The sequence below is a fragment of the Pongo pygmaeus genome, chromosome 13, assembly GCF_028885625.2.
Source record: "Pongo pygmaeus isolate AG05252 chromosome 13, NHGRI_mPonPyg2-v2.0_pri, whole genome shotgun sequence".
NCBI lineage: Eukaryota > Metazoa > Chordata > Mammalia > Primates > Hominidae > Pongo > Pongo pygmaeus.
The window spans coordinates 34,918,758-34,990,846 of record NC_072386.2 but is presented as its reverse complement, the minus strand read 5'-3'; the positions used below and the strand labels follow the sequence as shown (position 1 = coordinate 34,990,846).

Sequence of the window (72,089 nt, the reverse complement as noted above, 5' to 3'; positions counted from 1 at the left end):
AGATAATTTATACTGACTTACAAATTCTAAAAGCCAAAATTTTAAAGGTAGATGTTCATTCTTTCTGAATTGATATTTGGATTCAATTAAAAAGATGCAATCAAATTCCAGCAGGCTTTTACAAATATACATAAAAATCAACAAGCATATTCCAAAATGTATAAGAAAAACAATCTAAATAGCAAAAGAATTTTGTAAAAGAAGATGGAATTTAGAAAAATGTCACATCTTGATTTTGAGATCTACTATAAAGCTACACTAATCAATAAAGTATGGTATGGTGTACAGATATACGTATAAATCAATGGAATAGATAGCTCATGAATAGATCATACACAAGCATCAATTGACTTTCAACAAGAAGCAAAGGTAATTCAAGGGGAAAGGATTATATTTTCCAAAAATGTAGTGCAGGAACAATCAGGCATCCATATGAGAAATAATGACTTTTCCCTTGTACCATACAAAAAGAACAACTTGATATGGGTCATAGATCTAAATTTACAAGCTAAAATTCTGAACATTTTGAAGAAAACGTAAGATAAAAATCTTTGTGAGCCTGAATTAGGCAAAGATTTCATAGGTGGGTCATAAAAAGCTAAAGCGATAGAAAATTGATATATTAAACATCATTAAAATTAAAATCGTCTGTTCTCCAAAATAAACTATTAAGAACATTTAAAGCCAAGTTAGGAAATGGTAGGAAACCTTGAAAAATTTTTATTTGATAAGGACTTGTGTCTAGAACAAAGGACTCTTTCAAGTCAATAGAATGATCCATTCAAGAATAGGCAAAAAATTTAATGATAATTCATCAAAGATATATAAATGACAAGCACATGAAAAGATGTTCAACATTATAAATTAGAGAAATGTAGATTAAAATCATATCAGATATCACCGAACACCTGTTAGGATAGCTAAAATTTAAGACTTGTAATACCAGTTGCTGGTGAAGACACAAAGCAAATGCAACTCTCATATATTGCTAGCAGAAATGTTGAATGGTTCAGGCCTTTTATTAAACAGTTCAAAAATTTCTTTTAAATATATTTTCCAAATTGTTAATTCTCTCTTTCTTTCTCAAGAGTGCCAAAGAATTGAAGATTTGGTCTCTTTACATAATCTCATATTTCCTGAATTTTTGTTCATTTTTTAAAATTCTTTTTTCTTCATATTTTATCTAAGTTGATTCAAAGGACGGTTAAACATTCGCTTACCACAATAAGGCAAAAATCCACTCCTAAGTTGTTACCCTAGAGAAATAAAAACAGATGTCTGCACAAAGATCTGTATAGAATAGTTATAGAAGCTTTATTCTTTATAGCCCTAAATTAGAAATAACCTAAATATCCATTATCTGATGAGCAAAAAGACAAATAAAAAATATCAATGTAATAGAATATTCCTCAGCATTAAAAAGGAATGAACCACTCTTATAAGCAGTAATGTGAGAGAATTGTAAAAGAACTCTATTAGGTATAGAAACCAAACAGGACCCTGGGGACAAGATGGCTGACTAGACACAACCAGAAAGCCCTGCCCCTACCAAGAGAAACCAAGGTTTTAAGTGAACCAACATATTGGACTGATCTTCAAAGAGAAAATGCCAAGAATGGATAAAGATGAGATGCAGACACTGAGGCTGAAGAGGGAAGAGGACCCTTTGTTGGGTACCCAAATGCTGAAGCTGCTTCCTTGCCCTAAATGGCTCCTTGGGAATGGGTGAGTTAAGGGACTGTGGGACTCCCCACTTTGCCATGGACCTCTGGGATCCAGGCTACAGCGAGTCCCATATCCCCCATGGAAATTTAAGTTGACAGGAGGTTCTTCCTAGAGAGTAGACAGAGAGGAGCTTTAGCAGTTGAGGAACCCATGGGTCTTTGTGCACAGTGCAGCTTTGGCTGAGCATGGCCACAGGCGCCCATCCCTCAGAGCTCCCCATCTCCCTCCAAGAAGCTCTAGCCCCTGCTGACTGACAGGCGAGGAGAAAGTGGGGCATTTCCCTGTGAGACTGAGGCACATCTGTTCAGCAGGCCCTCCTGCCTGCCAGCTCCTCCCAGGGCCCTTGTCTGGCTGCCGTGCAGGAGCATGTGCACAGCACAGCCTCTGCTACCTAGTCTGGTTGCTTTGCCCATTCACTTTTCCAGCAGGCTGAGAACACTTTGGATTCCCTAGGGCACCCAGAACTCGAATCCAGGGGTCCAGAGGTCAAAGTCACAAGCTGATCCTGGCACTTCAGGGTTGCAGTGCACAGCTTGGGAGTGCCAAGCTGAGATTTGTGGCCAGCACTCAAGTGGGAGTGGAGTGTACACTCTCAGAAAACTGAGGGGGTTGAGATGCATAAGTTCATGGGCTAGAGCAAGAGTAGGTTGTGCCTCCTTCTGCAGGATTGACCTGGAAAGGGTGCAGCCTATCTCCCTACCATGGTCTCTGCCCAGGGAGCCCCATGGCCTGGAACATCTAACAGAAGAAATGCAGGTCAGTGCCAGTGATCAGAGAGGGCTTCCATGAGGCCCAGGAATGGACCTGGTGAAGGAGTCACCTCTTGGCCTCCCTCTAGCAATTAGCATGGCTGCAAATGCAAGGAAATATAGAGGAGCTCTGTGGCTAAGAGCCTGTCTACTGCCCATTACTCTTAAGCACCATCTACTGGATCACAGCCCAAACTATAATACAACACCAAAAATATTTTGATAACATATTCCTTTGTGAAACCAAGGGCAATAATTCAGATGCGAAAATATCAGCAAGAACTCTGGCAATTTCATGTCTATGGCTATATCACCTAAAATGTGCTGATCTCATCTGATTGAGCTAAAAAGCCAGTGTCCTTTTACCTCCAAATGAATCCACTACCTCCCAAGCAATGGTATATAACCAGTCTGAGATGACTGAAATGAGACATACAGAAGTCAGAATCTAAATGACAAGGAAGCTCATTGAGATTTAGGAGAAAGTTGAAATTCAATCCGTGGAATCTACTAAAACAATCCAAGACAAAATAGCTATTTTAAGAAAGAATCAAACTGAATTTCTAGAGCTGAAAAATTCACTACAAGAATTTCATAGTACACTCAATCAGAAGTATTGACAGAAGAATAGACCAACCTGAGGAAAGAATCTCAGAGCTTGAAGACCCGTCCTTTGAATCAACTTAGATAAAAATGAAGAAAAAATAATTTTAAAAAAATGAACAAAAACTCAGGAAATATGAGATTATGGAAAGAGACCAAGTCTTCAATTCTTTGGCATTCTTGAGAAAGAGAAAATAAGCAATTTGGAAAATATATTTGAGGATATAGTCCATGAAAATGTCCCTAATATCACTAGAGAACTTGACATGCAAATTCAAGAAATACAGAGAACCCTGACCATGTACTATACAAGAAAATCATCCCCAAGGCATATGCTCATCAGATTTACCAAGGACAACACAAAAGCAAACATCTTAAAGGCAGCTAGAAAGCAGGGGGAAGTCATGTACAGAGGGAACCCCATTAGGCTACCAGCAGACCTCTCAGCAGAAACCTTATAAACCAGAAGACACTGGGGACCTATTTTAAGCATCCTTAAAGCAAAGAAATTCCAATGAAGAATTTCATATTCTGCCAACTAAGCTTCATAAGTGAAGGAGAAATAAGATCCTCCTCAGACAAGCAAATGCTGAGGGATTCATTTTAACTAGACCAGTCTTATAAGAGGTCTTTAAGGGAACACTAAACATGGAATCAAAAGAACAAAACCTGCTACCACAAAAACACACTTAAGCACATAGCCTATGGGCACTATAAAGCAACTAAACAATCAAATCTACAAAACAACCAACTAGCAACATGATGACAGAATTAAAGTCTCACATATGAATACTAGCCTTGAATGTAAATGGACTAAATGCCCCATTTAAAAGATACAGAGTGGCAACAAGGATAAAAAGACAAGACCCAACCATGTGCTGTCTTCAGGAGTGCCATTTCACATGTAACAACACCTACAGGCTCAAAGTAAAGGTATGGGGAAAGATATGCCATGCAAACAGAAGACAAAAAAGACCAAGTCTTGCTACCCTTATATCTTATAAAACAGACTATAATCAGACCGGGCATGGTGGCTCAGGCCTGTAATCCTAGCAGTTTGGGAGGCCGAGGTGGGTGGATCACTTAAGATCAGGAGTTCAAGACCAGCTGGCCAACATGGTGAAACCCCATCTCTACTAAAAATACAAAAATTAGCTGGGCATGGTGGTGGGTGCCTGTAATCCCAGCTACTGGGGAGGCTGAGGCAGGAGAATCACTTGAACCTGGGAGGCGGAGGTTGCAGCAAGCCAAGATCGCACCATTGCACTCCAGCCTGGGTGACAAGAGCAAAACTCCATCTAAAAAAAAAAAAACAAAACAAAAACAAAGAAACAAACAAACATAAAACAGACTATAAACCAATCAAAATTAAGTACAAAGAAGGACATTACATAATAATAAAGGGTACAATCCAACAAGAAGACATAACAATCCTAAATATACACCCATCATTTTAGCACGTAGATTGATAAAACAAGTTCTTCTTGGCCTATGAAAGGACTTAGACAACCACATGGCAATAGTGGGAGACTTCAACACCCCCTAACAGTGTTAGACAGATAATTGAAGCAGAAAACTAACAAAGAAACTCTGAACTTAAACTCTATATTTGACCAATTGGACCTAAGAGACATCCACAGAACACTCCACCCAACAACTATAGAATGTACACTCTTCTCATCTGCATGTGGAACATATTGTAATATGACCACATGCTCAGTCATAAGGCAAGTCTCAATAAATTTTTTAAAAATTGAAATCATATCAAGCATAGTCTCAGACTATGGTGCAATAAAAATAGAAATTAATATCAGAAGGTCTCTCAAAACTACACAAATATATAGCAATTAAACAACTTGCTCATGAATAACTCCTTGGTGAACATCAAAATTGAGGCAGAAATTTTAAAAAATCTTTGAAATTAATGAATATAGAGATACAAGTTACCTAAATATCTGGGATGCAACTAAAGCAGTGTGAAGAGGAAAGTTTACCACACTAATACCTTCATCAAGAAGTTAGAAAGATCTCAAATTAGCAACTTAATATTACACCTACAGGAAGTAGAAGAAAAAGAACAAACCAACCCTAAAGCTAGCAGAGGAAAATAAATAACTAAAATTAGAGAAGAACTGAGTAAAATTGAGTGCAAACATTCATAAAAAAGATAAATTAAACCAAGAGTTAGTTGTTTGAAAAAATAAACAATATTGATAGACTACTAACTATATTGTCAAGGAAAAAAAACAGCGAAGATCCAAATAAGTACAATCAGAAATGACAAAGATGACATTACAAATGACCCCACAGAAATACAAAAGATCATCAGAGAATACTATAAACAATGCTATCCACACAAATTAGAAAATCTAGAGGAAGTGATTAAATTCCTGGAAACACACAGTCCCCGAAGATTGAATCAAGAAGAGACTGAAACCCTGAATAGGTTAATATAGAGCTCTGAAATTGAATTAGTAACAAAAAGCATACCAACTATAGAAAGCTCTGGAACATATTGTTTCACAGCCAAATTCTACCAGACATACGGAGAAGAACTGTACCAATCCTACTGAAATTATTCCAAAAAGAAAAAAAGGAGGGTCTTCTGCTTAACACATTCTATGAAGTCAGTATCACTCAGACACCAAAATCTGTCAGACACACACACACACACACACACACACACACACACGAAAACTTTAGGCCAATAACCCTGATAAACATAGGTTAAAAAATCCTCAACAAAACACTACCAAACTGAATCCAGCAGCGCATCAAAAAGTTAATTCACCATAATCAAGTAGGCTTTATTCCTGGGATGCGAAGCTAGTTCAACATATGCAAATCAATATATGTGATTCACCACATAAACAGAATTAATAGCAAAGCCATGTAATCATCCCAATAGATACAGAAAAAGCTTTTGATAAAATTTAGCACCCTTTCAAGATAAAAACCTTCAGCAAACTAGGCATCAAACGAACATACCTCAAAATAATAAGAGCCATCTATGACACATCCAGAGCCAACATCATGGGCAAAAGCTGGAACCATTCCCCTTGAGAATCAGAACAAGACAAGGATGCCCACTTTCACCACTCCTATTCAACTTAGTATTGGAAGTCCTAGCCAGATCAATCAGGCAAGAGAAATAAAGAAATGGCATCCAAATAGAAAAACAATGAATCGAACTGTCTCTCTTCACTGACAATATGTATATTTTATACCTAGAAAACCCTAAATACTGACAAAAGGCTCCTAGAACTGATCATCAACTTTAGTAATGTTTCAGGATACAAAATCAATGTACCAATATCAGTAGCATTAATATACACCAATAAAGTTCAGGCTGAGAGTCAAATCCAGAACACAATCTCATTTACAATACCCACAAAGAAAATGAAATGCCTCGTAATACAACTAACCAAAAAGGTGAAGGATCTCTGCAAGAAGAACTACAAAACACTGTTGAAAGAAATCATAAAGGACACAAATAAATGGAAAAACATTCCATGCTCATAGATTGGAAAAATCAATGTGATTGAAATGGCCACACTGCCCAAAGCAATTTGCAGATGCAGTGCTATTCCTATCAAACTACCAATGTCATTCTTCATAGAATTAGAAAAAAGCTATTCTAAAATTTATATGGAATCAAACAAGAGGTGGAATAGCCAAAGCAATTTTTTTTTTTTTTTTTTTTTGAGACGGCTTTGTTGCCCAGGCTGGAGTGCAGTGACGCGATTTCGGCTCACTGCAAGCTCCGCCACCACGCCCAGCTAATGTTTTTGTATTTTTAGTAGAGACGGGGTTTCACCTTGTTAGCCAGGATGGTCTCAATCTCCTGACCTGGTGATCCGCCCTCGGCCTCCCAAAGTGCTGGGATTACAGGCGTGAGCCACCGCGCCTGGCTGGAATAGCCAAAGCAATTCTAAGCAAAAAGAAAAAAGCCACAGTTATCACACTATCCAGTTTCAGATAATACCGTAAGGCTACAGTAACCAAAACATCAAGGTTCTGGTACAAAAACAGACACATAGACCAATGGAACATAATAGAAAACTCAGAAATAAAGCCACACACCTATAATAATCTGATCTTTGACAAAGATGACAAAAACAAGCAATGGGGAAAGCACTCCCTATTCAATAAATGGTACAGGGATAATTGGGTAGCATATGCTGAAAAATGAAACTGGACCCTTGCTGGGCATGGTGCGATGTGCCTGTTGTCCCAGCTACTCGGGAGGCTGTTGGAGGAAGATCACTTGAGCCCAGGAGTTCAAGGCTGCTGTGAGCTGATTGTGCCACCTCGCTTCAGCCTGGGCAACAGAGTGGACTCTCTCTCTGTTTCTCTCTCTCCATATATATATATATGTATCTTCATATATATATATATATCTATCTCATATCATATGAGATAGATATATATATATGATTTAAATGTAAGACTTCAGATTACTAAAATCCTAGGAGAAAACCTAGGAAATACCCTTCTTGACATAACCTTGGCAAAGAATTTTTGACTAAGTTTCCAAAAGCAATTGCAACAAAACAAGAATTGACAAGTGGACCTAGTTAAACTAAAGAGATTCTGCATAGCAAAAGAAACTATCAACAGAGTAAACAGATAATCCAAAGAATGGAAGAAAATATGTGTAAATGATGCATCTAACAAAGGTCTAATATCCAGCATCTGTAACTTAAACAAATCAAGAGCAAAAAAAAAAAAATCCCATTAAAAATGGGCAAAGGACATGAATGGACACTTCCCCAAAGAAGCCATACAAGTGGCTAACACACATATGAAAAAATACTAATTATCACTTATCATCACAGAAGTGCAAATTAAAACCACAATGAAAAACCATTGCACACCAGTCAGAATGGCTACTACTAAAACATCAAAAATAACAGATGCTGGTGAGGCTGTAGAGAATAGGGAATACTTATACACTATTGGTGGAAAAATAAATAGTTCAGCCACTATGGAAAGCAATTTGAACATTTCTCAAAGAACTTGCAACAGAGCTACCATTCGACCTGGCAATCCTATTACTTGGTATGTACCCAAGGGAAACTACATTTTCTACCAAAAAGACACACCCACTTATACATTCATCACTGCATAGCAAAGACATGGAACCAACCTAGGTGCCCGTCCATAGTGGACTGGATAAAGAACCTATGGTATATATACACCATAGAATACTATGCAGCCATTAAAAAGAGCTAAATCATGTCCTTTACAGTAACATGGATGCAGCTGGAGGCCATAATCCTAAGCAAATTTATGCAGGAATAGAACACAAAATATTGCGTGTTCTCATTTACAAGTGGGAGCTAAAAATTCAGAACATATGGATATAAAGATGGGAACAACAGACACTGCTGATTAGATGGGAGAGGGAAGGAGGGGAGCATAGGTAGAAAAACTACCTATTGGATACTATGCTTACTACCTGGGTGACAGGATCTGAACCCCAAACCTTAGCATCATGCAATATACTCATGTAACAAACCTGCACATGCAGCCCCTGAATCTAAAATAAAAGTTGAAATTAAGAAAAAAAAAACATAAAACAGACACCGGATACAAAGGCTACATATTCTATGTCCATTTAGAAGACATGCTAAAAAAAAGGTCCCTATCCTATAGGGACTTTAACCAGATAATTTATTGGTAGAAGTTGGGGATGGGAGTAGGGGGTTGACTGGAAAGGGCCATAACAGAATTTTATTTTATTTTTCATAACAAAATTTTTAAGGTGACTAAAATGTTCTATATTTGGATTCTGGTGGTGATTCCATGACTATATACATTTGTCAAAACGTATTGAATTGTACTCTAATTAAGGGTGCATTTTATGTTATCTTTATTTGTGAGAAGTTAACAGCTCACTTATATGCAGGGAAGAAAATGATCAGACATGTTGATGTGTTTTTTTATACCTTAATAAGTTTGACAAACAAGATAAATATCAAGAAGGTGCTGGCTGGGCGCGGAGGCTCACGCCTGTAATCCCAGCACTTCAGGAGGCCGAGGCAGGCAGATCACCTGAGGTCGAGAGTTCGAGACCAGGCTGACCAAAATGAAGAAACTCTGTCTCTACTAAAACTACAAAATTAGCCAGGTGTGATGGCACATGCCTGCAATCCCAGCTACTCGGGAGGCTGAGGCAGGAGAATTGCCTGAATCCAGGAGGCGGAGGTTGCAGTGAGCCAAGATTGTGCCATTGCACTCCAGCCTGGGCAACAAGAGTGAAACTCCATCAAAAAAAAAAAAAAAAAAAAAAAAAAAGAAGAAGAAGAAGGTGCTACCACTTTTTCTTCTCACTTGTTCTAATATAATCATAAATTTTCACTTCAATGTCCCAAGTAATTTTCTGACGCATAGTCAGGGGACTGCATGACTCATACAGTGTTGTACTCTCATATAGTCACTTACCAGATTTATATGATTTGCGAGGGAGGTTGCCAACATAAGACCAACAGTTGAAGGAGTTGCCAAACTGTGAGAAGCACAAAAAATGCCACACCTTATATATTTCATGTCCAAAATCCCCATTGAGGGGGATGGTACCACAAAGGTAAGCACAGGAGACAGTCTCCATTCCAATTGGAAGAAGCACTGAATGTCAAGCAGTGTCTTGGTTCTTTCTCCAAAAGCCTCATGTCCTGGAGGAAAGGAGGTGCCACATCTGAGGGTTTTTACTTCCTGGGCTTCAGAGAGAAATGTATTATATTTTTTCTCCAAGGCATCTAGAGTAGGGAGAGCTAGCTCTGCCCTAGTGTAGATAGATGCAATTCCAGTCATATTTCCTAGTCCACACATCTGTAGAGTGCAATAAATAAGCAACCAATTGTGTTGTGATTAGCCTGAATTTGTTAAGAGAATGTTTCTATATACTATGTTAAATTTTCCACTTTGCAAATGTCCCCCAAAGTGATACAGAATACATCTGATATATTTTCTGGCTCTCTGAAGAAACTAGTAAGTCTCAAGCAAGTCTTCATCATCTCTGTCTCTAATATAATAATTTCAATTCAACAATTACTGATTGAGCCCTTATGATGTTCCAGATGGTAGCAAATAAAGGGCTAGGGTTCAAAAAATAAAAGACATGGGTCTATATCCTCAAGAAGCTCACAGTTATTAATATTTCTTAAAGGAAATAATCAGATAATTTGATGTATTCTATATGTTTATGATCATATATTGGACAAAATTTTGTTTTGCCTCTATTCTTTTGTTTTCTTTTGTACTTATGGATAAGAAAACAGAGACCTCAAACATTTTTTCCATCCCATCTTTGATCTCCTTCCTTAACTTTCCTAGATATTGTTTCTATTTTTCAATAAAATATTAATAACTTACAGACTATATTCCATGTGTCAGCATTCCATCGAAGATAACCTTATTCCATGTCTTCACATTTCCACTGAGGGAAGGTAATTTATATCTAATTCCAATAGGTGGAAGTACTGGAATGAAATCTTTCGAAGTATCTATTCACTCATTAGAAACATGAGTAACTGTTCTTGTTAAATTGGTGAGACTTTGATATCTCTTGGGCAATGTATTTTAGGGGGCAGAGTTAGTTCATTGAAAGACAATGTAGAGTAGAGACTCTATTTCTTATCTCTGACTTTACTAGCTCTAGTTGCACCAGATGAAATAGGCACTTCTACTTCAACCAACTACATGCTAAGTCCTCTAGATCTGGGCCCTCTGTGTTGGAAAAGCAGTACTCTCCATAATCTCTTCCAGGAACTGGAAAAGCATGTTAGCTCATACTTTCCCTACAGCCAAATTCTCTTCAATTCAAGAAGTGATGATGCATTCACCAAATTTAGCTCTTTTGGCGGGCCTTGTGTTTTGAGGATAATTGTCCCAAAATTATTAAAATAAATACTTTTCCTTTATTTGATTCCTTGTTACTTTTGCTTTTATTTGATTCATTCAACAAACATTTATTGAACATCTATTATGTGCTAAGTGCTGAAAATATAATGGTGAATGAGAAAGCTTTTCTGAAACATTAAAAAATTTAAAAACCCAAAAATATAAAAATACAATAGGGTCATGTGATCGAGATTGGCTGTAGAGCTCTTTATATTACATACATATGGAAGCCCTTTCTAAGAGGTGCTGTTTAAGCTTCATCTTAAATGATACAGTTTAATGTGAGGGAGCAACTAAATATGAAGGAAACACATAAGGGAAGATCTGGATCGTAACACTGGTGGAGAAAACAGCCTCTATAGAAGCCCAAGAGCTCAATACAGCAGAAGGGAGACCAGTGAGTGGTTAGCTGAGGGAAGAGGTAAGAGATAAAGGGCATCCTCTAAAGTAATTTGTAGTAGCACTGCTGACTCCCCTTTTTGTTTCCCTCCTGTACTTATTTTCTATTGGTGCCTTCCACAACTGATTTCTTTCTCCTGAGCCTCAATTTTTTCACATTGTATTATAGAACTCCCTGATATAACTAATTTTTATAGAATGTAACCTTTGCACCTAAAGTCAGAATGAGTCACATTTTTCTTCCCTGAAAGATTTTTAGAGTGTAATAATTTGTATTTTTTTGAATTCTGTATTTATTTTCGTCTGAATCACTGAATCAAAAATTATCATTCCTGATATTTGAACCCAAAATATTCTTCATTTTCATAAAGGTGCTTTAAAACAGTTACACATCTTAAAAGATGGATGGGTTATTTTATGAAACTCATGCTCTTTCTTGTACTTCCTATTAAAAATAATATTATGAGCTTCCTTTCTTACTTTTTGCCTGTCTTTAGGTTTCTCTGGGTTTTATTTTTGTTCTTTCAATAGGCATTCTTCTTGGCAGTCACTCCATTATACAATTGCAGCAAGTGACCCTTAGCACACTTATAACATTTACAGAATAAATGGTTCTTCATGCAATTATTTCCCAAGAGAAAACTAATCCTTGTGTATGTAAGTGGGATTCCTCAGTTAAATATATGTTTGACATTGCCAGGTACCTAAACAGACAGTTGTTTCACTGCTGAAAGTGGTCTGAGTGAAATGCCTAAGCATTCACAGTAGTCTGAAGAGAAAGTAACAGGCATCTGTCAGGATCCTCCAAACAGTTCAACTTCCTAATCAGGCCATCTGAATTCCTACATTGCGCACATGTACCATAAAACCTAAAGTATAATAATAATAATAATAATAATAATAATAGAAAAAAAAAAGAAAGAAAAGAAAAAAACCTTGCCTACCCATAAGCCAGTCACTCATCAGTAATAAAGCAGATGTTTAAACAAGATACACTTAGCCATGTCTGTCAGTCTGCCATTTAGTGAAGGGGTGGAGGTGCAGTGGGAAGGAAGAACAGATGAGGGAGAGGAAGTAAGGAGTCCTGTTACACGAGTGCATGAGCAATTGATGTGCCGAAATAGAGGCTAAGACTTAAAAGAACAATGTGGCAGCCTGAGACATTGTTGCAGTCTGAGACAATAGCTGTTAACTTACTGATTTTGAAAGATGTCTAGAGAAAAAGACTAGGCCAGTGCTAGTTAAGCAGACAGAGAGAACACATTTTATACTATCTTTTATATTCATTACTTTGGTGGGCACTAAGCACATTTGGTCTTGTTATGTAAGTTTTTGTGGGTCATATCCAGAGAAGAATTTTTCTAAGAAGCTATTTTTGTTTGTTTGTTTGTTTCTCTGGCTGTTTTGCAGTGGAAATTATGTGTTTGGTGTTTGGTACTGGGCAAACAACTCAGTATTTCTGAAGTCTTATTTCCACATCTGTAAAATGGTGACAATAATACATACCTTGTTGTAAGAACTAGAAATTAAGTGTGTAAAATGCATAAGAAATATAGCATTCATTAGTGTTGCTGGTGTGTCTTCTTGGTGGTTGGGATTGTTACTAATAACATATTTTGGGGTTAGTGTAGGAGCACGAGACTCCAAGGAGAATGCTTCACGGAAATGTAATAGGAATATCTGGGATCCTGGGAATTGTACTAAACCTTATGACTTTGGGATAAGAGACTGCTATATAGCATCACTGACCACTGAAATGTCTACCATTTTATGTTATAGAATTCAGTAATATAAAAACTGACTGACCTTAATAAGATTTGGATGTCTGATGTTTAGTAGACAGGTGCTCTCCTCCGATTGGATCTATTTTTATTATTTGAATCACCATAACCAGCACATCAGTAGCAGTAAACTAATTGTAAAATATCAAGTTGGAATATTCCCTATAGTTTCCATCTAGTACTTTTTTTTCAGAATCCCTTACTGTTTGGCTCCTCTTTGATTTCAAAAAATTTAACATTGAATTATCAGTTTTCAGGTACTAGAAGAAACTGATTGGAGCTGAGTCATATAAAAACAAATGGAATAAAAAGCTAGCCAGTTGAAAAGGCCTCTGGAGACTTATGTGGGAATTTATGAAAAAAAAATCTGTTGCATTAGGCAAAAAAAATAGTTTGAGGGCTGATGAATTAAAGGCTGACTTACAAAAGTTCCTGCAACACAAATTGTATGTCAGTTTATTACTCTTGAACAAGCAAAAAAGTTAATTCCTATATTGTGATTTTGGCAAAGACTATCTCTTTAAGAATTTAGTCCCTAAGTGTAGAAATTTGCATTTTTTTAGCCTTAAGAGAAAGTAATAGAAGATATATATTAAATTATCTTGTTTAATCTTCACAAATATATACTGAAGAAAATACCATTTTTTCCCTATTTTAAAGTTGAGGAAGTTGATAACTGAATAGATTAGGCAACTTGACAGAAGTTCCATCATAAATAATGGAGCCAGGAATGAAACTCAGTTGTCTCATTATAATATTGAAAAAGAAGGGAGTGTAAAACCTCAAATAACATCAGTAGCTAAGGGACATGGTATAGTTACATTGATGGTTAATATCAATAATGCCATTACTAAGTATTACGCTAGTCAATGGATAAAGTATTACTGCTGCATGATAGCAGCAAAAGTAATAAAACTGTCAAGAGATAAGATATTCAAAGCAAAAAGTCATTCACGACTCTGTACCTATGTTTAGAGGCTTTCTCACCTCTCACACTGGATACTATATTTATTATTTTTAATTTCTTTCCTAAATTTCAGTATGGTATTATTTAATTTTAAGCTAAACTAACATTGTTTTTGTAAAGTACATTTTAACAATTGTACTGGATGCTGCGATAAATTTGTCAGGTCATTCTAATTGTTAATTTTGCCTGGGAGATGGACTCTGAAGTATGTGGAAGCAACTGGTATCACAAAATAAGAGTCACATACATAATGAAATACAAAGATAATGAAGTATCATATTGTTCCATTACAGAAAAAAGGAGAAACTTTCATCTTTTGTGACTGGTATAAGGAAAATGGACATTTTTCATAAACAAACCCTAGTGAGGATGATGATAATGATGATTATTATTATTTTTAAAAAAGCCCAGGCCTCCCTCAGCCTCCCAAGCAGCTGGGACTACAGGTACACGCCACCACACCAGGCTAATTTTTGTATATTTTATAGAGACATGGTTTTGCTATATTGGCCAGGCTGGTCTCACACTCCTGGGCTCAGGCGATCCACCTGCCTCAGCATCCCAAAGAGCTGGGATTACAGGCATGGGCCATCATGCCCAGCCCCTAGTGTAGTTTTAATGAAATGCTAGTGTATTTTTTATGGAACCAAACTGTTGATTCAGAAGAATGTCTTAAAGTATTATTAAATATGAAGAAAATAATATATCTGCAGATTATAATCAATAAAGCATAGTTGAACATGTTAATAAATATTTTAATATCAATATCTACTTAATTTATTCTTTCATATATTCATTCATTACTCAACACACATTTAATGAGCACATGCTTATATCAGAACCTGTGTTCAATGTCATAAATAATTGAAGAATGAAATAGAGGAGATCCTTGAAAGAGCTTATAGTTTCTCCCAGTCACAGGAATGTAGTCCATAAATGAGAATTTTTTTTTACATGATAGTATGAAATGATGTGACCACAGAATCAGAGTTGTATAGCTCCTGGGCTTTTGATGGAAACTGGGTATGTTGAAAATTATGTGATGTTACCATATTGCTGAGGACCTAATCTATCCATGTCTCATGTGATGCTTTCACATCATTCCAACAAATGATTACAGCACTTCTTTCTTCCTTTTTATTCGATCTAATGATATGGTAGCATTTATGGTCAGGACTAAAACTATGAACAAAAAGTATTTTGTGATGTTTTGCCTAAACCATTCCTGATTTTTCAAGAATGCCCCTCACTTTTTAAAGAAATAAAACCAATGAACACATTTTTTTTAATTTGCTTGATTTCTTTTAATGTTGACATTGTTAACTATGTTGTTTTTTCAAACAATTTTTCCCTTAGCTTTTATGAACCTTCAATTTCTTCATTAAAAAAACTGCCTTCCGTCTACTATTTTTAATGTATGGCATTTAAAAACTATTGTTGAGTATATTTTTGTCTGCTTTTAAAATTGTGTCAGGAGGGAGTGTAAATCTACTTTCTATCACTTCATGAAGGTGGGAAGTAGATGTTTGAGTATTCTTTTAAAGTATTAAAAACAATTTTCTTGGTATTGGAGGAACATTCAGCATGAAGATTGTTATTATTGTACTACTTTTTTTTGATTAGTGTTATAATGGTAGATCTTTTTCTATCCTTTTACTTTTAATCAATATGTGTCTTTACATTTAAAGTGGGGTTTTTTTTGTAGACAACTTATCAGTCTTGTTTTCTGATCCACTCTGACCATCTCTGTTTTAATTGTGTATTTAAATCGTTAACATTTATGTAATTATTGATATCATTAGATTAATATCTATGATACATACTACTGTTTTCTATCCATTATCTTTGTTCATGGATACTATTTTAGTCTCTCAATCTTTTTCTGCCTTTTGTGGTTTATTTGAACATTTTATATAATTCCATTTTCTTTTCTTTCTTAGCATCTTAATGCTACTTTTTTATGCTTACTTTAGTGATCTTAGAGTTTGCACATACAACTAATCTAAGTCCCTTTTCAAGTAATACTATACTACTTCATTGGTAGTACAAGTATCTTATAACAAAATATTTCTAACTACTTCCTGCCCTTTGCATCATTGCTGTTATTCGTTTCACTTATCATGAGCTATAACCATCAAATACATGGCTGCTATTATTACTTTGAACAAACTATTATCTATTAGAATAAATAAGAATGGAAAAAAAAGCTTTTCTCTTCACTTATCCCTTATTTAATGCTCTTCCTTTCTTAATGTAGATCTGAGTTTCTGACGTATATCATTCTCTTTCTCTCTGAAAAACTTCCTTTAACATTTCATTCAAGTCAAGTTTAATGGCAACACATTTTCTTAATTTTTATCTAAGTTTTATTTCTCCATTGTTTTTGAAGGTTAATATAATAAGGTATAGAATTCTAGGTTGGTGATTTTTTTCTCTCTCTCTTAACATTTTAAATATTTAATTATATTCTCTTTTTGCTTGCATGGTTTCTGAGAAGTGGAATGTAATTTTTGTCTTTGTTCCTCAATAGGTAAGAAATAATATTATTTCACTTTGGCTTATTCTAAGATTTTTCCCTATCTTTAGTTTTCTGAAGTTTTAAAATGATATGCCTAGGTGCAGCTTTTGTTGTTGATGTTGCTTTAGTTTTCCTGGTTTGTATTTTTGTGGTTTTGGGTGATTTTGTGGGGACTGTAGGAGGGTTAGGAATTTATCCTGCTTGGTGTTCTTTGACTTTCCTGGATCTGTGGCTTGGTGTTTCACATTAATTTGGAAAAATTCTGAGTTGTTATTTCTTCAAATATTTATTTTCTTCCTTTTGTCTTTTCCTTCTGGTATTGCCATTACCTCTTATATTTGTTACCATAAGAGGTAACAAATATGTGAGACATATTTGTCTCACAGTTCTTGGATATTCTGGATTTCCTGTCCTTTGGTTTTTTCTTAGTAGTGTTTTGTTTTGTAATTTTTCTCTTTTTTAGTTTTGAAAGTTTCTATTGATGTATCCTTAAGCTCAGAGATTATTTTCTAGCCATGTACAATCTGCTACTGAGTCCATCAAAGGCATTCTTCATTTCTGTTACAAGTTTTTTAAATCTCTAGCATTTCTTTTTTATTCTTTCTTAGAATTTTCATCTTTCTGCTTACATTACATTGTATTCTTGCATATTTTCTATTTCCTTCGTTAGAGCCCTTAGCATATTAACCAGAGTTGTTTTAAATTTCCAATCTCATAATTCCAGCATTCCAGCCATTTCTCCATTTGGTTCTTGTGTTTTCTCTGTTTCTTCAAGCTGTGTTTTTGCCTTGTATGCGAGTTAGACATGATGTACTGGGTAGGAGGAACTTTGATATATAGACCTTTCATAATGTGATAGTAATAAGTGGGGGGAGAAAAAGTGTTCCATTTTTGTTGTTGTTGTTGTTGTTTGTTTTGAGATGGAGTTTCACTCTTATTGCTCAGGCTGGAGTGCAATGGCGTGATCTCGGCTCACTGCAACCTCCACCTCTCGGGTTCAAGCAATTCTCCTGCCTCAGCCTCCCAAGTAGCTGGGATTACAGGCATGCATCACCATGCCTGGCTAATTTTATGTTTTTAGTAGAGATGGGGTTTCACCATGTTGGTCAGCCTGGTCTCTAATGCCTGACCTCAAGTGATTCACCTGCCCCAGCCTCCTGAAGTGCTGAGATTACAGGCGTGAGCCACTGTACCCGGCCCCATTGTTTTTTTAAAATTAGGTCAACTTTTGGTGAGCCTATGTCTCTGGGCTGGAAATTGTACCAGTACTTCTCAGTCCTTTCTCTACTTCTCCCTTAGGTAGACTAGGATGGCTAGAGGAAGCTGGAGTCGCATGTTTCTCTTCCCCATGTTGGTTAGGCTTTGATAAAACTCCAGCAGGTTAGGCTCTGGTGAAGCAGTTTCTCTTGAGAGTAGGCTTTGTTAATGAGAACAGGATGCTCTGTCATATTTCAAAATGGTTATTTCTCCCTGCCCCCACCAAAAGTGAAAGAGGATTTTTCTCCAGCATTACCTGTGAGAACTTGGTAGAGATCTTGGAGGTGAAGCTCACAAAAAATGTGGTTGCCTTTTAGAGTTTTTAATTTTCAGACTTGTGCACATTGAGCATCCAGCAATTCATCAATTAGAATTTAGGTTTTTCTCTACTGGTACTGGTTCCTACAGAGGTTTCTGCTTCTGGGTTTCTTCTCCAATATATGTGATTCTCAGTGTCTGCTTGCCTGTTTCTTCAATTTTGGGGGCAGCAGTGTGCCCTGTGATTTCACTTCCCTAATGGATATAAGAAGGTGCTGATTTTTCAGTTTGTTCAGTTTTTTATTTATTAGAATGGAATTATGACTTCCAAGAGTTTTACAGGTCAGAGTGGAAACTGGTATCTCTGAAAGTATTTATTTATTCACATTTAATGCTTTTCTCTGATGCTGGTGTTTCTAGTTTTAGTAGACTTTTAGCATCTGATATGGTTTAAATATTTGTCCCCTCCAAATTTCATGGTGAAATGTAATCCCCAGAGTTAGAGGTAGGTCCTGGTGGGAGGTGTTTTGATCATGGCGGCATACCCTTCATGAATGGCTTATTGCCATCTCCATGGTAGTGAGTGAGTCCATGCAAAAATTTGGGTATTTAAAAGTGTGTGGTACTCTCCTCACCCCCACCCCTGTTCTTGCTCTCACCATGTGACATACTGGCTCTCTTCCACCGTAATTGTAAGCTTCATAAGGCCTCACCAGAAGCAGATGCCAGCACCATGCTTCCTGTACAACCTGCAGAATCATGAGCCAATTAAGCTTCTTTTCTTTATAAATTACGCAGCCTCAGGTATTTCTTTATAGCAATGCAAGGATGGAGTAATACAGCATCTTAAGAAATACGGTAATGAATTCCCTGTGTTTCGACAGTTTTGCAGAAGAAACAGCATAACTAGCACTGCTGATATAATTAAGCCAACTCTATGTTCTGAATGCCTAAATGTGTCAGGCACTTCTCTAGGTATTTTGGCATGTATTATCTCATTTAATTCCCATGTACACTCCCTATTTTTACATGGGAAGGAAATAGATTGAGATAAGTTAAGAGTCTTGCCAAGTTTATGCTATTGATGGATGACAGTTGGGTTTGAACTTGGTTCTTCTGACTCATGTCATTTCCAATTGATAATTAACCATGCTTCCCATCTGAGTATTCTTTCTTCTCCATTTGCTGAAATAGTAACAGTTATCATTGACATTCCAGAGGAAAAAAAAATTATCCTGAGAAGCTTAAGTGTACTGAAAAAAAAAAGGAGAGAGGATTCTTTGTTACACATTTTTTACATTTTGTTATGGTTATTAGATTGAGGAATTACAGTGTTGTTTTTTTTTTTAAAACAAGTGGTAAAAGTTATTTCCCTAAAATTATATTAATGGCCAGAGCACCTTGAGAGACAATTATCAATATTATTCTGCATTTATTGACCCCCAGTTTATCTAGCTACTCTGCTTCTATTTATTATCTTTAATCACTAAAGGATAAAATACTGAGTTTTTGTTTTCTAATTGGTATTGTTCTCTGTTTTATAAATCTACTGTGTATTGTTAGGTATTGTATTGTAGACTGAAGTAATTTTACCTGGAGGAGGTTAGTAGCCAAAGTGGACAAGAAATGCGATGATAGGTTTTCAGGAGTCATACACCACTTTTCAATTAAAATAAAATAATATAAATTATATTAATAGATGTAGAAATATTTTTGATAGATATTTTTGTATTATAAGAGACATATATCAATGTGGGTTGAGATTTGGGCAGCCAGATCTCATTTGAACTTGTCCAGACCAAAATATAAGTCATTTTGAAACTAATGGAGTATAAAATTAGAGTTTAACTTGAAACCACTCTAAGTAAATCTACAAAGTGGTAGTAGTTGAAAGGGACTACTGCTCTTACTTTTAATCTGGTGTTAATATACTTCCTATAGAATTATATAAGGATAAATTTCATTGTTCTAAAGCCAAAGATTCAGGTAGGCATCTTAATTCTGCCATCAGAACACTTTCATCATACTTTGTTGAAGTTTTCATGAGCCTCGTTCAGGAAACTTTTTAAAGTGAGATTCTTTTGATTTTGGAATCAAATGGCCAAAAGCCAAAATACTTGAAGTAGTAATACCTTTCTAGCTCTAGAATTTCTCATAGGCTCTGATCTGGAAAGAAATGTGCCTTTCTAGCATATTTGATACTATATTTGCTAATACATGGGACAACAACTCAAGTGGCCCTCCTTCCATAGTAACCTTAAACAAGTTTGCAGGTCCAGTAGAAAGAACCTGAGCTTTGACATGAGGCAAATCTGCACAAATACATCAACTTTCTGCACCTGTTTTGTCACCCTAAAAGAGTGGGCATGATAATTTCATTGGAATGGTATGGGGATTGAATGAGATGATGTTACTAAGTAACATCTAGTATGGTTTTTGGCATATAGTAGACATTGATAAATATTTGTGGCTTAAACAAACACATGAGAAATTTATGTAAAAAGTAATTCAGCTATCTTGCTTTCTGCTTTTAGCAGAGAGAAGATGTAAACAGAATGTAGAGTTAGGTAGCAATGTAAAAAATAAAACAAAACAGTAGTTTGAGAAAGAAAATAAAAAATATATTGACTACAAAAAAAATAGTGCCTGGAAACACTCATTGTCAAATTCATGGGATAGATTGCTTACTATTTCAGTCTAGAGTAAAATAATTCTTTGAGAAAAAAACTAGTCAAACATGGGAGAGATTTTGTCTATAGCCCCAGGTCTTAGCCCAATTTTCAACACATCGATACTCCAGAAACCTTTAACTGAACTCAGAAGTTATGGCAGTATTTAACTATAACTTTTGTATGTATGTGTTATTTTTGAAAAAAATTATAAATTATTTTGTCTTATAATTATGAAGTCAATTCTAAGAATGTGTCTCTTCTCCATATAATAATGTTACAAGCTATCCCATTTCACATATTTACATATGACTCACAAAAATCTTCAGACTGTGGAAGCCATGAGAATGCACCACTCAGCTCTCTCTTCAAGAGGTAATCTGCTGCAAGCAAGGCTGCACCACAGCATTCCCATTGACTTCACACTCTCCCCAGGCTTCTCAACTTGCCTAGATTCAGACCATTTCTGCCTGACTCAGAATTCCTCTAAGAGACAGCCTTTGTTATATGGATTTCTACTGGCCTGACAGACTTTCTCAGAGGTACACTACAGCTTGAAGTTCTTCCTACCTAATCCTTCTTCCTTCTCTCTGTTCGCTGGTGTTCCGACATGCATTATGGTCTAAGGCTCTAATACCTACTATTGTTCCTACTCTCCTTTATCCTTCACAGGTGTTCCTCCAAAGAATAATGTCTTGCTCTTGTAATTCTATCTTAATGTCTGCTTCCCAGAGAAACTGAATTGACCACAGATAGACTGCTAAACAAATAATTAATTATTACATACTAATTAACATTATAGTATTAAATTTTTCATATATCTGGCAATTCCTTTTTATTTCAACAATCTCTATAATTAATAAACTAAGGCTCTTTTTTCTATATCATACACTTGAAGCACTCTGTACTGAAATGAATTATTTTGTCAGAATTTCCTATAGTGATTCCAGATGCCCACGAGAACTGTCACACCTTGATCTTTTCCATGCATTTCTAATTCATTTCACTGATGCACGCTTATTGATTATCAATTAGGCGATCAACATACCAAAGAAACAGTCATTAGTTTAATAAGAATAGTTTCCTATTCTTAGGAGAGGAGGTAGACATTAAATCATCATAACAAGAAAAATCAACCGTGACAAGCTTATAAGTGAAAAAGGAAAAGAGGAGGAGTGAGTGAATAAGATTGAGAAGTAGAGAAGTAGGAGGGGAAGAACAACAAGAAGTTACGGTATCATGCAAGTCAAAAGAAGAGAATTCTAAGTACTCTGAGCTCAGTTGTGTTGTACAAGGTGAAGACTAAAAAGAGTCTTTTGACTTGGCAGCATGAGAATCATTGGTGACCTTACAAAATGAGTGTAAATGTGGGATTAGAGAAAGGTTTGATGTATGTGTGATTTGATTTAATATGAGATGAAGAAGTGGAGATAGAATATGCAGAAAATTTTCTGGGATTTGGCTGTGAAGGAGAGAGGTAAAAAGAAATGGCATATTAGCAGAGTTGAAGGAGGAATCTGCAAGGTACAAGAAGAGAATGTTGGTGGCCTATGACAAGGAATTGGTCAACAACCAGAAACTAAGAAGATAGCAAAGAATGAGGATACCTGTTTTTTTTTCCATCATAACTTATTCTCTTACTTTTAACCTAAAATCAAATTTCAAATGTCCATAGCACTTTTGAGAACCTGACAATCTCAGAAACTATTGACATAAAGACACATCTCTCCATCTGCCAGTGTGTGAAACCTGATAGACTACATGTAGTTAAAGAGGAGAGCAGGTATTTGAGCAGGGCAGAAACTGACCTCAGATAAGCAAAATTGTGTATATTTTAAAAACTATACAAGCTCAAATAATCTGGAAGCAATTCATGTCTAAAAGTTCATACCACTCAGCTGATTTCTTAAAACTCCAGAGATACCCATAGAAAACATTAAGAGGGAATCAACCCTTCAGAAGTTTAGAATTTGAAAGACTGTAGGATATCATTCTATATTTTAAACGCTTGTAGACATTATTGATTATAGTGTAAATTTTGCATTTAGAATTAAAGCTTTTTTGCTTTTGGATTGATTATTGAGGTAAAGATTAAACTTGAGTGATGTCTGGGGATTTCAACATTTGCAGTGTGGTGATGACCAAGCTGGGAAAATCTATTTGTTTTGTCCCCTTAGTTGTTAAATATTTCTCAACTCAATGAGAATTTCGAATATATCAGAAGACTGTAAATTAAAGATTACAAATTATTGTTACTGAACCAAAATACTAGGTGTTATGTTTTTCAGGCTTATTTTCTCACTCTGTTTCAGATTATTGTTTTTTGTTAAAATGCAAATATAGATATTATTAATTGTATTCTATCAACATAGAAAACCAATCAATACTAAGGGCACTTTGAACTCTAACTCTCTATGATGCTGTGTTGAATTCCATCTATAATAACCTTTAGAGACATGGTTTCAGTTTTGCATATGTGCTTTATGAATTAGGAGGTGTTGTATTGATAGAATTATAGAAATTTAAACCAGGAAGAGACTTCAGGAATCCTATACTTTATGGCTCTCAATCTCAATGTGGGCATGAAATACTATGTAAAATTTTGTTCATATGTGCATTTGTTCAGATTCTCATAGCTTTAATCAGATTCTGAAAGTGACTAAAATTTAAAAAAACATCTAAAATTACATTTTACAGAAGAGTAAACTAATGCCTTGAGAATCAAGGCCTTTCCCCAAATCACACAAAGCTCTAGTAGGATGATTTACATTATTATGGCATGCTTCTTACTCTGAAGTCCATAAAATCAAACCAAACATATTAATATTTTCTTTACTGCTCAAGTGATTTATTAGGTTAAATTTCTTGCATGCTGTACTCAACTATTGGGTACTTTGGCAAAGCTTTAATTTTTTTATGAGAAAAACTTAAAATGTTAGAGGAAATAGACATATTTGCATTTGATGCAAAAAATAAACAGAAACTATTAAAGTGAAGTTTATCAAAGTAGATGCTGAGAAGAAATATACATTCTCATCTTGCATTGCACTGACATCTGGCTAACATGATTAGTTCAAACCTGAATAAATGGAATGTGTCCACTATTTTTCTGTTTTTCTATCTCAAAAGTGAAGTGAATAGATATCTCGATAGAGCTCAGCTGCCATTTTCATTGACTTAATGAGTTTCTTAATGCACTCCATTGTATCTCAGTATTAGAGAAACATATGGCACATTTAACTTTTAAGTATGAATTTATTAAATGTTTTATTGTGTAATTTTCACCTGTGATTTTATAGTTTCTTTAAGAAATTATATATATATACAATATGGTATGATAATATATATGATATATATGCCAGTTGTGCTATTTGCTTGAATATATGAATGAAATGGCTTTATCTTCTTAGAAATTACCAATAACCTTATGTTCTAGAGGAAAAAGCTAAATAAACAACATAAAAGACAACCTAATTTTAAAGCATTTGTAAATTTTAAGACTTTTTGGAAAAGTACTAAGAATATAGAAAAAGGTGCAACAAGAAAGTTTGGGTCAGTGATTTTATTTATTAGAGTATCATGAAATAATTGCATGAATGGCCTAAGGAATTAGGCATAATTATAATTTAAAGATATTGAACCAAAAAAGGATTTTTTTAAGAGTAGAAATGCAATTAATTAGGGTTTCAGAAAAAAATTGGGAGGAGAAACATCAACAAATAGGCTTATTTATTTATTTATTGGTAATATTTTTTCTGATCCTCATTTGATAATGGAATCAAGTTATATGTCTTCACATAAATCTTACTACACCATTATAAATGACTAATTATGGTAAAGCTCAACATGAGAATTAAATCATTCCCTGGGGCCACCTGAAAGAGTCCAATGTTAACTGCATTATGGCACTGGGTTTTGATGTGCAGCTATTATTTTCCAAGCTTTGACTTTGAAGACATTGATCAAAAACTACCACCTTCTACCATGCACAATAACCCTGTCAGAGGCTTGACAACACCTCATAACAACCACCTTATGCTCACAAAGAAATGAATTTCAAAACCAAAAGATGTGAATGGCAAGGAGCCAGGAAGGAACTGGTTTACCGAATTTACCTCTTATTTAGAATCCTTGTTGTGAATGAAAGCCATTTTTTACTCACATGGATTTTTAATTGGGACACTTCTAAGAAAAGCTCCAGAAGACAGACTCTGGCAGGGCAAAAGATAAAAACAAATGACAGAAATGTATAATATCTTTGAAAGTCAGTTTCATCATATTTTACAACAAAAATGAGCAAAATTATTTTTTTAGTTCTATAGCAATTCCTTCTGAAGAAATAGGGATTGGAGATATTTAAGGAATTGATTTGTATGTCTTGTTTGTGTTCAATCAGTGGAATATAGTAGGACCTAACATATTAAAATATATCTTTTGCTTTAAGCTAACCAATTTGGTTTCCAACATGGGCATTATGAACTGTTTTTTTGCAATTATTTATTTTATGAAAGCCTTTAAGTATTTTTCTAATGCCTAATGACAGGGTCTCACCACAATTACCTTGAGAGGAAAAAACTACCATTGAATCCCATATCACTCCCATATTGAAAGGAGTGAAAGGTATCTAATCTGAATTTGGTTACTCTGGAGAGTAAAAGGAAAACATGTTTCAAATTTCCAGTGGTAAAAGTATCAACAAGAATTTTCACTTCTGTTTTACTTCTATTTATAGGAGTGTGTGGGAAAGAAAGAGAAAGGTGGAATAAGAATGCTATCATTAAAGTTTACTAAGATGAGACATGTAGAGTATGGAGTTTTGAAGTTTTTAAATCCTTTTAAAAACTTCATACATTCTCTTTAAATCGAGACTGTTGTTAACTGAAAGAATAGATGCATTTTTGGTTTGCTAATGAGTCAGCCAGTAAGTGCCTTTTCTGCATAACTCTGCTATGAAGAACTCTACCTAACAGATTTCTTTGTGAGTCTGTATTACAGAAGTAGTTGCCCTGATTTCTGGGGAGAATGAGAAGTTTAGTAAGAGTTTTAATGTTAGACTACCTTGGGGATTTGTACTCTGAAAATCTGTTTTCTTATTTGTAAAGTTAGGATAATATAATTGGCTTCAATAAGGTGACTGTGAAGATTAAATGACATAATGTGTCTAAAGCCCCAACCACAGTGCATGAAACATAATAAGCAGCTCTTAAAAAGTAGCTATAATAATTAGAAAGAGATGTCTGTCATATTCAGAAGATTCTTTAGGATGGTAACATTTTATGAGAGAAGTTTTTTGGTTGTCTATAGTTTTTTTCTTAACTAATTCACCTAGGATGCCATGTTTAATTAAATTTCTTGCTAACATGCTTCAGTATTTAATATGTGCTTATTTATTCTGCTATAACTTTTAACAGCAACATAAAGAGCTTTCACATACTTTCTGAATGAAACTGTATTGCTGTTTGTTTAAGGACTGAATTATGAGGAAATGTTTCACATACATTAATTTATGAAGGTGGGTTCTACTCAGTGTAGGACAAATCACAATGATTATCTCAATCCCTAAGCATGGATTTACTTTAAATATCCTATGAGTTAAAAAAACAAAAAGAAAAAACAAGAGTTTCAAAGTTCTGAGCGCTATTTACATGGTAGACTTAGCCCCATTAGGGCAAAGAAGCTAAATAAAGAGCATAGCTTTTGAACATGTAGATATACAATTAACCACAATGGCACCAAGGTTTCTTGTTACAGTCTTTAAATCAACAACACTCCTTTATAAAGAACTGTTTAAATCATCACATTCACAATAGTCTGTGTAATTTACTCAAAGAAGGATCAGGTAGGGTATGTTACAATGATTGGAGCTTTTGCTGTGCTTTGCTTCAATTCCCCCCAGTCATACTTAACCAGAAATTTGCAAAATGGTGATTATCTTTCTATGAACTGAGGTGTTGTAGAATTATTTTCCTTATGGAATTTTGGGTTATCACTGTTAATTTAGAAGGCAGAATTGGTTTCCTACTAAGAAAAAACACTGCCACTTAAGAGAAAAAGAAAAAATACATGGGATGATGATGAAATGAGCTGTATGTTAGAATTCAAATTCATACAGCCTTGTTAGAAAAAAAAGCCAAGAACATAATCAAAAGCTTTAAAAATATTTACAACATTTAATTCAGTACTTGTATGTATAGCGATTTATTCTAAGGAGGTAATTTGAAATACAGAAAGCGCTTTATGCTTATATGTTCATCTCCTTTTTTAAAACTGTGAGAAAATGAAACTATGAATGTCTAAAACTAGAAGAATTAAGTAATTACCCTATGACGAAATAATGGAAAATTACATAGCTATTAAAGTTGACATTTGCAAAATCTGTTAAAATGAGAAATCTTTGTGTCACAAAATTAAGTTAAATGTATTATATATAAACAATATTATCATAACTTTTTATATGAAGAAAAAATGTAGAAGTAAATACACTAACACATTAATCCATCATATTCATAAGCAACTATATGTGTTTGTATCTAAATATCTTGAAAACTACTTAAATGCATTCATTGGCATGAACTGTAGAGTTTTATAAGATTTTTCCTATAAGAAAAACATAAAATACTTTTATTTAACATTAATGAAAGTTGTAAAATAAACAATAAACCATACTTAAAAAAGAAATTACACTCCAACTTATATAAAACTCAAGGTTGAAAAACAGGAAAAGATTAGTTTTCAGTGTGCCGGAAATTACTTCTCAACCGTTTTTATAACATAAAGGCAAAGCAATGTGATGTTAATGCCTATTCAACCAACTTAAATGTAAGTCCTGTGACATCCATTCTTTATTTTCAAAGACATATTGAGCACTTACTATGTACTAGGAATTTAGAAAAGAACATATAAAAAAGGGTACATCTCCACTTATGTATTTCTTAGTTATTTATGATTCCAAGTAAGCATCTTCAACTTGTGTGAAAGAGCTTGTAAAGCAACAAAACAGAACACATTCTATTGTGTTTCACAATTTGTATGCCCCTGAAAGTGGGGGAACAATGTCTATAGCATCCAACTTGTTTCCAGCCATCCCAGAGCAAGGAATCAGAGATTATGTCCTCTCAGGACATCTTATTTCCTAAAAGCCACAATACTATGGTTAGTTGTAGCTTTGGTGTAATGAATTATCTCTCCCCAGCCTCATGGTATCCCCAAGGGGATGTATTTACTGGTAGGAATTGGTTCTTCGAGTGACATTTCTTGGCCAATTATATATATCACCAAACATGTCCATCCCTTTCCCAACAATACTCCAGGAAAGAATAATATCCCAGAGGAGGCCCATTTCTGCTCAGACCTGAGGTGCCTAGCTATTTAATGACCTACAGTCCAAGGGCTGAAATTCCTGTCATCCAGCAGACTGTGGCCTCCCATCCATGATAATGCTCAAATGCATTAAAGTCTCCCAGGAAAAGAGAAATGCAATTCAAAATTCCCTCCAAAACTGCATATACACTTTACCTTTCTTTTACCAGTAGTTTAACTGAGGATATTCTATGATCTTTTTTCTTTTCCGTCTTCTGTCACTTGCCTTCTTGGCTAACTTCTTGTGATATATTCTGTTTTTCACACTCAATTATGTAACACAGGTATACTTTCTTTCTGACTAGGTTCATGTTCATCTTCTCAAGGTTTTCTATAATATGGACACATCACAATTTGTTAATCTATTCATCTGTTGATGATTGATGTTTTCCAATTTTCAGCTGTACAAATAAAGCTACTTTAAAATGTCAGTGTCTTTGTATGGATATTTGAATGTTTCTTTTGGGTAAATAACTAGGAATGTAATGGTTGGATAGTATGGTAGATGACATTTAACTTTTTAAGAAACTGTTAATTTATTTTCCAAGGTGGTTGTACTATTTTACATTTCTACCAGCAGTGTATAAAAGTCCCAGCTGCTTCATGTCCTTGTCAATACTTGGTATAATCAATCTTTTTAATTGTAGTCATTGTGATATGCACATGGTAGTATTTCATGTTTGGTTTAATGTGCATTTCCCTCATTACTAATGGTGTGTAGAATATTTTCTTGTGCTTATTTTCTATCCATATATCTTCCCTGATGACATGTTTATCCAAATATTTTGCCCAGGAAAGGATTGCTTTTCCTATCAAGTTTTGAGTGTTCTTTATATATTCTGTATATAAGTACTTTATCAGATATATGTGTTGCCTCTATTTTCTTCCAGTCTACGGAGTGACTTTTAATTATCTTAACAGTGTCTTTTGAAGAAGAAAAATATTTAATTTTGATGAAACACAATTCATTAGTTGTTCTTTTATATACTCCAAAAGTATGTGAGAGGTGACTAAGTCCTAGCAGCCCTTACTCACTCTCGGCGCCTCCTTGGCCTTGGCGTCTGCTCTGGCCATACTCAAGGAGCCCTTCAGCCTGCTGCTGCACTGTGGGGGCCCCTCTCTGGGGCTGGCCCAGGCGGGAGCCAGCTCCTTCTGTTCACGGGGAGGTGTGGAGGGAGAGGCATGGGCGGGAGCTGGGGCTGCATGCGCGGGATTCGGGTGGGTGCCGACTTGGCGGCCTCACACTTGGCGTGGCCGGCCAGTGCCTGCTGGGCTTGACTGGGGGATGAGCTCTCTCTGGGCTGCTGGAGTGCCCAGGCTAGGTGCCACAAAGTCCCGCTGCGAGTGCCATTGAGAGGTGAAACTGGCTGGGCTTCTGGGTCGGGTGGGGACTTGGAGAACTTTTCTGTCTAGCTAAAGGATTGTAAATGCACCAATCAGCACTCTGTGTCTAGCTAAATGTTTGTAAACACACCAAGCAGCACTCTGTGTCTAGCTAATTGGGTAGGGGATTTGGAGAACTTTTGTGTCTAACTAAAAGATTGTAAACGCACCAATCAGCACTCTGTGTCTAGCTAAAGGTTTGTAAATGCACCAGTTAGCACTCTGTCAAAAACGGACCAATCAGCTCTCTGTAAAATGGACCAATCAGCTCTCTGTAAAATGGACCAATCAGCAGGATGTGGGTGAGGCCAGATAAGGTAATAAAAACAGGCCACCAGAGCCAGGAGCGGCAACCTGCTCAGGTCCCCTTCCACACTGTGGAAGCTTTGTTCTTTCGCTCTTCACAATAAATCTTGCTGCTGCTCACTCTTTGGGTCCCTGCTGCCTTTAAGCACTGTAACACTCACTGCGAAGGTCTGCAGCTTCACTCCTGAAGCCAGCAAGACTACGAACCCACCAGCAGGAACAAACAACTCTGGATGGGAGGCACAAACAACTCCAGACGTGCCCCTTTTATGAACTGTAACACTCACCTCGAAGGTCTGCAGCTTCACTCCTGAAGCCAGTGAGACCTCAAACTCAGCAGGAAAAATGAACAACTCTGGATGTGCTGCCTCTAAGAGCTGCAACACTCACCGCAAAGGTCTGCGGCTTCACTCCTGAAGTCAGTGAGACCACGAACCCACCAGAAGGAAGAAACTCCAGACGCATCTGAACATCTGAAGGAACAAACTCTGGACACACCATCTTTAAGAACTGTAACAGTCACCACGAGGATCCACAGCTTCATTCTTGAAGTCAGTGAGACCAAGAACCCACCAATTCCAGACACATTTTGGCAACCACGAAGGGACTATTGCCTATCGCCAAGTGGTGAGATTATCGCCTATTGCCTGTTGGTGAGACCATCGCCTATTGCCATGTGATGAGTACCATCGGATCCCTTTTGCTTGCTATTCTGTCCTATTTTTCCTTAGAATTCAGGGGCTAAATACCAGGCACCTGTTTGCCAGTTAAAAGTGACTAGCATGGCTGCCGGAATAAAGACACGGGTGTGAGGCTTTCTGGGAAAGGGTTCTCTAACAACCCCTAACTCTTCGGAGTTGGGAGCATTGGTTTGCCTGAAACCAGCTTCCACTTTTCCTGTACTTTTGGGCTGAGTCGAGGGTTGACAGAGAGGAAAGCCATTCAGCTCCAGGGTTCTGACAACAAGTTGGTTGACCCTGTGGCCATGAGCAGAACTCTCAAAGGCATGTCGCCCAAGCGAGACTTGCCCATCTATCCTATCTATCCTAACCCTTGCCCCCTGGGTCCTAATGCCAGCCTCTTGCCTCTCTTCTCTGAGGCTAGCCCCGCTTCTAAAAACCACTCCTGTCTCTGGGGCTTTTTTAGTTTCTCCTATAAGAATGATTTCTAGTATAAACTTCAGGACTCTGTTACCTTCTTTAGGCATTGAGTGCCATTGAGAGGTGAAGCTGGCTGGGCTTCTGGGTCAGGTGGGGACTTGGAGAACTTTTGTGTCTAACTAAAGGATTGTAAACGCACCAATCGGCACTCTGTCAAAACGGACCAATCAGCTCTGTGTAAAATGGATCAATTGGCTCTCTGTAAAATGGACCAATCAGCTCTCTGTAAAATGGACCAATCAGCTCTCTGTAAAATGGACTAATCAGTAGGATGTGGGTGTGGCCAGATAAGGGAATAAAAGCAGGCCATGCGAGCCAGCAGTGGCAACCCATTCAGGTCCCCTTCCACTCTGTGGAAGCTTTGTTCTTTCACTCTTTGCAATAAATCTTGCTGCTGCTCACTCTTTGGGTCCACGCCACCTTTAAGAGCTGTAACACTCACTATGCAGGTCTGCAACTTCACTCCTGAAGTCAGTGAGACTACTTCAGAAGGAAGAAACTCTGGACACATCTGAACATCTGAAGGAACAAACTCTGGACACACCATCTTTAAGAACTGTAACACTCACCATGAGGGTCCGCAACTTCATTCTTGAAGTCAGCGAGACCAAGAACCCACCAATTCTGGACACATATGGACCATACTTTTGGTGTTGTATCTAAGAAATCTTTGTATAACCCAATGTCACAAAAGTGTTCTATGTTTTATGGTTTTATTACTTATATTTAGGTCTATAAACCATTTTGAGCTAACTTTTATGTGGTGAGACACATGGATCAAAGTTTTTTTTATTTAGTTTAGTTTTGCATACAGAAATCCAATTGTTCTAGCAAAATTTATTGGGAAAAAAGTATCCTTTCTTCACTAAGTTGTCTTTCCACTTTTGTCTGGAATGAGCTGTATGTTTATGTGTGGTTCTCTTTCTAAACTCTTTCTTCTACCACAACGGTTGATTTTTCTATCCTTACACCTATATTCCATTGTTTTGATTACTATAACTTTGTAATAATTATTGAAAAAAGGTAATGTTAACCTTGCAACTTTATTCTTTTTCAGAGATGTTTTGGCCATTATAGGTCTTTGCATTTCCATATGAATTTTATGAGTTTGACTGTGTATATTTTAAAAATTGAAATTTTGATTGGGATTGCATCAATTTATACATCAATTTAGTGAGGATTATCATTTTAAAAATGTTGAGTCTTCTGACCCATGAACATGGTATATGTCTCCAGACCCATGAACATGGTATATGTCTCCATCTGTTTAGATCTTTAATTTCTGTCAGTAAAGTTTTTAGTTTTCAGTGTTTCATACCTTCTATCAGATGTATCCCTAAGCATTTTGTATTTTGAATGTCACCGTGAATAGGTTTGTTTACTAAATTCAGTTCTTGATTGTCTGATTTTATTTCAGTTAATAGAAATATAGCTGTTTTTTAATACTGATCTTATATCTTACAAAAATTACTTCTTAGTTCTATCAGCTTTTTTTCTGTTTTCATAGGATTTTATAAATAGATGTCACCTGCAAATGAAGAGTTTTACACCATTCTTTCCAATTTGAATGTCTAACTAATTTCTTCTGCCTGATTGCATTAGACAGAATTTCCAGTATATTGTTGAATTGAAGTGGTCAGAGTGAATATCCTTGTATTGTTTCTGATCTTAGGAAGAGCGCTTTTAGTCATTCACCATTAAACGTGCTGTTTGTTCTGTTTTTTAAATGTATAGGTTATGTAGGTTGAGGAAGTCCTTTCTATTCTTAGTTTGCTGGGAGTTTTTTTGTTTTTAATCAGAAATAGATGAGGGATATTTGCAACTTTTATAAAAAATGTGATGTTAGTCTTATTTTGTTTTCAGGGTAATGTTAGTGTTATAGGAAGAACCAGTAAATATTCCAGGATTTAAGAAATTTTTTGCAGAAGGTTGTGTATAATTGGTACTATTTCTCCATTAAACACTTGGTAAAATTCACTAGTGCAGACATCTGATTCTTGAGTTTTCTTTGTCAGCATGTTTTAAGCTATGTCAATTTATTGGATAAAGGGCTTCAGGTTATGTATTTCTTCTTAAGCAACTGTGCTTTTTTAATGAATTGGTTTGTTTTATCTAAGTTATTGAATTTAATAGCATAAACTTGTCTATAATATTTTTCTTTTATTTTCTGTATAATCTGTAGTTCTTTCACGTGTTTTATTCCTTACATTTCTTGATTAGTGTAGAGATCAGTTTTATTGATCTTGTCAACCAATTTTTGGCTACATTTTATGTTTAATTATTTTGTTGTGTTCTGTTTCATACTTTCTCTTCAGTTTTTAATTATTTCCCTTTTGCTACTTATTTTGGTTGAATTTAATGCTCCACTTCTAGTTTCCCAAGTTGGAAACTGAGGTCATTGATTTGAGATTTCTTATTAATAATATAGGTGTATAGTGATATAAATGACTCCCCAAAGTGTGGTTTTAACTGCATCTCACAAATTTTGATATGTTGTATTTTCATTTTTACTCAGTTTAAATACTATTTTCCTTTATATTTCTCCTTTTAATATGGGTAATTTTAAAATGTGTTATTAATTTCCACACATTTTAGGACTTTTCTTGATTTATTTCTTTTATTGATTTCTGTTTCAATTCTATTGTGGCCAAAAAGCATACTTTGTACAATTTGAATCCTTTTATTTGGCCTCGCTTTTATGGTCCAGAATTTGATTGATTGGTAAATGTTCCATATGCACTTCAAAAAGACAAGCATTCTGCAGTTGTTGTGTTGAATGCTGTTTCATTGGGTTTATCTGTTGACAGTGTGGTTCAAATTGTCTATATCTTTACTGGTTTTCTGCCTATACTATCAATTATTGAAAGAGGATGTTGAAATCTGACTATAATTGTGGATATATTTATTTCTTTTTACAGTTGTTTTTGCTTCTTGTATTTTGAGGCACTGTTATTAGGTGCATATGTATTTAGAATAATGGTATTTTCATGAAGTAAATATTATCCCTAGTAATATTATTTGCTCTGAAATCTATTTGTCTTATAGTAATAGAGAGCTACTTCAGTGTTAGGGTAAAACAATTTTTTTTCATTTCATTTCAGATTTTCCATTGCTAGTATATTAGAAACACAATCATCTTGTATTAGACATACCTGTATTAAAGTCATAAATCATTAAAGTTTAAATAATCTTAGAAATTATTTAACCCAACTGTCTCATTTTGCAACTGAGTAACCGAGACCAAAAAGATAGAGTTACTTTTCAACACCACAGATCTGGTCATTGGAAGTGCCCTTACCTTCTATCAGATACACTGCTTATTTGAACCCATCTCTCTCGATTTCCTGGCCAATAATCTTTTCTCCTTAAAGCACTGTCACCACTTAGGCCAATCGCACAAAGTCCAAGATGGGATACTTACTATGAAAATGGTTACATTTTTAATACCAATCTAATTTTGGTTCACCAACAATTTTGGATACCTTTCTTCTACATTTGCCCGAATGTATAACAAGTCTGGTTTTTGAGTTCATTTAAGGCAAGGAAGTTCTTCTAAAATATAATAAAATTCTCATTTAGCATTTGAAATATCATTCCTAAATACTAATATTTATTTTAAAACTCTTTTATTAAGAAAAGTAATATATATCGAGAACCTAGGTGTTAGGAACAGTGAAATATGCATCTCATTATATGCATTATGATTTAGGTATGTTATCTCATTTAATCCTCAAGTAACCATATGATTATTCTCATTTTACAAATGAGAAAACTGAGGACAGAGTGAGATAACGTAACTTAATAAAAGTGGATCCAGAATTTGAGAGCAACAACACTTTTTGACTCCAAAATCACCAAGACAATGTTTTCCAGACCTCAATTTCTTTTGCCATGTATGCGTTATCTGCATAATTCTTCATTTAAATTGACAAACATTTAACTTAAATACATTTATTTAAAAAACTATTTTTACTTTCTTGGATGAAAACCAATATCACTTTCCATAATTATAAGAAAACTTTAAAAATCAAATAAAAACAGAAAAACATGGCTAAATTCTAGGTAAACATTTTACTTGCTGCTCTTTGTTGTTATTATTGAAAACCACAATTAAAAGGTATTTTAAAAATTTAAAAGACATATTTGCATTAAGCCGAACATTCCCATTATGTAAGCTGAAGCCCCTAAAAAGAATAGAAAAGAAAATTCCTTTCTCATTAGGTAATTCATTGTATTTTAATGATCCATGTAGAACTAAAAACTCATCTCTCACAGGATGGATGCAAATCCACAGTTAGGGCATCAGTACGTTTTAGGCAGGAGTAGCTTGAACAAAATAAAGAGTTGTGAGAAAGTTTGGGTATCATAGAACCCCCAGAGGTTAGGAACTCCTTGAGTGTTAATTCTAAACATTGTATGTAATTATCACCTTCAGAGTTTAAGACACAGACCAAAAGAATCAGAAAACATTACGTAGACTGGAGTATCCATCTCTTTTAAAAGTTCCTTAGGTAGTTCCAGTTCTTAGAAAGGGTGGAAAACCTCTACAATAGGATGTTTGTGTGAGAGGATGGTACTGGTGGTGATGGTGTTGAGTAGCTTGGTAGGAGAAAGGCCGGATAGATCAGCAATGTCTGCTCTGAATGTGAACAGGTGGAATGGTAAAAATATCATTATTAATTGCTATCTTAGGGATAGAAAATGAATAACCTGTCCAAGGCAGTTGGATACCATCTTGAAGAGCTGGCAGAGGATGACGCTACCTTCCATTAAGAATAAATATTCATGAATTTTCTATCTCAGATGCTCTTTTGATTTAAACGCCTTATGATCTTTTCTTATAATTAAAGGCATTAAACTCATATGTAAAGAATGCATTTATGACAGCATATTTAAATAATGATCTAAACGACTTTACCCAATACTTTACAATAGACATAAATATTTTCGAAACAGCTTTAACGCAATCGCTGCCTATAAATAGGCGCAGAGAAGAGTTTTATAACTTTTTTAAAGCAGCAGTATTTTAAAATACAGTACACACAACCCAAATTTGCATGTGTAAATAAATAGAATGCATGAAAAGAATCTGAAAGTGAATCAATTCCCTTAGTTATTTATCCATTGTTTTGATGCTGTCCTAAGACCCATTTAAAATAAGGCATCTTTCTGGTGAGTAACAAATTCGTAGTCTATCAAGCCGTGCTCCCACTAACATTGGCCAAGCTGCTGCAGACATGAAGACTTCATCTGGGAACCCGAAAGGAGAACTCAAAATCCAAACCTTCAGACTTTCTTAGGAGAAACGTGGAAGTAGGAAAAGGAGAAATTCAAACTCTGCTTAATTTTAAAAGGGCAGTAAAAGGGGAGGCTGCAAAGGCTAGTTTACAAAAATAGACGTCGAGAACTCCTAGAGAAGCAAGTAGGAGAAACGGGCTTTTTTTGGGGGAAGGAGACATTTGCAGCCCATTGGACGGATTCCCCGACGCCCTCCTCCCAGAAGGTCCCCACTCCCCGCCCCGAGCCCTCCCCCGGCTTTCGCGCTTGGCCAGGAGCCTGAGTGGGCGGGGTAGCCTCTCCAGCCTCGCTTTCTTGGCTGGAGGCACAGGGGCATTAACTTAGCGCCCGGGGTCTCTCCCAGGCTCACGGGACAGCTGCACCTCTCAGCGTCTCTAGCTCCGGGACGCGGTCATCCCAACTCCTTCCGAGTGGAAAGAGTGTAAAACTTTTGTCCGTGCGCTGGTGGGGCTCAGTAGGACCACGGCGCGTCCTGCCCCGGCTTCCCCAGCCTCCCAGCAGGGTTAGCTGCGGTCAGCGTACTTTCCACTTGGGACTTCCTGCCAGAAACTTCTCGGGAATGGAGCGGTCACAGTGTGGCAGCAGAGACCGAGGCGTTAGCGGCCGACCCCACTTGGCCCCTGGGCTAGTGATGGCTGCCCCTCCGCCCACATCCCCGGCGTTGCCGGTACCATCGGGGATGCAGGTTCCCCCAGCGTTCCTGCGGCCGCCCAGCCTCTTTCTGCGAGCAGCGGCCGCGGCCGCCGCCGCCGCTGCCGCCACCTCGGGAAGCGGAGGCTGCCCGCCGGCTCCCGGGCTGGAGAGGGGGGTAGGCGCGGTGGGCTGCGGCTACCCGCGGACGCCCAAGTGCGCCCGCTGTCGCAACCATGGCGTGGTGTCAGCGCTCAAGGGCCACAAGCGCTTCTGCCGCTGGCGGGACTGCGCGTGTGCCAAGTGCACCCTGATCGCCGAGCGCCAGCGCGTCATGGCCGCCCAGGTGGCGCTGCGCAGGCAGCAGGCGCAGGAGGAGAGCGAAGCCCGGGGGCTACAGAGGCTCCTGTGCTCGGGGCTCTCCGGGCCCCCCGGGGGTCGGGCATCCGGGGGCGGCGGCAGAGCCGAGAATCCACAGTCCACGGGCGGCCCCGCGGCGGGGGCTGCGCTGGGACTGGGTGCCTTGAGACAGGCCAGTGGTTCCACGACCCCAGCTTTCGAAGTTTTCCAGCAAGATTATCCTGAGGAAAAACAAGGTGAGTTGGTCTTTCATTTACTCTTTGCTCAAGGAAATGGTTGCTCTGGAAAGAAACTCTGAAACAAGCCACCGTGTCCGTAGGCGGGCAGGAATAGTTGTTTAAAAGAAGCACTTTAAATTCTGGGGAACTGCTCAGCAATATGGACATTAATGAGACTGTGAGAGACCCATCGCCTTCACTTTGGAGGAGTTTACTCTTCGTTCCCTCAGGTGATAGGGTAAGATAATGAAAACATGAAGCATGGGTGGTAACAAATGAGCAATTCACCCTAGGAGCAGAGTTATTTACGCGGAAGTTGATTTGACTTTCACTGTGTGAGTAGAACTTCAAGCAGGCATTGAGCGAAAAGCTTCGTAAGGGGTGCTGTATTTGAGTCTGCTCTGTACTCTTTCGAGACAGGATCTCACTCTGTTGCTCAGGCTGGAGTGCAGTGGCGCCATTACGGCTCACTGCAGCCTCGACCTCCCCAGGCTCAGGTGATCCTCCCTGCTCTGGACTGTTTTCAGCTGTAAAACCAGAGCTGATTTTGCGTGGGAAACTCTGATAGCTGGGGATGCAGTTCTTTACTACATGTTGGGGCAAACATTTGTTGCAAGCTTGATGTGGGGAAGAGACTGAAATCTACCAAACCATCGTCTTTCTTCCTTCACTCTAAATTGTTTTTGCAAAATGTAATTTGTAAAACCATAGGTAAGAATTTCAAAGTTCAATATTAGAGGTTTTTTATCCAAAGAGTTTTCATTATTTTTCTCTTATTTTTTGACTGCAAGTCAGTTGCCTTCATTTCCTGCCTTAGGAGATATATTTTAGTGAACTTCATAGCCCTCCACAGGGCCTACTAAGCAGTGGAAATATCATTGTGATTTTTTTTTTTTTGTATAAGTACAAAACTTATAAAGCTGTATTATATGAAATTGTATGATAGCTATACGGTAAACTATTAATTAGAAACCTTCCTTGAACTGTGAAAATTGAAGATCTCAACAGATGTTTCGCTCAATGGCTGCTTGAAGTTCTACTCACACAGTACATTTGAAAAATTCTGTGAATTGAAATGAGGCATTCAATTCAGAGTGAATTTTGTGTTTGCATGTGTCAACTTTTTGCACATATTCTAATTTATTTGGGTAGGCAAAACAGACTTTCTACAATTCTCATGAAAGATGAAGGGTGCTAAAGAGCACAGTTGTTAAGTAAAAGTGCTATGAAAGAGAAGTAAAAGTGAGAATTCCTGAAACTACACCGATAGTGAAATGGCTGACAGCTCCCTGTGAGACACTGATTTATGTGATTTCTAGTTGGTACCAAAGTGTTCTGTTTTATAGAGCTAATTATTTTATTTTGTTCTTTGCCTCAGATGATGCCCCCTCCCCCATAAAAAGCAAGCCAATGTTTGAAAGGTTACTTCAATAGCTTTCTAAATTGACTGCTTCTCTTACACAATAGCCATGAACTGTGGTAAAATAGTCTATTTAATTTACTCATTCATTAGACAAAGACTAACAGTGATTTAGAAGTGAACAAGTTTTTCCTACACAAAAGAACCTTATATGCAAAAGAAGGCAGACTATATGTATCCAAAAACTACAATGCAAGGCTTAATATACAATGATAAATGTAATAGAAGTAAAGCAAGCTGTAGGACTTGAGAAGACAGAGAGATGATGTAAATTGTATTATATTTTAAAGACACCATATTTTCTAAATAATCTTATGCAAATTGGTGTTTCATTACATATATTGTGCTATGAGTAAAATATAACAAGACATTATTTTATGATTTCATGCATAAATTGCTATAGAGATGAAATGTTGATAATTGACATGTTCGGGGCCATGCTCATTCATATTTACAAGTAAAGTGGAATGGAGGACTAATGCTAATCTATTTCCACTTGGCAAATTTCATTAGAAAAGTATTATTGTGTTATTTAAAGTTGAAAATCCTATAGAGTGTTTGTAATTTTTGCAGTAGTGACATTCTTTTTTTCATATGCTTATGGGAACAGCATATGGGAACAGCATTTTGAACTTCAAAATGCTAAATTGTATACACTTTAATTTTAAAATCAACTGTAGCTATTTCTTTAGAATTTAGAACTGAATTCTTAAGAAAACTGGAGAAAACTGGAGTATTGCAAATCATGTTTACAAATCACTGCCTTAGGCAATATTTTTTTTGTGACATTCATAAACTTGGTAGAAAAAGAAAGTTGGACAGAATTACTCTGCACACTCCACTTATCAGTTTACTCTTACCTATGTATCTCTAGGGTAATAGAAAATGTAAACCAAAGTAAAAGTTATATAGTAAATATGGCTATTTTAATTTTTGTGGTGTTAACCTAGTAAAGGGTATTAACATATTCTTGTTTGATTAATATGCTCACCATTTTGAGATAGAAAAACCAGAATTTTGTGTAAAAGTACTTTTGGAAAATTGCCCCTAACATTGGAGGAGGGCTGTGATTTAAAGCAAATGCCTAATATGTTGTTTTTAAAAGACAATTTGAGGATTCATATAGATTGCAATAGGACAGTTTATAATTTTCTTTTACAAACAATTTGCTTTTAAAGTCTGTTATTGATATTTCTTAAGGATTGAAAAAGAAAGTACATGTTTCATAGAGGATTATGAAAAATACCATCTGTATCATCTCTCATAAAATGAAATATGCAAGCTCTAGTATGATTTGGGATTCACATAGCCATACTTATTGGTTTAAATTTGAAATGAAATGAACAATTTTTTTTACATTATTCAAGTAAATTTATTATAACCTGAAATATGAGATAAAAAACCAACTGTTAAAATTTAGCACTAGTGATTAAATAGAATATTCATTTTCAAACTAAGATTATTCCTTTTATTCCCTATTCATTTTATTCAGTTCTTTTTCCATAGTGTCATTTTGAAAAAATATCACTTAGATAACAACAAAACTTAGGTGACATTTAGGAAGATCCCACACAACCAAGATAGAACGGACAGTGTGCCATATTGGTGTTATGCAGACAATTTGGGGTAACAATACACGCTCATCTTCTGATTCCTAAATATAATTGCATTTTAATATTGCATACCTTTGTGATTCTGAGATGATATAATAGTATATTTTTCACTATTCCAGCACCTGCATTTCTGAATAATCTTTTAAATTTGAGTTATTCATTAAAATGTCTTGGAGTGTATAAATATTACCAATTAATAGGAGTGAATTAATTATATTATCTAGCATTATTTTTGAGTGAGCAGTACTACGTTCTGGGAAGTTTTCTCTAGATTTGATTTTTTTTCCCCCCTCTTCTCCAGAACAAAAAGAGAGTAAATGTGAGTCATGCCAGAATGGACAAGAAGAACTGATCTCCAAATCCCATCAACTTTACCTAGGATCATCTCCTAGGTCTAATGGTGTCATTGGGAAACAAAGTATCGGGTCATCTATTTCCGAATACTCCAACAAGCATGATAGTATCCTGTCTCCTCATCCTGGAGAGCAATCAGGAGGTGAAGAGAGTCCCAGGTCCTTATCATCCTCTGATCTGGAATCAGGAAATGAAAGTGAATGGGTCAAAGACTTGACTGCAACCAAGGCAAGGCTTCCTACAGTGTCCTCAAGACCAAGAGATCCTCTTGATATCCTTACTAAGATTTTCCCAAATTACAGGCGCAGCCGGCTAGAAGGCATTCTACAGTTCTGCAAAGGGGATGTGGTACAAGCCATTGAACAGGTTTTAAATGGCAAAGAACACAAGCCAGACAACAGGAACCTAGCAAACTCAGAAGAACTGGAAAACACAAACTTTCAGAGAGCTTCAAGTTTTAGTCTTGCTGGAATTGGTTTTGGAACTCTAGGTAATAAATCAGCTTTCTCTCCTCTTCAGACTACTTCTGCTTCTTATGGAGGTGATTCAAATCTCTACAGCTTAAATCCTAGAGTAGGAATCAGTCCATTAAGGCTCGCATATTCTTCTGCAGGAAGAGGGTTATCTGGTTTTATGTCACCATACCTAACACCTGGGTTAGTACCCACCTTGCCTTTTCGGCCAGCTTTGGATTATGCGTTTTCAGGGATGATTAGAGATTCTTCCTACCTTTCCAGTAAAGACTCAATAACTTGTGGCAGACTGTACTTCAGACCAAATCAGGACAATCTGTAATGTATATGCCCATTCTCTCTTTCTGGAGTTTTTCCAGCATACAGTACATGCACGTGCACACACATACACATACATCCATTAATATACTTCAATAAGTATGTGAGTGGATTATGAGGTATTAAAATGCTGGGTTTTTTTTTTCAAGCAATATAATAGGTCTTAGATATGAAAACTCTTCATTAGGATTTATCAAATGGAAGAAGTAAATTTGAACATTATATGTGCCTTGAATAAAGCTATTTCAGGAAATATTTAATGAATTTTCTCCCTAAATTATCATTTGTAAAAATTTTTATTTTAAAATTAGTTTTTATTTTATTGAAAAGTGGAATTTTTAGTGATAAAATACATTTGTAAGTGTAAAGCAATCCAGCATAATAGAATATAAACCAAAAGGAAGAACTGAACAATTAAGGCAATTCTAAATAATTACTACTTCAAAACTCTTTCTTCTGTTCCTTGTTTATAGGAAAGAAAAAAGTTATTCAAAGTATTTTTAAAGCATTTGATTTGCAGATAGGTGGTTCGTAATAAATAAAACATTTGAGAAATTTGAATTTATATTTCCTGAGTGTTTTATTTTTCAATCTTAGCTTCCATTAGTGAAAACAAGTGCCATTAAAAAACATTTCTCTTTAAAGTTAACGCTGTGTCTGTGAAGTAAATCTTAGGAAATAAGACTGCGCCATCTCCTGGCCACTATCGCCAATTGCAACTGAGCTCTGTAGAGTATATGAATTAGAAACATTGATTCCGGAGAATAACCTTTTTTTTTCAAAAAGTCGTTTTGGATTATACTACTTTAAAATTTCCATACTGTAAAGTGCACATCTACTGTGGATTAGAGTTTCAGTCTTTAAGTGTTCTTATGTCTGTATCTGGGGAAATATCCTTTTCTTGTAAGTTTGGGACAAGAATATATGGCAGCCATTCTCAAAGGTAAGAATAATTTTATTCAGAAAACTAAAATAGCTGCTCAAATAAATATTTATTAACTGCACATAGTTGATGCTTAATGCACTGAGGAGAGATATAAGATTTCCAAAGGGGAAAAACTGCCATGAAGTTTCAGAGGTATTCTTGCAGTTTTAAAAATAATTTTTGTCCTCCATCTGGCGCATTTGAAAACTATTTATTTCAGTCAGTGGAAAGTCCCTGAGGAAGCTGCTTACAAAACAATTTCTAGGACATTTTCTTTATATGTCATCTTTTTTTTTTTGAAGGACAGTAGCTTCATTGTTATTGTTAGGAATAAATGGAAACCCAGTGGTGGTAAAAGATAGTTGATGAATTAGAGATTGTTTAAACTATTTAAGCAGCATGACTCACTAAAGATTTTTTAAAGTTGTATGTATATATGTATGTGTGTGTGTACCTATATGCACATATATAAGTCTATGTAGACATACATTAAACCCCTATAGGTTATATTATCATGGAGGCTTTTTTCATGAAGCCAATAAGAATGTATTTCCAAGGCATATTTTGCCAGCAAATGTGATATTAAATTACTTCAGAGTATCTGGTGCTGATTCAGGATGTAAATGTGTTTATTAGGTTATGCATTAATTTTAATGGTGTGAATATTAGAAAGCAGATCTTGAAAAATTTTGATGTACTCAATATTCATTTGTTATAAAAAAGTTTTATATTCTAAGCCTAAACCATAGTACAATGTCTAGCAAGTAGCTGAAATTCAATTAATATATACTGAGTAAGAAACTCTTATATATAATAGATCTCTTTGAGACTCTGATAAAACTGAAGAACTCTACAAAATGGTGTACAGACACACAGTTTTGCATACAATTTCACTGGGTTCTTGAATCTCCTAAATGGTATTCAGGTTAGATTCCTTGGTGATTCTTCAGTTTCTATTGCATTAATCCACTTATTGAATGCTATTTTTCTGAAAAGTGCTAGATCCTGTAGAGGATACTGAATGTAAAATATTGTGCTCTAAAGGAAGTTACATTATACAATAGAGATATGGTTTAAAACAATAATCCTAGAGTTACTGCATTATGTATGTGGTTTTATAATGATGTGCTTGTATCTGAGAAACTGAATTGCTTTTGACCTTGGAAGAACATCCATTTTGGGCAGTATTCGAATTTATAAAATAGTTTTATAATCATAAAACTTAATTTATATAATGCCTTACACATTCCATACTCTTTATAATAATTTAAGGACTTAATCTTATCAAATAGGTCATTTGTCTAACAACTCAATAGTATATGAGGAAATTGAGGCTCAGCAGTAGGGTTTTTTCTCCCTAAGGTTAGTAATATGAGTCATCTGCAGTGGAATTACTGTACTCACTTCAGCAATTTCAGACTCCAAGGTCTGAGGAAGGACTCATGTCTGTTTTGTTCATTCACGGCCTTGAACAGTGTCTGATATATCATAGGTTCTCAACCTATACACTAGGTTTCCACTGACTGAAAAAAAATAAAAGATAGCAAGTATTAGCTTAATAATTTCTTCATTCAACACCTATTTAATAATTTTTAATAATAACCTATTTGTGCCATGCACTGTGTTAGACACAAGAGATAAATAAATGATTAAGATACAAGACTTTGCCTCAAGTTGCTCACAGTCTATATTGTGTGTACAAAAACAACCAATCAACCAATGTTGGTATTAGTTGACAATGTTGGTACATCAATGAGTTCTTTGTAATCTTGATATTTATATCCGTGGATGCTTCTTGAAGCCTGAACTCCTAAGCCACTAATTAATGGTGGGAAGAAAGGGGGGGTAAATGCTTTAAGAGCTAGCATGTAACAAAAATGAATTGGGTTTATTCTGTATCATATAGAGGGCCTAAGAGGCAAACATTTCACAGAGTATTCAGAACATAAGGAATGACTTTTTTTCACAGTTAACAGCTGTCCAAGAGTGTAATGGCTGCCTTGTATGATAAAGCATCTTGAACTCATTGAAAAATGCATGTAGAAAATACCAATCAGAGCCTGATTGATGGGATTTTTCATTACTGCTTTAATATTGGGACTGAATCATTTTGTAGCTCATCAGAAACATGGAAAGTATTTGTTAAATAAATAAGTAATGGAATTTCAATTCAAAGGCCATGAAAATTAAAACACCCTACCATTATTTATCAATAAAACACAGTGCAGTTTTGCTCATCAGAATTTTGCCTATGTGATAGCCTCCTGAGAGTAGGCAGAAAAGAAAGACATAGAACACAGTGCGTGACTTACAAGGGAATAAAACTGACAGGTTAGTTTAAGGTATATAGGCATGAGTGGGGCTTAAAGAGGATATGGGAGAGCACTGAAGACAAATATTAGTACATTTCCTATAAGGTAAATACCAATATGTCTTTCTAGAAGAAGCATTTGTTTTGGAATTGAGGAAACCTAGAATGGATTTATCTATATGACTTGGACATGTTACTTATACTCTTTGGACATTTATTTCTTCTTAGCAAAACAAGGGTAATAATATTTAACTTGCGAGATTCATGGAGATAAAAGCTTAAATAAACGGCAGAGAACAGTGCTTATATACTGGATGCTAAATAAATAACTCTCACTGTTATTACTTTGTATTAAGATATTATCTTTGCCCCCGGTGGCAGTCTCTCAACAAAGAGTACTGTAATTGCATTTAATCCACTTAGTGGATGTGGAGCCCAAAGGGCAGCCATCACCAGAGCAGCGTACAGTCTTAGTTCCAGACTTCCTGTTTGGTTGTTCATTTCATAGGCGAGCGACGCTTTTGTAACATATTATCGTATATGTTATTTGGATTATTTTCAGGGCTTTCTGAAAAAAATAAACAGCAAAATCATAGTTTGTGTTCATGCTACATTTATTGGGGTTGTCAGGAAAACAGAGTCCATGTAATATGTGGAAATAAGGGAGTTATAGAAATTTAACCTAACATAAACAAAGGAGGAGCTTGAAAATGAATGTCTGGAAGAGGGAAATTGGCAGATAAGAGAAAGATTCACTCATCTGCTTGAAGCACTGGTGTGGGATGACAAGTGGGAACTGAAGCTCTGTGAAGTCCAGCATGTCCAATCACTCAAATGGTTCCCAGCCAGGGATTCTGAAGGGGGGCTATGGGAAACCAGTGCCTCTGTGTAGGTTCTAGCTCTGTTGGTCTGTGAGCAAACACCTGGTGGTGAACCTGTGCCACCGTGGGTCAGTGAGGTCAGCAGGCGGGAAGACAAGCTAGATGTGGAGTAAGGAAAAGTGAAGACAGCCTGGAAATCACTTATCTAACCTTAATGACTTGTGTTTCACTTCTACCTTAACAATCTCACCATAATTCCTTTTTCTGGGGCCAATCTCACTTTGAACAATACAGGAAAGGGAATTCTGAGAAATGTAATTTGCAGTCAACCAAACTGACAGTGTAGTCTAGTACAGTGTACTCCTTGTCAACACGGCTTTCATAGTCACATATGTTAACCATATTTACTTCCAAATAAGAGCAAAAACAAAACCATTCTTTTACCTGAAGTTGATACAACTATATTTTGTACAACAAAAACACACTAGCCCACTCCCCAAAAGGGAACACACAAAGTGACTTACCTATCTGTGGGTTATGCTCATTTCTGTTTTACTCAGTCAAACCCTCCTTTGAATATCCTATAGCTTTAGACCTGAGATACAGGTAACCACTATTAATAAATCTTTTGTTAGACTAGGGAACTGGGGAAAGGGGAAACACACACACACACACACAAATACACTTACTTTGAAGCAATAAATAAATAAATATTTTTATCTACTAGAGCCCTCATGTTCAGTCATGGGATCATAACTGGTCATAAGACCACAGATGTTATTTATAACTGCCTTCTTCCACTATGCAATTCATATTTTCTCTGCTCCCTGAAAGTGTCTCAGTTAATTATGGTTCCTTACTTGATAGAGTGATGACCCAAATCCTGATTCGTGAAGCATCTGTACCATTATAGCCCTGCCTCTATTAGGTTGTTGTAGCTTTTCATGAACTTTTACCACAAAATATTGAAAGTCTAAGTGATGCTCTAGAGGATCTTCTGAATACTGGGAATTCTACCCCTGCCTCTTCTGTTGTTTCAGTGTCTGAGGTGCCCCAAATAGCCAATGGTAGTTGCGAATTCCAGTACAATGTTGTATTCTGTCATGAATTTCTTCTTTGGGAAGTAAGATCTCTGAACCTGAAAGGTCAAAATTTGTAGAGAATCTGAACACAAATGTTACCAGTGGATCATTAGGATTAATGTGAAAGGAGTCATTCTCATATCTACTCTGTGATTCCCAGACTCATGAATCCTGGGTATAGGAGAAACATCGCTACGTATTTATAGCTGATTCAAAGCATATCTTACATCCAGGAAGACATTATTGCAGCCCCATAAAGTGCTTTCACCAGCTGGTGCCATAACTGAGTCTTCCAAAGACCATTCCATAATTTTATTAGACCAGCTGTTTCAGGATGAAGGAAACATGAGGATACCAGTAAATTGCATGAGCATGAGCCCAACATTGTGCTTCATTTGCTATAAAATGAGTTTCTTTGTCAGAAGTAATGTCATATGGAATACTATAAAGGTGAATAAGGCATTGTGTAAACCCACAGCTGGTGGTTTTAGCAGAAACATCAGGAGGGGGAAAGGCAAAACCATATGTAGCATAAGTGTTTTTGTTGTTGTTGTTGTTGTTGTTGTTTTTCCTCAGTGAGAACAAAGAGGTACTCCTTCAGTGATGGAAGTGATCCAATGTAATCAACCTGCCACCAGGTGGCTGGCTGGTTCCTCCAGGGAATGGTGCTCTTTCAGGGACTCAGTGTAGATCTTTGCTCTTGGCAGTTTGGGTAGTCAGCAGTGGCTCTATCCAAATTGGCCTTAATGAATGGAAGTCCATGTTGCTGAGCCCATGCATAGGCTCCATCTTTGCTTCCATGATCATCTCTTCATGAGCCAACTGGGCAATTATGGGAATAAAAGAATGGGTAATCTTGTGCATGAGATTTTTAAGATATTCCTCTTGGGAAGTTGCTCTTATGTGAGCATTTATGTAAGACAAAACTATCTTCATATTTTGTGCCCATTTAGAGAAGTCTTTCTGTATACTTTTTCTCTAGACCTTGTTACTGATTTTCCAATCTTGTTTCTTCTAACTTGCTTACCATCCAGCCAAACTGTTAGTCACTGCTCATGACTGATTCCGGATATGTACTTCTATCCATATCTCCTGCCAGGCAAAATGAACAATCAGGTGTATAGCTTGAAGTTCTTCCCATTGGAAAAATTTTCTTCACCACTATACTTCAAGGCCACACCTGTAGTGCCTCATTGTCCAATTCAGATAGTGCCAGAATACTGCAGAACCATCTGTGAACAAGGATAAAATTGTTCTTCCTCATTCTGCTGTAATAGACAACTCCACATAAGAGAGAGGAGGTGGTGTGGCAGGAATAGAAGCCATGGGAATTTAAGCCACTTTCTATGCAACTTATTTGTGACTTCAAAATCTTTGGAGGAAAATTCATCTATTGTTTCCACTTGATGAAGTACTGCTATGTAACACTTGGCGAGTCAGACAACACCTTGTTAATATGAATACTTATGGTCACCTGATTATTTGATGGCCAATACTAAGTGTCAGGACTCTGGTGGGAACCTGTAACAAGGAGGAAGCTGTTTCTCAAAAGGAGAATAATTCCCTGTGAGAAAAAAAACTTTTCTCCAAAGTCTGAGAGGGGTATACTGTGAATTACCTATAAGGATCTGCCAAAGGTTTCCCTTACGATCTCTAACTGCCATAAGACACCTCAAGCCCCATTGGATTTGCTGGGTTATATGGCCCATGTGGCAGGAGAGGTTGAATGACAGTTTGGCTCTGTTGCAGAACCACCTTGTAATCTGGGCCTGACTCAAAACTGAGAGCTTATTGGATTATTTGGTAAATGGTTTAAAGTAAGATGCCCAAATCAGGTATCTATTGCAACCAAAATACAGAGCTCCACCTCTTAGAGGTAGCAGGTGTCAGATACAGAAACATGTTTTCCATCTGATAAGAGATGTTTCAATATGCACCAGGCCCTAATTCCTACAAATTTCACAGATATTACATGCTTGTGAATGTTTATAGGGTTTATTCTTCCAGCCTCTGGCATGCATATGTCTGGACAAGATATCTAGAGTATTTTCTACCTTCTGCTTATTGGGTTCAATCAGAATGATATCTATGTAATAGGCTTGCTTGATGTCCCGTAGAATGGAGAAGCAAACAAGTTCTTGGTGGACTATCTATGTAGTAGACTTGCTTGATGTCCCATAGAGTGGAGAAGCAAACAAATTCCTGGTGGACTACATTGTGGCAGAGAGCTGGAGAGTTGATATAGTCTTAAAGAATGCTACGTGCATTACTGCTTCTAGTGGTTCTTACTAACAAGTATAGAGAAAAAGTATTTATGACATCAGCAGCCTAAAACTACAAAAAAGAGGCTGTATTGGTTTGTTCCAATAAAGCAACTACATCTGGAAATACAACTGCAGTTATAATCATTACCTAATTAAGTTTATGTCATTCCACAAGATCCATCTGCCTTAGCCACAGGCCAAATAGGTGATTTGAATGGGAATGTGTTAGGACCCCTTCCATCCTGGACTGTGGCACAAACTTTGGTGGTCCCTCTAGGAATGTGTTATTGCTTTTGTTTCACTGCTTTGGGAGGGAGAAAAGTTCTTAAGACTCTATTTGACATTTCCGATTATAATAGTCCTCAATCCCTATGTCAGAGATCCAGTTTGGAAATTCTGCCAGTTTTTGAATATGTATCTTCCAAAGATGCTTTCCAGAAATGAGGAAATAAATGTAGGATAGATTTGGGAGCCCATTAGACTCACTGTGAGATGGACTTGAACCAAAATGTCATTGATGATTAGACCTTACTCACCTCTTTAAGACCTATCCAGCCTGGCGGACCACAGTGGCAGTTTAGGTTTCTAGACAGTAGTTATTGTTCAGTAAATTCTAAAAAGTAGGGTTATTTTTATTTTCTTAATGTATAGTCTCTTGGTAAATTGGTTTAGGTCCTTTTGGAGAAAGCTAGGCGAAATATTTACCATTTAAATTACTGAAAGTGTAGCAGAGTCTCTACTTACGAGTACCCATCTTCACTTTCTGCAAGAGGCTCTGGGTCTGTAAACAGGTTCAACTCTAGAAGTATGTTGAGGGGTCATTACTTTCATTATGATAATTTGAGGCAGACTTAGCTTTATCAGACCTAGAGCTTTTCCACCTACACAAATCAAGTATGACTTTATTAACCTGCCCACCTATTTCATTTGTAGAAACACAATTATTGATTAGTCAATGCAAAACATCTCTGCAGGTCACATCATTCTGGTAATTGCTTCAGCACAATTTTTTAAAAAATAGAATTCATGTCCATCTTGTATTTGTAATATAAGTGCCACCTCTTGGATTTCACAACTCCTGGGTCACATCATCCCTTGTGAATTCAGGGAGGGTATTTTGCTGGCCACAAGTCTCACAGATATCCCTGGCATACAGGGAAAAGCCACAAGAGAGGACTTTGATGATGATGGTGCTTTCCTTACCAAGGGGGTACCATCTTTGAGGGTCTCCTGGGGAATATAATTTAGAGGTGAATAAGCAGTTAACATTTAATAAATCCACTCCAGCTTTTAATCTCCAAAACCCAGTGCACATGATCTTGCCATAGTGGCTTAATGGAAAGGGCACTATGGAGGTGTCTATAGAAAGCAGTGTTCTCTATGTAGCTGCTACATCTGTGAGTCCTCAGCCAAACACCTGCTGGTGGGAGTTGGGCTGCTCTTGGTCGGCAAGATCAGCAATTAGGAATATAAGCTAATTTTCTAGTGGAAGAGAGAAAGGACAAGTTAAGACCTGCTGGGTACCTCTGAATCTGTCATTTCGTTTTGTTGTAAGACTTTCTCACTGTAATGACTTCTGCTTCCTTTCTGCTTTGTAAATCTTGTAAAGTTCCTCTTTGGGCCAACTCAAACTTTGAAACGTATAGGGAAGGAAATTCTGGGAAATTTAGTTTCCAGTCTTAGCCAAGCTGACAGAACAAAATCAAACATATAAAATATTATAAATTTCATAGTTTTTCAATCGTATAGCTTTATGAAGCAGTATTTTTTTTTACTCTGAATCAAAGCATGGGCACATATTAAATATAGGGAATCAATAATAGTAAATGCCTAATGTCTTTAGGCTGACCTACTGTTGGTTTCACTAGCTTTAAAAAATTATTTTAAGATAATTTTTAAATTACTTGTCATCGTAAGAAACAGTACAGAAACATCCCATATACCTTTTACCCACTTTTCTCCAAGAGTAACATCTTGAATAATTTTAGTGCAATGTCACAACTAGGAAATTGACATAACCCACAGAATATGCATGAATTTCATTCAAGACAACATAGAAAGTCAAAATTTTTGACATAGGAAAACGTCGTTTTAAAAGATCATTCTAGCTGTGTTGTGGAGAACAAAGGGGCAAAGAAGGGAGCAAAAAGTACATTTGGAGGTTGTGTAAACCAGATAAGAGATGACAGTGGCTTAGAAGACTATTGTAAAAAAAAAAAAAAAAGAGTTGGAGGTGTGGTAGGTGGTAATAAGATGGTAGATACATTTTGAATACAGAAATCGTAAGATTTGCTTAGGGATTCGGGTGTAAAAAAAAGAAAGATACCAAAGACGCTTCTACAGTTTTGCTCTAAACAACTGGACTGAATGGTGTTCTTATTTACTGAGATGAGAAATACTGTAAATTTGTTCATTTTTGTGTCATTCGGGCAGCCTGAAAATTTTCAAAGAACAATTATTATACTGGCCAGCCATCTTTCTGGTCACAATAGGATTATATTAAAATGTTTTTAATTGAAGAAAAACCATAACAACTTTGTTTTGCTCTAACCTCCTCCTTTCACATGCTAAGAAAGTAAAACGAAAGTACTCTTAGTAACTTATGAGTAGAAAGTAAAATTTCAATGGAGTATTGTGAAAAATACTTAGAGGTGAGTGATAGTTACAAATTAACTACTACACAATGTGATGCAGCTTAAGAGACTGAGAAAAGGAAATTTTCAGCCTTAAATATATTACCTTTCAAAAGTTTACAAATAATCAAATAATTTAACTCAAGAAGCTAGGTAAGAGTAGGTAATGAATCTGAGAAAGGAGAAAGGACTTATACATGGAGAAGTAGAAATTAATAAAGTAGAAATTAAATAACAAAGGTGCAGGTCAAAAAAAGCAAAAACTTGTTCTATGAAAAGATTAAGAAATAGAAAAATCTCTATAGAAAAACTCACCAAGAAAGAAGGAGAGAAGGCATAAATACATAATATTATAAGTGATATAGGAGGTAGAACAAGAGATTCAGTAGAGATGAAATAAATCATAACAATAGTATGAATACTAAATTTTTTGAAAACTTATGTCAATTATAAACATTTTTAGGAATTATTTAAAAATTGGCAAAGTTGAGAAGCCACCATTAAATAAGTGGAATATGTAGTTTAAAAAATGCAGGCCTATACTTCCATAGGAATATCAGGTCCACAGTGTTTCTGGCAAGGTTTACCAAACATGCAAGGAACAGCTAATCTCTTATCTTATGAAAAATCTTTTAGAATATAAAACAAGAGAGAGTGCTTATTAAACTTCACATTAGAGGTATATCTTGATACCAAAACATGACAAGTGCTGAAAAGGAAAATTTATTTATGCAGAAATCTTTTTTTTAAAATTTTTATTATTATACTTTAAGTTTTAGGGTACATGTGCACAATGTGCAGGTTAGTTACATATGTATACATGTGCCATGCTGGTGTGCTGCACCCATTAACTCACCATTTAGCATTAGGTATATCTCCTAATGCTATCCCTCCCCCCTCCCCCCACCCCACAACAGTCCCCAGAGTGTGATGTTCCCCTTCCTGTGTCCATGTGTTCTCATTGTTCAATTCCCATCTATGAGTGAGAACATGCGGTATTTGGTTTTTTGTTCTTGCGATAGTTTACTGAGAATGATGATTTCCAATTTCATCCATGTCCCTACAAAGGACATGAACTCATCATTTCTTATGGCTGCATAGTATTCCACGGTGTATACGTGCCACATTTTCTTAATAGAGTCTATCATTGTTGGGCATTTGGGTTGGTTCCAAGTCTTTGCTATTGTGAATAGTGCCGCAATAAACATACGTGTGCTTGTGTCTTTATAGCAGCATGATGTATAATCCTTTGGGTATATACCCAGTAATGGGATGGCTGGGTCGAATGGTATTTCTAGTTCTAGATCCCTGAGGAATCGCCACACTGACTTCCACAATGGTTGAACTAGTTTACAGTCCCACCAACAGTGTAAAAGTGTTCCTGTTTCTCCACATCCTCTCCAGCACCTGTTGTTTCCTGACTTTTTAATGATTGCCATTCTAACTGGTGTGAGATGGTATCTCATTGTGGTTTTGATTTGCATTTCTCTGATTTCCAGTGATGATGAGCATTTGTTCATGTGTCTTTTGGCTGCATAAGTGTCTTCTTTTGAGAAGTGTCTGTTCATATCCTTTGCCCACTTTTTGATGGGGTTGTTTGTTTTTTTCTTGTAAATTTGTTGGAGTTCATTGTAGATTCTGGATATTAGCCCTTTGTCAGATGAGTAGGTTGCGAAAAATTTCTCCCATTCTGTAGGTTGCCTGTTCACTCTGATGGTAGTTTCTTTTACTGTGCAGAAGCTCTTTAGTTTAATTGGATCCCATTTGTCAATTTTGGCTTTTGTTGCCATTGCTTTTGGTGTTTTAGACATGAAGTCCTTGCCCATGCCTATGTCCTGAATGGTAATGCCTAGGTTTTCTTCTAGGGTTTTTATGGTTTTAGGTCTAACATTTAAGTCTTTAATCCATCTTGAATTAATTTTAGTATAAGGTGTAAGGAAGGGATCCAGTTTCAGCTTTCTACATATGGTTAGCCAGTTTTCCCAGCACCATTTATTAAATAGGAAATCCTTTCCCCATTGCTTGTTTTTGTCAGGCTTGTCAAAGATCAGATAGTTGTAGATATATGGTGTTATTTCTGAGGGCTCTGTTCTGTTCCATTGATCTATATCTCTGTTTTGGTACCAGTACCATGCTGTTTTGGTTACTGTAGCCTTGTAGTATAGTTTGAAGTCAGGTAACGTGATGCCTCCAGCTTTGTTCTTTTGGCTTAGGATTGACTTGGCGATGCGGGCTCTTTTTTGGTTCCATATGAACTTTGAAGGAGTTTTTTCCAATTCTGTGAAGAAAGTCATTGGTAGCTTGATGGGGATGGCATTGAATCTATAAATTACCTTGGGCAGTATAGCCATTTTCACAATATTGATTCTTCCTACCCATGAGCATGGAATGTTCTTCCATTTGTGTGTATCCTCTTTTATTAATGAAGGAAATTAGGAAGTCAAAGTCACTTGTATCTAAAAATAATATACGTTAACCATATATTCCTCAAATACAGATATCTTACTGGTATAATTTTTTACATTAACAAATTAAGAAAAATGTTATTTATAGATAAAGAAAATATTGAATAAATTTCAATGCTAACTTATAAGAAACCTTTTAGATAACTAGGGATGAAAACTATGAATAGATTCAGCGATAAGAAAGAGAAATTTTAACTAATTCTTTCTAAACTATGACTGTTAAGTTGTTGAATGGTTGCCATATGCCTATCTTTTGTGTGTGTGTATGTGTGTATGTGTGTGCACATGTGTGTGTGTGTGTGTGTGTGCATGCGTGTGTGTGGTTTCCCTCATGTTACAGAGGACAGAGTGAGGAACAGAGGGTCAAGGAATCTAAGTTCATGTTGCAAGTAAAGTAGAGGAGCTGGGAGTTGAACTTCACACTTGGACAGCCTCTATCCCAAATTTATGCTCTGTATGACCTGTCTCACACTAAAGTAGGTAAAGCTGGTAAATTTTATACTTATTTCATCACTCAGGAGACATTTAATCAGTGGTTCAAGGATATCAGAAGTTAGCATGTTGTGATTCTCTTGTTCTCTTTTGCTCACAATATGTCTATCATAGTTTCAGCCATCACATTTGTTCTTGGTAACAGGAAGAAAGACTCAGCAAGGAGAAAGATGTGACACCAGTCATCTACTGATAAATATTTAACAATATCCTCAGGCTACCAGGTGGTGGTGAACATATCTGATTGTAACAATTGCCTAATCCCATGGTATAAATACTTGAACCATGACTAATTTTAAGCTATCAAACTGATGTTACTGAATGGGATTTGGGAAGAAATGTACACCATAGGTTATCATTGCAAGCATGGATCGGCTCTAGAGCATGGGTTTGTGGTGCCTATATCAGGAAAGAAAAACTATCCTAGAAATCTCCAGCAGAACTTTGCTCATGTCTCCATGACAAGAGTAGTGTCACATCACCTGCTGTAGCTCTAAGAAATTACATGTTTTATTTGAGCACATTGCCACCTCAAATAAAATTGTAAGGAAATGCCTATTCATTAAAGAACTAACAGCTTCTGCCTTTAAAGGGAACTTCCCTAATTTAATGCAGCAAACATCATACTTAATGGCAACTCTTTAGAGAGATCTTAAAGTCAGAAATATGACAAGAACAGTCACTCATACTGCTTCTATTGAGCATTGTACCAGAAGTGTTAGCCAATGCAGTATAATACAAAAATTGAATAATTGTTGAAAAATAACTCAATATTTTCAATTGCTATGATAAAAAAATCAAAGAGAAACTAGAACTGAGGAAAGAATTCAAAAAGATGGCTGGTTATAAGCCCAACACACAAACAAAATCAATAACTTTTCTCTCTCTCTCTCTATATATATAGAAAAATATATATGAATATATATAGAAAATGTACATAAATATATATAGAAAATATATATAAATATATATAGAAAAAATATATAAATATATATAGAAAATATATAAATATACATATACAAAATATATATAAATATATAGAAAATATATATAAATATATAGAAAAGTTATTGATTTATATATAGAAAAAATATATAATATATATAGAGAAAAGTTATTGATTTTATATATATATTTCTATATATATATAAACAATAGCTAGTTAGAAAAACATAGTAGAATAAAAAAATTAACATTCATAACAGCAACAAAAACTATAAAATGCCTAGGGTCAAAGTTAACTAAGTATGTATGAAAACTTGAAAAAATGATGAAATGTTTCTAGAGAACATAAAATAAAACTTTAATAAATACTTATGGAAGAACATAAATATTTATCGAGAATGCTCAATAGAAGTACAATGCTCAATTAGTAAAGTTGTCTATTCTTCCTAAAATAATTTGGGAGACATTTTGTTAGATATAAAAGCTCAAGAGCCAGAATACTTGAGTTCAAATTCCAACTCCACCACTTACTTGCCAAATAACCTTCAGTAAGTTACTTAACTTCTTTGGGCTTTCATCTTTTAAATCAGTTAAATGGGTATAATGCTAATAATTTTATACTTACTTCATTTAATCACTCAGGTGACTAAAAGAATTAATACATGTAAGATATTTAGAGCAGTACCTGGCCTATTTATGTACATATGTATTATTAATCTATAAATCCAATGCAATTCCAATAAACATTTCAGGAACTTTTGTTCAGTATGATGCCTCAAGATGAAAATAAAATAAAAAGGCAAAAAAAAAAAAACCCAGATACAAAACAGTTCTGGAAAAGAAAAGAAAAAATTTTACTATCAGACGTCAGATTTCCCTATTAGATATCCAATTAGATTTTTTTATCAGATGGCACATAGTAAGTATTCAGTAATTGTAGTCATAGTTTAGACTAATTATAAAGTTATACTAACAGTGTGGTAATAGACAATCAGGTATAGATAATCAAGTTAGTGGAATGTCATAGAAACCTACCCAAGTGTTGATGGAACTATAGGATAAGATTCATTCATTTATACAGTGAGGAATTTATTGACACCTTCCATATCCCAGACATTCTTCTGTGCACTGGGGGATACAACAGTGAGAACACTGTCAGGATCCATGCCCTTGTGAAATTGATGTTCTAGTTAGTGTGAACCAATAATAAACAGACAAGTAAATATAAACTATATCAGGTAGTGCTAAGTGTTATGAAGAAAAGTAAAGCAAGATAAAAGAATAGAGAATGCTGGTGGGTGGGAGAGTGAGAGCAATGACTATTTCAGTTTGGGTGGTCAGAAAAAGCCTTTCCAGAGAAAATGGCTCATATGATTTGGTTTTGTGTCCCCACTCAAATGTCATCTTGAATTGTAATTCCCACATGTCAGGGGAGGGAACTGGTGGTGGGTGATTGGATCATGGGGACTGTTTCTCCCATGCTATTTTCATGATAGTGAGGGAGTTCTCACCAGATCTGATGGTTTTAAAAGTGGCAGTTTTCCCTCTTTCTCTCCTTTTGCCATGTAAGACATGCCTTGCTTCCCCTTCACCTTCTGCCAGGATTCTAAGTTTCCTGAGACCTCCCTGCCATGCAGAACTGTGAGTTAATTAAACCTCTTTTGTTTCTAAATTACCCAGCCTCAGGTAGTATCTTTATAGCAGTGTGAGAACAGACTAATACAATGGCATTTGAACACAACAGAGTAAATAGCAAGGCAGGTATGTAGAGGTATGGGGCTAAGGAGAACCACAAGCACACAGGATGGAAACAGGAACAAGCCTAATTTTACTTGCAGTATGAATGAACAGTGTGGTTAAAACACAATGTGATAAAAGAGGTTGGAGAGAGATCAGTATGGTGTTGGTGGCAACAGTGATAAACTGAAATATTTAAATTAGTGTGATGTCTCAGAAGCCACTGGACAGTCTGAGCAGGGAAATCAAGGCTGGGTTTACATTTTACAGAGATTTCTCTGATTACTTTGTAGGAAATAACTGCTCTGCAGTTCAAGGGAGGAAGCAGGGAGAACAATTATGCTATTCAGTAGTCTAGCTGAGGACTGATGGTGGCTTTGACCAGGACTGGAGCTGTGACCAGGACTGGAGGTGATAAAAAGTGGTTGAATTAATGCTTAAATTATTGATGAACTGTGTGTGAGGTATGATGGGAACAGAAGTGCCAAGAGTGATGCTTGAATTTTTTTCTCCTAAACAACTGTGTGCGCCTGTAATCCCAGGACTTTGGGAGACCAAGGTCAGCAGATCACTTAAGGCCAGGAGTTTGAGTCCAGCCTGGGCAACAAGGTGAGACTCCATCTCTACTGAAAATACAAAAGTTAGCTGGGCTTGGTGGCCCACACCTGTAGTCCCAGCAACTTGGGGGGCTGAGGTGGGAGAATCAGTTAAACCTGGGAGGTGGTAAGAGTGAGCTCTGATCATACCACTGCACTCCAGCCTGGGTGACAGAGCAAAAACCCTGTCAAAAACAAAACCAACCAACCAACCAACCAAAAAAAACAAACAAAAATGCAAGTAATTTTTCTATTTGCTGACTTTTTCTTTTTTTACATTTTAAGTTTAAGGTATCTGTTAGATATCCAAACTTAAGGTATCACATAGCTGTTACATATATGAAGCTAGAAGTCAGAGGACTAGTAGGAAAACGAGAGATAAATTTGGAAGTTATTATATTTAAAGCAATGGGTATGTGGAGGATTTATTAAGGAGAAAGTATAGATAGAGTCAGGAGAATGATATTCTTCAGCATCCAACATTTAAAGGTGAGGAAGAAGAGGGGCCAGCCAAGAATATTGAAAAGAAGTGGTTATTGAAATAGGGGAAACACTGTCTTAGAAACCAAATTTTAAAAAGAGAATAGGGGATAATGAATTGTGTCTGTTGCTAATAAAGGTTTAATACAATGAGAACTGAGATGGATCATTGAATCTGACGATCTTATTGTCAAGTGCCCCTAACAAGAAAAGATTTGGTAGGGTAACGGTGGCTAAAACCTGATTGGACTGAAGGAGAGAATGGGAGTTGAAGAATAAGCAAAAAATTTAGTCAATGTGTTTGAAAATCTTTTTTTTTTAAGGGTAACAGGGAACTAGGAACTAGGAACTAGGCAGCTGAAGAGATACATGGAATCTAGGAAGTTTCGATTTTTTTTTTCTAAGGACAATAGTATGGCATGTTTGTGTGTTTATAGGAATAATGCAGTACAGACAAATAATGATGCAGAGAAGATGTAATAATGGCAGTTGTATAGTCTTCTAGTGATAACAGGAAATGGGATTTTGGGGACAAGTAGAGGAGATGGCTTTAGAGAAGAGCAGAGACAATCATTGTAATAAGGGGGAAAGAAGAGTATAGGCACAGAAGCAGAAGGTTGGTGGGTTTACGATGAAATATGAACCGTTTCTCCTTTAAGTGCTTATATTTTTTCAGTAAAATTGGAGGTGAAAGCACAAACTAAGAATGAGAAGAGGAGAAAGAAGGCGTGTAATAGTTATCTTGGAGATTAAAAGAGTGAACTGATGATGGAAATTGCCTGGTGCTGCTGAGAGTGTGTTGAGATGTGTTGATAAACATTTCAATTGGTTTTCTTCAGTTATGTTCTACTTCTTCTATAGAGTCATGTCGTCACCTTCTCCCTTCTCCCAATTTGCTTGGATTCCTCACTGATTAATCCCAACTGGAAGCTGGAGGTGACAAGACATTTTGATTTGTCTGTACAGGTCAACCTTTTGGGATACAGAGTGGATGGGGAAGAAGAGTTGATTTGAAAGGATAAAGAAACATATCTGGTACATCATCATGCTATTCACAAAAGTAAATCCCAGATAGAATAAAGGCCTGTATGTTAAAAACAGAACTTTCCAATTTTTAGAAGACAATGTGACTATCTTTATATCTAAGGGGGATGAATTTTTTTTAACAAAACAGAACTATAGTAAAATTAAAAATTTTAACAATAAAATACAAAATAACCAAAGACATTATAAACTACATATATAACATACAAAAATACCTATTCAGGATATGTAAACACTATTAATCAATAAAATTGGCCAAATAACCAACAGTTTTAATGAACTAGTTGGATCTTTATGTATCAATATGGATAAATCTGAAGAGAAATCTGCTGATTAGAAAAGAACATCTCATGAAATAATTGTGTATACTATAATTCTAGTCATGAAAATTAAGCTAAAATACAGAACTTGGAATATATTTTTTATGGGTAGATATATAATAAAAGTACAAACATATGGACTGGCTATAATAATCATATCAGTTGCCTCTAGAAAAGGAAGGAAATGGAACTGGAGAGTATAACAGGTGCATGAACATAATCTGTAAGGTTTTATTTCTTTAAAAATTTCAAGGGTCACACATGGTGGCTCATGCCTGTAATCCCACCACTTTGGGAGGCCGAGTTCAAGAAATCGAGACCATCCTGGCTAATACGGTGAAACCCCGTCTCTACTAAAAATACAAAAAAATTAGCCGGGTGCGGTGGCGGGCGCCTGTAGTCCCAGCTACTCAGGAGACTGAGACAACAGAATTGCTTGAACCCGGGAGGTGGAGATTGAGGTGAGCTGAGATCGCACCACTGCACTCCAGCCTGGCGACAAAATAAGACTCCATCTCAAAAAAAAAAAAAAAGAAACTCTGAACTTTAAAACTTTTTCAAAATAACAGAGTTAATCCTTAATTTACTTAATACAAAAATACTGTCTCAGGCTCAGATACATGAGAATGATTAGGGTCAGCATTAGACTGCACTAATTTTAATTCGGAAGACCAAGTTTTGCAGTGTCATGGCTGACATTAAAGAATTACTTCAATACTTATTCCACTTCCATTCGGTGTTGAGTAATGGCTCCAAATAAGCAAGAAATATTTCTTCTCAATTTTTGCCTCCCATAGCAAAAGAGAGCCTTTAGTATTAAAAATATTCCCAGGAATTTAGGAACTGAGTAGCCAGAGGGGGTTCTTAATTCATCCATTAATATTAATAGATTTTTTAATCTAATATGCAGCATGCATAAAACAATATTCTGGGCTATAGAGAAATACAGAAATGACCTTTGAGGACAAAAGCAGGTGGCAAGAAATTAACATTTAATAAACACGTCCTGTGGGCCAGGCTCTAAACAAATTTGACATCACAGTCAAAATGGAGTTCCTTAAATCTGATGTTTTAAAAATATAAACTTAGTATTTTTTTAATTTGCCAGTTAGAATGTTGTTTTCTATTAATAAAAATTAAATATTGATGTTCCAAATAAGAGATTTATTCGATAAAGTAATTACAACAGTGTTTGTTTTTGTCATTTTCACCCTAAGGAAAAAGACAACTCACATGGACAAATTTGTGGGAGCTTAAGATTTTGTTTAGACTGTCTTTGAACTTTCTTTTGTCTCCCTTTTCTGTTAGCAAAACATTTCCCATTTCTCTGAGGGTTTTTTTCTTTCTCCATTTTCTGATTTTCTGAACTGCAAGATGCATTGGGTGACATTGGAGCGAAAAGCAAGGATGTAGGATTAACTCTTGATTTTGCTACTTTTTGTTTGATCTTGGTTAACAAAGTTGATTTTTTCAATGCCCCAATCTCCTCATCTGACAATTAGAATAATAATAACACCTAGCCCTGAGGATTGTTGACTGGAAAGGAGGTAGATTAAGTAGTGAGTAATAATACATCTATGTCAATTTCTTCAACAATGAGCAGCATTACAGTTCTGTAAATGAAATCTGTGATTTTAAAAATATTTACAGTTGAGATGATAAAACAACTCATTTGTCATTGGAAAACTGCGCTACACCACACAACTTTGTGCTTCAGGTTTTCGGGAGGTGGCTGCAGACCTTAGGTAACGTCAGTTACCTGTGTTTTCATCCTGGGTATATGCTCGTAGTTGTACTATGCCATTTACACCTTGCTCAGAATGGGTCAGCTCTATGAGGAGTGATTTTAAAAATTTCCACTTGAGGGCGCTGTCTACTTCTGTGCGAATTGAAATACCGCAAATGTCCAATTACACAAGGAACGTTTTTAGGCAGCTGGATTTAACTAGTATCAAACTTCCAATTTATTCCAGTGACACGTTGGCCTTCCTTATTGATTGGTGCTCCAGGAGGATGCCATCCTTACTTGTGCTGAACACTTTATATTAGACATTTCATTAAATTTTATTAATCCTTTCAAATATCTTGAGGAGAATACTTATCCCAATTTTATAAATGAGTAAGCAATCTGAGAAAGGTTAAGTAATTCTCCCAAGCTGTCCTAACCAGTGTGTGATGTAAAACTTAGACTTAAGCCTAGATCACTCAAAGTATAAAACCAGTTTATATCTAGTTTGCATTCTTCCATATTTTCTTTCTTTTAAATATATGTGTATTACATATTTGAACACACCATATACACACACATTTATGTAAGTGAATGTATGTACATGTATATTCAAATATATATGCATCTGTGTATGTGTATATATATATATCTGTGTGTATGCATATTTGGGTATATGAAACATATATAAATGTAATTTATAATTTGGTGGGCAAATATAATACATTTAAATGTTATGTATAAATATATTTACATATACTATATAAATGGGGCTTAATTGGGGGAAGAACAGAAGGTATCTTATGTATAATATATAAATATTATGTAAAAATACTTGCCCACTAAATTGTAAAATTACATTTAGATTTTATTTTAAAACATGTCCAAATTAAATATCTTGGTGAAGAAAACACAGATACCACTGTTTGCCTGCAGAGGAAATTCTGTTTTCTTGCTGTATAATGCAATAAATGTGCTAAGGCAGAGCCAGCATGCCCAACTGTTGTATCACATTGGCAAGCTGTAATAAAACGCCAAATTACTGTCTAGAAACAAAACACATTTTTGTTGTTACCAAGAGTTGCTTTGACTAAAAGGAAGGCACCCTAGCCCTTTAAACAGGTAAGTTCCCCCACTTCCCATTTCTTGCAAAATTGAATTAGGTAAAGACCACAATAGTATTTGCATTTATAGGAAATCAATTTCCAGAGCACATTAAGCCAGTCATTTACATAAAATTACTATTTCCCAACATAAGGAAAAGCAAAAGGGATAGTATACATTTTTATTTAATTTACAAGCAAATATGTAAATATTACTCATCCAGGTAACCCAGTTGGTGTTTGCCGCACCAACCCCTTTTTTAATGGTCTCCAGATTGGATGCGGTTTTCTCAAACTTCTCAAACTCAAGAGATCGTATTAACTGAAAGGTGATTGAGAAGAGCATTGAAATAATTATCTTTTGAGCTTTGAATAAGCCATCATGGCCTTCATCATATTAAATAGGAAGCCATTATTATATACCTGTTATGTCTAAGGCATTGTGCTGAGCAGGTATACAGCCCTTTCTGAAAGTAGGGCTTGGTAGGTGAGGAGAAGAAGGTATTTTTATCTGAAGGGGAGAGCTGTGGGAATGAGAGAGGTAGATACCACTGAAAAGCTCAGCCTTAACCTAGATGTCTACACTTTGCAAATGTTGCCTGCACAGCGTTGTGTTGTATCCAATGAGGTAAATGTGCTCCAGGCATTTCAAGGAGAGGAAATGGCAGTGGATGGCTATAGAGGTGCATTTCTTCTTACTTTTTGGTAGTTTAGCAAGAAACCAGCTCAGCAGGTCTGAGTTAATTCAATAGAAGAACAGGCTGATACCAGAGACTGAGGGTCCCCGCGCCACCCCAGCTATTTCTAACAGAGCCACTTCCCTCACCAGGAAGCCACTACTGGTTTTTGGTGGCCTAGCTTTTCCCTGCAGTACTACTTTGCTCCTTTCCCTCTATGTAGAAGGTTATGGAGGTGGAATTCTTTCCTGTTGCTCTTCTGTGTTATATGCAATGTAGCTATGCCCAGCCTAAGCACAGTCTCCTCTGTGGAACAGATGAGACTTTAAGAGATTATGTATGCTCTGCTACTTTTTTGTTTCTAATTAAAAAAAAAACACAATGTACCTGAGTGGCACTAATGGTATATGTGATCATACTCCCTTTACATGACACATCTGTTTATAAAATGCTATGTGTGAGTAAGTAGGGTAAAGACTACCAAATAAGTTATAATTAGAGTCACAGCTAAAGCAATCTGTTCTTCAAAATCTGGCATGTCACCTGTGCTCAGAACCATAGAGCCAACTAATTCACACCTGTGGATATGTCTGCATAAATATTCCAATGGATTGACTGACTGCTCTGCTTGCGATGAAGGAACACTTTTAAGAGCCCAGATCATGAAACAAACTTTGATTTAGGCACATCAAAGTGGAATTTTTTTGAGAATATATCAGTGGAAGTGTTAATGTTAGATAACAATATGTTATAAATTTTAACACTGACCTTTAACATTCCAAGAACAGGAATTGCCTGAGGCTTGCTACTGTCATTGCCTCTAGTTCTAGTTGAACAAGCTTTCATTTGGTTCTCCAGAGGCACTACTGATGAAATCACTTTGAGAAATGTCAGAATTGGATAAAACATTTTCACACACATTAAGCAGGACAGGCAAACCTGGTGGGCTGATGTCAAAAACATAAAACCACATCATGGACTTGTTTGAAATGCTTTGTCTGTCCTGTCTACAAATATAGAGGCATGTAAGACTCATTTTCCTGGCTGAGACCTCACACCTCAAAGGACATATGGGATTGATAGCATTGATAACTCATGGGCTTTTGGATGGAGATGTTGCTTTCCAAAATCTGGAAACCAAAAGGGAAAATTATGACCTTTTCTTTCCATGAAAAGAGTTGTATTGTTCTGTGAACATTGCAATCAGAGAGTCAGACAAAGATAAATATATAAGAAAAGTGCTTGGAACACAAAGCCTCTATGGTAATGACAACCATTTTAGCTCGATGAATTATGTAACTAACCAACTGTTTTATTTTTTACCTGTTAACATGAACTTGCTTGAAAAAAATCAAAAAACATAAAAATACATGCAATAAAAGATGTGCTTCCTTTTTAGTCCTTTATATTAGTTTCTTTTGTATACTTAGTTTTTTCCTGCAAATATAAGCAAATAGATGTTTATTTTATTCTTATCCCTTGCTAATATATTTCTAGCTTTCCATATATTTCCTGGATTATTTTGTACTTTTAAATTGTTGGGGCCAGGGATGGTAGCTCACGCCTGTAATCCCAGCACTTTGGGAGGCCAAGGCAGGTGGATCACCTGAGGTTGGTTGGGAGTTCGAGACCAGCCTGACCAACATGGAGAAACCCCTTCTCTACTAAAAATACAAAATTAGCTGGGTATGGTGGTGCATGCCTGTTATCCCAGATACTTGGGAGGCTGAGGCAGGAGAATTGCTTGAACATGGAGGCAGAGGTTACAGTGAGCTGAGATCGTGCCATTGCACTCCAGCCTGGGCAACAAGAGTGAAACTCTGTCTCAAAAAAAAAAATGTTGCTATATTATGAGGTGTCTCGATTTTAATGACTGTAATATATTCATTGTGATTTGTACCATTTAAAATTATTTTCAAAAGTGCCCTTTTTGAATTTTTTTTTTTTTTACTTTTAACACTTTGGCTTGAATTATTTCACCTCTGCTGATTCATTTGATAGTAGTATCACAATTCCTTTACCTTTCATTTTTTTGTGTGCGTATTTGTATGGTATACCTTTCACTATTATTTCCTCTCTGTTTTTTAGAGGCAGAGTCTTGCTCTGTCACCGAGGCTGAGTACAGTGGTGCAATTATGGCTCACTGCAGCCTTGAACTCCTGGGCTCACAAGCTCCTCCTGCCATAGCCTCCTGAGTAGCAAGGATTTACAGGCAAGCACCGCCAATGCCCTGCTTTTTTTTTTTTTTTTTTTTAAGAGATGGGATCTTGTTATGTTGCCCAGGCTGGTCCTGAACCCCTAGCCTCAAGCAATACCCCTACCTTGGCCTCCCAAATTGCTGGGAGTACAGGTGTGAGTCATTGCATCCCATCTACTTTCTACATCAACTTGTTTTAGTAGTATCTGTGTATACAATATAGACTTGGTTCATGTTTCAGTTCAATCTGAAAATTGTTTTCTACTCTTAGGTGAATTAAAGTCTTCTATGTTTGTTAAAATGGAAGATATATTTGGCCTCATTGTAGCTAATTTTTGTCACATTCCTTTTGATTTAACAATAACTACTTAAATGAGTTAGCTACTGTCTGGTTTTGAGTGGAGTATTACTGACCTCTGTGGTTGTTAGGAAAAAATATGATGAATTGGCTTTTAAATCCTTCTGCCTGGATGTAGTAGGCATCATTTTCACTCACATTTCATTGACACAAGCAAATTAAAGCCATTTTAAAAAATTTTAAAGCAGGAGGAAGGGAAAATATAGTCCTGTCTTTGACCTGGAAACACAAGACCAAGAATATTGTTCATAGGTGTATGATTGCCAAATGAAGCTGTCTGACATTTTGATTTCTGATTTTCAAGCTCACTATGTGAGTTATTGGGGTCTTGATTTGAGGATTTAGTTATGCTAGAGATTTGGTCCAAATATTTTTAGACATTTCACTCTGTCAATGAATGACTTGGATTATATTTATGCAACTCTGAACAAAACATATTTTGGATATGGAGAAATTTTGAATATTTAAAATACTTGGCTAATGGAGAAAATGACAATTATAACAATGATAATGATGATGATGAATATAATGGGGAAGATAATGACAGGAAAAATAGTGCTTGAGAATTATAATCATCATATGACAAATGGCAGAACTTAAAGACTAACAATGTTTATTCTATGGCATTAGGAGTTATCTTTTTGGAATAAAAGCTTGGAACATCACTGGCCAGAATGCTTTCACTTTTAGTTTATGGAACAATCTGTTTCTTTGGGCTCAATTTATTACAGTATATAATTTATCCTTCCAATTCACATTTTTCTTTCTGTTTATTATTGCAAATATTTTTGTTGGAGTTTACTTGTTAATATTATTTTAAACACTAGTCATTAAAATTGTGCATCTGCAGCTTTAAAATTGTTTCTAAAAGTGCTTGCAACAGTACTTGCATGGTATCTTAGTTACAGTCACTGTTCAAATTACATTTTTTGAATGACTTCTATAAAAATAATTTTTATTACTGAAGAAAAATTGTACTGTAGATCTCCCCTCACCTTCAGCATAACATATAAGTCACAAAATGAACTAAAATTTTAGAGAAAACAGATGTTTGTTCCTTGTATTCATTAATTGAAATTAGTCATAACAAAATGCTAATTTTGATCAGACTTATGTAATGATACAGACCAATATTTTTCTCTGGTGAACCTTAAAGAAAAAGAAAATATCAATTACTAGTATTTATTGAGTATTTAATATGTACCAGTAATTGTATCCTATCAATAACTTAATAAAGGGTGAATTATTATGTTCATACCCATTTTCTGATAAAAAATCTTGTCTTACTTTTCAGCTAGTAGAATAATGGAAGTATGATCGACACATAGGAAGTCTAACTCCAGAATCTGTTGTGTGAGAGATGACCTTGCCACCATGCTTGACAAACTCCTTATCACTGCATTCAAATTGTATTTTATTCCAAGATAAAAATTATCAAGACATAAAAGGAAAAAATAAGGACCTTAGTGCTCAGTTTGGAGTTTTAGATTTATAAAGGTAATTTTCTATTTATTTTTTCATATTTTGCATCAACAATACCTTATTACTACCCTAATTATGTACCAAATACTAAGCTCCTGGTAACTAAGAACCTGATTTGTTTAAAAGAACCCCACGTTTCCATTCATTGGAGACTCTGCGTTAGGCACTATAACTTATTAAATCATTATCTTTTATTGTTTATAAACTCGTATATTTGGAAAGATCATAACCATTTTATTGGAGATACAAACATTTAGGAACTGTAATCAGCTATACTAAACTGCTATCAATAATGAGTCAACTTTGTATCTTCTTCATGCCAGAAATGAGTTAATTTTTATACATAGTATGACGTAGGGGTCCAACTTTATTGTTTTGCTTGTAGCTATTTATTTTAGCACAATTTGCTGAAAAAACTATTCTTCCTTCTTTGAATGGTTTTGGCACCTTTGTCAAATATCAGTTTCTCATAGGCATTTGAGTTTACTTCTGGACCCTCGATTCTCTTCCGTTGATCTATATATGTCTCCTTATAGCAGTAACACACTGTCTGATTGCTGTTTTGTTATTTTTGAACTTTGGAAGTGTGAATCTTCCTTCATTTTTCTGCTTCATTTTTGAAGGATTGTTTAGGCTTTTCTGGTCCTCTTGCAATTCCATAAAAATTTTAGAATCAGTTTGTCAATTAAAACATCAGCTGGTATTTTATAGGAATTTCACTGAATCTATAGATTAGTTTGAGGTGTATTAACATTTTACCATTGTTATTAAGTCTCTGGTCTGTGAATATGGGATGCTGTCCCACTTATTTAGATCTTCCTTAATTTTTCTCAACAATTTCTGTCAACAATTTTTCCTTTAACAATTAAAAGCTTAAATGTTACTGCGTTATCAGAGCATAAGTTTTGCATTTCTTTGGTTAAATTTATTCCTATTTTTTATTATTGCAAATGGAACTGTTTTATTTTTGGATTATTCTTTACAAATTGGTAGAAATGCAATTAATTTTTGCGTATTGATCTTGTATTCTGAAAACGTGTTGATGAGAAACTTTATTATAATAGTGTTTTGGTGGATTCTTTAGGATTTTTTCCGTGCACAGTATTGCTGTTTATAAACAGAATTTGTTTTTCTTAGTTTTTCTTTTTCCAACCTGGATGTGTTTTATTTTTTCTTTTTGATTAATTGTCCTGGTGCAATGTCAAACAGAAGTGTTAAAGATGGTTACTTTGTCTTGTACCTGATCTTAGGGAGAAAAATTCAGTCTTTCATCAATTAGTATAGTGTTAACTGTGGATTTTTTGTAAATGTTGGTTGTCCAGTTGAGATTTCCTTCTATTCCTAGTGTGTGGAGTGTTTTTATCATGAAAGGGTGCTGAATTTTGTGAAATGCTTTTTTCTGTATTTATTGAGATGCTCATTTGATTTATTTATTTTGATATGATAATTTACATTGATTGTAAATTATCAGATGTAAAACAACCTTGCGTCTTGAAATAAATCACACTTGGTCATAATTTATAATTCTTACAATATGCTGCTGGATTTCATATGTTAGTATTTTGTTGAGAACTTTTGCATTTATATTCATAAGAAATTTTGATCTGTAGTTCTCTTTTCTTGTAGTATCTTTGATTTTGGCATCAGAGTAATGCTGACCTTAAAAAGGGAGTTGGGAGGTGTTCCCTTCTGTTTTCTGGAACAGTTTGTGAAGTTTCTTTGAATGTTCAGTAGAAATCAGCAGTGAAGCCATATTTTCCTAGGATACTTTGTGGCTATTTTAAAAAATGATAAATTCAGTAGCTTCACCTAGGTCTATTCAGATTGTTTATTTCTTCATGAATCAGTTTCAGTAGTTTGTGTCTTTCTAAGAGTGTTTATTTCTTTTAAGTTATCTAATTTGTTGGTGTACAATTGTTCAATGTATTCATTTATAATCCTTTTTATTTATGTAAGGTTGGTAGCAATATCCAGTCTTTTATTTCTGATTATAATAATTTGTCTTATCTTTATCTTTTGGTCAAACTAGGAAAGGCTGCCAATTTTGTTGATCACTTTGAGAAATTTAATTTTCTATTCTCTATTTCATTAATTTCCATCGTAATGTTTAACTTTCCTTTTCCTTACTTTAGGTTTACTTTGCTCTTTTTTATTCAGCGGAAGTTTAGGTTATTAATTTGAGATATTTCTTGTATATATTTTTGTGAGATGGAGACTCAGTCTGTTGCTCAGCCTGGATTAATATAGGCATTTACACCTATAAATTTTCCTCTAAACATTGCTTTAGCTGCATCCCATGTTTTGACACATTGTGTCTTTAGTTTCATTCATCTCAAAATATCTTCTAGTTTCCTTTTTGATATTTCTCTTTTGACCCATTGGTTGTTTAAGAGAGTGTTGTTTAATTTCCATATATTTGTAATTTTCTTTAATTTCTCTTTATTATTAATTTTTGTTTTGGTATTATAGTCAGAGAACATAATATTACTTCTATCTTTTTAAATTTATGGGTTTGTTTTATGGCCTAATATATGGTTTATCCTAAGAAATATTTCATTTATTTTCACTTGAGTAGAATGTCTATTCTGTTATTGGGTAGAATGTTCTATAGATGTTTGTTAGGTCTGGTTGGTTTATACTGTTGCTCAAGTCTTCTGTTTCTTTATTGATCTTTTCTTTAGTTGTTTTGCCTGTTAGTGAAAGCAGGATATGTAAGTCTCCAACAATTATTTTGATTGTCTATTTCTTCCTTCATTTGTTTAGCTTTTGCCTTATATATTTTGATGCTCTGTTGTTACTTTTTATTATTAGTTGTTAGGTGCATATACATTGATAATAGTTATATATCTTGCTAGATTAAAAATTTTATTATAAGAAGTTTCTCTTTATTTCTGATAACTTTATCTTTTGTATTAAGGTCTATTTTGTCCAGTATTAGTATAGCTACCCCAGTTTTCCTGTGTTGCTTCTGGCCTAATGTATCTTTTTCTGTTCTCTTACTATTTTTTTTTTAAGACAGGATGTCACTCTGTCGTCCAGGCTGGAGTGCAGTAGCACAATCATGGCTTACCGTAGCCCTGACCTCTCCAGCTCGAATAATCCTCCCACCTCAGCCTCCCAAGTAGTTGAGACTATAGCCATGCACCACCATGCTCAGCTAATTTTTGTATGTATTGTAGAGATGGAATTTCACCATGTTGCCCAGGCTCGTCTTGAACTCCTGAGCTTAAGCAATCTGCCCACCTTGGCCTCCAAAAATGCTGGGATTACAGGTATAAGCCACTGCACCTGCCCCATCCTCTTACTTTCAATCTATTTGTGTTTTTGAATCTAACATGCTTCTCCTGTAAATGACATACAGTTAGATCATGTTTTTTTAATCTAGTCTAACAATTTCTGCCTTTTAATTGGGTTAGTTCCCATTTAATTTGATTCTTGATATTGCGAGATTTATGTCTGTCATTTTATTTTTCCTTTTCTATAGGCCTCATGTCTTTTTGTTTCATTTTAGCTCCATTAATGATTTTCTCACTTTTTGAGTTACTGATTTTTAGTGGTTTCTCCAATGTTTACCATATACATTTTAATTTATCAGAATCAGCTTCAGATTATGGTAGCTTAATATCCATAATACATAGAAATGTTACTTCTATATAACTCTATTCCCATTTCCCCTTTTTTGGTATTATTATTGTGCATGTTATGTCTTTTAATGTTATGTGCCAACAATATATTATATTAATTATTACTTTACCACCTATCATTATTTCTTATCCCATTATAGCTTTACTGTGACCAACTTCTTCTGTACTGCTATTGGCAAATATATTACTCACATATTACATTTCCATGTGCTATAAGCACAACAATACATTTTATATTATTATGCAATTGTGTTTTAAAAATCTTTTAACTAAAGAAATAGAAAAAATATGTCATTATGGTTTCTTTTATAATTACATCATTACTCTTACCAGTGCTCTTTGTTTCTGTGAATGGAATTGCTATCTAAGGTCATTTAGTTTCAGACTGAAGAATCCCCTTTAATTTTATTGTAAGTCAAGTGTGATAGCAACAAATTCTCTCAGGTTTTTTGTTTGTTTGTTCGTTTGTTTTGGGCACTCTTTATTTCACCTCAATTTGGGAATGATAATTTTCTAGGTATAGGATTCTTGGTTGCCAGTTTATGGTTTCACCGATAACTTTGAATATGTTACCTTCCTGCCACCTGGCCTGCACTGGTTATGGGGTGAGATTTTAGTCATGAAGCTCCTTGGCATTAGTTATGCATTATTTTTATTTTGCTGCTTTCAACATTTTTGCTTTGGCTCTGATTTTCAGCATTTTTATTATGGTGGATCTGTTTGTGGGTATCTGCATTTTGTCCTACTTAGAGTATGTTGAGCTTTCTGGATGTGTAAGTTATAGTTTTTAATAAATTTGGGAATTTTCAGTCATTATATTTTTTAAATTCTTATTTCTTTTTCTTCTCCGCTTCTGGTATTCCCACTATAAGCAATTGGTGTGCTTAATGTTCTGCATAACTCTGTATTTTTCTTCATTATTTTTTCTCTCTGTTTAGGCTTACATAATCTCTATCAATCTATCTTCAAGTTTGGTAATTCTTTGCTTTCTTCAAATCTAGTATTCAGCACCTCTAATGCATTTCTTAAAAATTTCAGTTACTGCACTTTTTATTTTATTTATT

The 72,089-nt window shown here is 35.7% G+C and overlaps 1 protein-coding gene across 1 annotated transcript; it reads left to right on the top strand.

Moving 5' to 3' along the window:
* Positions 1–36,654: 36,654 nt before the first annotated feature.
* Positions 36,655–42,288, top strand: DMRTA1 (DMRT like family A1). The gene is made up of 2 exons (XM_054501591.2): positions 36,655–37,563; positions 40,880–42,288. Exons 1-2 carry the CDS (start codon positions 36,897–36,899, stop codon positions 41,725–41,727), a joined length of 1,515 nt encoding a protein of 504 aa, XP_054357566.1. The 5' UTR covers positions 36,655–36,896; the 3' UTR covers positions 41,728–42,288.
* Positions 42,289–72,089: the final 29,801 nt, after the last annotated feature.

What these genes read in the sequence shown, in the direction of transcription:
- DMRTA1 (XM_054501591.2), top strand. Translation starts at nt 36,897, where the DNA reads ATGGAGCGGTCACAGTGTGGCAGCAGAGACCGAGGCGTTAGCGGCCGA. An exon ending in TTATCCTGAGGAAAAACAAG is followed by an intron (nt 37,564 to 40,879) that starts GTGAGTTGGTCT and finishes CCTCTTCTCCAG; the next exon opens with AACAAAAAGAGAGTAAATGT.